Genomic DNA, 66,033 nt, shown 5'->3' on the forward strand with positions numbered 1-66,033 from the left:
GAGATGGGGGAAAATGGGAAAAAGCATGTAAAAACCAGAAAAAATTGGGAAAACCAGGGAAAAAACCCAGGATAAATGGGGAAAAAATGGGGGGGAAATGGGGTAAAAAACAGGAAAAATGGGGAAAAGGGGGGAAAACCCGGGAAAAAAACTTAAAAAAGGGGAAAAACCAGGAAAAGCAGGGAAAAGAGGGGAGAACCTGGAAAATCCGACAAAAAACTCCGGAAAATTCCGGGGGAAACCCGGCAAAAGTGGGGAGAAACCCTGGAAAAGCGGGAATAAAGCCAAGCCGCCCCTCCCCCCACTCCCCCTCCTCTTCCTCGTCCCAAGAAATAAAAAAAAAAACCCGGGAATTCTCTCCAGGAACCGCAGGGGTCGCTCGGGAGCGGCCCCCGCCCCGCAGCGCTTTCATTGCGCTTTTTTTTTTTTTTCAGCTTTTTCCAGCTTTTTTCCAGCTTTTCCTTGGAATTTCTCCCGGATTTCGGCGCTGGGAGGCAGGCATGGAGCGGTGATGAATTCCCGGTTTTCCCGAGGAGGCGTTGGAGGAGAAAATTCCAGGTTTTTTTGTTGCTGGGGTTTTTGTTTCGCTCGGGTTTGGTTTTTTTCTTTCCCCTCTCCAAGGTGCCGATTCTCGGGATGCAGCCCCGGAAAATTCCCAGGGTTTTTTGGCCTTTCCAGGCCCCAAAATTCCCGGGATTTTCCCCCCTTTCCAGCCCCCAAATCCTGGGATTCATCCCCCAAAAATTTCTGGGATTTCCCCCCTTCCCAACCCCCAAAATTCCCTGGATTTTCCCCTTCCTATCCCCCAAATTTCCAGCATTTCCCCCCCTTTTCAGACCCCAAATCCCGGGATTTTTTTCCCTCTCCAAGGTCCTGATTCCCAGGATTCCCCCCAACCCCAAAATTCCCGGGATTTCCCCCCTCCCAAGCCCCAGAATTTCCGGAATTTCCCCCCTTTTCCAGGGAGCAATTCCCGGGGTTTTCCCTTCCCGGACCCCAAATTTCCCAGGATTTCCCCCTTTTCTAGACCCCCAAATTCCCAGGATTTCCCCTCTGCCCAACCCCCAAAATTCCCAGGATTTCCCCCAAAAATTCTCGTGATTACCCCTTCCTATCCCCCCAAAATCCCTGCATTTCCCCCCTCCCAAGCCCCAAAATTCCCGGGATTTCCCCCCCTTTCCTATCCCCTAAAATTCCCAGGATTTGCCCCCTTCCCAACCCCCCAAAATCCCCGGGATTTCCCCCCCAAAATTCCCAGGGTTTTCCCCTTCCCAGACCCCCAAATTCAAAGGATTTCCCAAAAAAATTCCTGGAATTTTTCTCCTCCAGTCCCTCTCCTAAATCCCATTTCCCCCTCTTTTCCCAAGCCTCCAAATCCCGGGATTTTCCTTCCCACTTTTCCTTGGATGTTCCACGTGGGAGCTGCCAATTCCAAGCAGGAAAAATATCAGGAATTATGGATCGGATTCCCTGGATTTGGCTCCTGGTCTCATTTCCACTGGCCAATTCCCATCCCAGAATTCCCGGTAAGTTACCAATTCCCGTGGTTTGTTTTTTTTTTCTTGGAAAAAATTCCCAAAACAGTCTCAAAAAAATAAAAGAATCCCCAAGAATTCTCAAAAATTTCCCCAAGATTTCCAAAAAATTCTCCCAAAAATTCCCAATCCCACCCCCAATTTTCTCCAAAAATTCCCAAAAACTTGCCCCCCAAATCTCCCCAAAATCCCAAAAAAGTCTTTAAAAATTCCCCAAAAATACCCCCCAAATCCCAAAAATTTCCCCCAAATCCTCAAAAGTTCCTTGAAAAATTCCTCCCAAAATTAAAAAAAAATCCCCAAAAATTCCCCCCAAAATTCCCCCCAAATTCCCCAAAAACTCCCCCAAAATTCTCCCAAAACTTCCCCCTAAATTCCCAAAATATTCCTAAAAATTCCCCCCAAAATTCCACCCAAAATAAAAAAATTCTCCAAAAATTCCACAGAAGTTCCCCTCAAATTCTCAAAGAATTCCAAAAAACTGCCCCCAAAAATCCCCAAAAATTCTTCAAAAAATTACCCCAAAACTTTAAAAACCCCACCACCCTCCAAAATCTCCCAAATTGCTTAAAAATACCTAAAATTTCTAAAAACCACACCAAATGCCCCCCAAACTTCCTCAAAATTCCCCAAAAATATAAAAAAATCCCAGAAAGTTCCAAAAATTCCCTCAAAAATGCCTCAAGAAATTCCCAAAACCTCTCCAAACTGAAAAAACCCCAAAAAGAATCCCAAAAAATTCCCCCCAAATCCCTAGTTTCCAAAACATTCCTAAGAAATTCCAAAAAATTCCCCTGAAAATGCCAAAAAATCCCCTCAAAAATTCTTCAAAAATACCCCCCAAAATCCCAGAAATTCCCCAGAAATTCTCAAAAAAATCCCAAAAGTTCCCCCAAAATTCCCCAAAAAATCCCCCAGAAATTCCTCAAAAAATTCCCCTAAATTCCCCCAAGATGCCCCCAAAATTCCAAACAAATTCCCCAAAATCCCCAGAAAACTTAAAATATTTCAAAAAAATTGCAAAAGTTATAAAACTTTCTTTTAAAATTTCCAAAAAATTCCTCCAAAAATGTAAAAAATTCCTCAAAATTTACCCAAAAATTTATAAAAAACCTCAAAAATGTCCCAAAAATTCCCCCAAAATTCTGCAAAAATTCTCCAAAATTCCTCCAAAATTCCTCCAAAATTCTTAAAAATTTTCCAAAAAAATCCCCAAAATTTCAAAAAATTTCCAAAAAACCCCCCAAAAAACTTCCCCAAAATTCCCCCAAAATTTGAAAAAAGCTCCAAAATATTCCCCCAAAATTCCCAATGAAATCCCCCCAATTCTCCCAAAATTCCCAAAAACTTCCAAAAAAATTCCCCCCAAATTATCCAAAAACTCAAAAAAAAAAAAAAAAATCCCCCCAAAATCCCCCCAAAATTTAAAAAAAATCCCCAAAAAGTTCATTGAAAAAAATCCCTGAAAATTTTCCCCCAAAATAAAACTAATTTCTTCAAAAGTTCCCCCAAAATTCCTAAAATCAAAAAAAAAAATCTCCCAAAATTAAGAAAAAAATTCCCAAAGTATTGGAAGAAAATAGGGAAAAAAATTGAGAAAATTAGGGGAAAATTACTAAAAACTGGGGGAAAGTCAGGAAAAATACATAGGAAAATAGAGAATATTTGAAAAAAAAGGGAGAAAAATTTTGAAAACTGTGGAAAAAATTTGAAAAAAAACAGGGGGAAGAATTTTGAAAAAAATAGGGAAAGAATGTGGAAAATTAGGGAAGAAATTGTGAAAAAATTGGGGAAAATAGGGGGGAAATGCAGAAAATGGGGGAAAAGAGAAAAAATACAGGAAAAAATAGGTTAAAAAATGGGGAAAATTGCGGAAAAAATAGGGAGAATGTTGTAAGAAAATACGGAAAATGGGAAAGATTATGGAAAAAACGGGTACATTGGGGAAAAATAGGGAAAAGGGGGGAAAATTTGGGAAAACATGTGGGAAAAATAGAGAAAGAATTGGAAGAAAATAGAAAAAATGGAGAAAAAATGGGAAAAATGGAGAAGAATTTGGGAAACATTGGAGAAAAATTTGGGGAAAAATGGAGAAAAATTTGGGGAAAAATGGAGAAAAATTTGGGGAAAAATGGAGAAAAATTTGGGGAAAATGGAGAAAAATTTGGGAAAAAATGGAGAAAAATTTGGGGAAAAATGGAGAAAAATTTGGGAAAAAATGGAGGAAAAATGGGAAAATGGAGAAAAATTTGGGAAAAAATGGAGAAAAAAAGGGAAAATGGAGAAAAATTTGGGAAAAAATGGAGAAAAAATTTGGGGAAAAATGGAGGAAAAATTTGGGGAAAAATGGAGGAAAAATGGGAAAATGGAGAAAAAATGGGAAAAAATGGAGGAAAAATGGGAAAATGGAGAAAAATTTGGGAAAAAATGGAGAAAAAATTTGGGGAAAAATAGAGAAAAACTGGGAAAATTGAGAAAAATTTGGGGAAAAATGGAGAAAAATTTGGGAAAAAATGGAGAAAAAATTTGGGGAAAAATGGAGGAAAAATGGGAAAATGGAGAAAAATTTGGGGAAAAAAATGGAGGAAAAATGGGGAAAATGGAGAAGAAATGGAGAAAAATGGGGAAAATGGAGAAAAAAAGAGGGGAAAATAGGGAAAAAAGTACAGAAAAAAAGAGGGAAAATTAGAAAAAATAGGGGGAAATTGGAAAAAGTTGGACTGAATTCTGGAAAAATCGTGAAAAATTGTAAAAAAAAAAAAAAAAAAAAGAAAAAAAAAAGAAAAAAAAAGAAAATATTTTGATGGAGTATTAGTAATTTTGGCCGCTTTCCCTCGGGCAGGGGTCCCGGGCGCGCCCGTTCGCGGCGCTGCGGTTCGTGCGGGAGCCGGCGGACGCGGCGGTGGCCCGCGGCGGGGATGTGCTGCTGGAGTGCGCGGCCGAGGCCGAGGGCGGCACGCCGGTGATCCGCTGGAAGAAGGACGGCGAGTGGCTGGACGCGCAGGAGGATGAGCGGCGGCAGCAGCTGCCCAACGGCTCGCTGTGGATCCGCAACGTGCTGCACTCGCGGCACCACCGGCCCGACGACGGCGTGTACCAGTGCCGCGCCGCGCTGCACGGGCTGGGCGCCGCCGGCAGCCGCGCCGCCAGGCTGGCCGTGGCAGGTGCGAGGAACGGCGGGAACACCCGCCAGAGACCGGGGAAAATCGGGAAAATCGGGGAAAATTCGGGGAAAATCGGGGGGGAAATCGGGGGAAATTCGGGGGAAAATTCGGGGGAAAATCGGGGAAAATTCGGGGGAAAATCGGCGGAAAATCGGGGAAAATTCGGGGCAAAATCGGGGAAAATCGGGGAAAATCGGGGGAAAATCGGGGAAAATCGGGGAAAATTCGGGGCAAAATCGGGGAAAATCGGGGAAAATCGGGGGGAAATCGGGGGAAAATCGGGGGGAAATTCGGGGGAAAATTCGGGGAAAATCGGGGAAAATCGAGGAAAATTCGGGGAAAAACGGGAAAAATCGGGGAAAATCGAGGAAAATTCGGGGAAAATCGGGGGGAAATCGGGGGAAAATCGGGGGGAAAATCGGGGAAAATTCGGGGGAAAATCGGGGGAAAAATCGGGGGAAAATCGGGGAAAAATCGGGGGAAAATCGGGAAAAATCGGGGAAAATTCAGGGGAAAATCGGGAAAAATCGGGGAAAATCGGGGGGAAAATCGGGAAAAATCAGGGGAAAATTCGGGGGAAAATCGGGGGAAAATCCGGGGAAAATCATGGGGAAATCGGGGAAAATTCGGGGGAAAATTCAGGGAAAAGTTGAGGAGCAGTCGGGGAACAGTTGGGGGGGAAAATGGGGAAAGTAAGGGGAAAAATTTGGAAAAAATTGGGGGGGGGGGAATTGAGGGAAAATCAGAGAAAATTTGGAAAAATTTGGGGGAGAATTGGAGAAAAATTTGAGAAAAATTTGAAGGAAATATGGGGGAAATAGAGAAATAGGGAAAAATGTGCAGAAAATTGGAGGAAAATAGGGGGAAAATAGGGGAAATTGGAGGAAAAACTGAGGAAAAAATGGGGGGAAATAGGGAAGAACTTGGTAGAATATAGAGAAAACAATTCTGAAAAAATATGGAAAAATTGGGAAAAATGTTGAAGAAACACAAAAAAAAAAAAAACAAGAGAAGAAACAAGGAGAGAAATGGGGGAAATTGGAGAAAATATCAGGAAAAAACTGGAAAAAATAGGGGAAAGTAATTTAAAAAATGAGGAAAGGAGGGAAAAATGGGAAAAGTAGATGGAAAAATGGAGGAAAGTTTGGGAAAAATTTGTAAAAACAGGGCAAAATGACAGGAAAAATGGGGGTAAATTGCAAAGAATTGTGGATATTTTGGAGAAACTTGGGGAACACTTGGGGAAGAAATTGGGGGGAAAATTTGGGGTTATTTTTCTGGGCTATTCCCAGAAAATCTGGGGGAAAAAAAAAAAAAGGAATTTCTGTAAAATTCACAGATCTTTTTTTTCTCTCTCTCTCCTGGAATTGCAGGCCCCCTGCGCTTCCTTTCCCAGCCAGAATCCGTCACTGTTTTCCCGGGAGATTCCGTCCTGCTCAAGTGCCAATTCCAAGGGGATCTCCCCAAAAGTTTGGGAATGCCTCGGATCCGCTGGCAGCGGAACCAGGAGGATTTTCCGGAATCTTCCGACTCCAGGGTGGCTCTGCTGCCCTCAGGAACGCTGCAGATTTCTGGGATCCAAGCCGGGGATGCAGGGAGTTATCGCTGCCTGAGCCAAAATTCCGGGAGTTTCGGGAGCTCCCGAGGCGGGAATGAGGTGGAGCTGAGAGTGCTGCAAGGTGAGAGGGTGGGGGTTTGGAAAATTCGGAATTTTTTTTCAGGGGTTTTGGGGGATTTTCAGCCTTTTCCAGGCATAAATTTTGAAATTTTGGGGAGATTCAGAGACTGGAATTTTTTAGGATTTTTTCCCGGATTTTTCCAAGAATTTACCAGGAATTTTCTAGGTTTTTTCAGCCCATAATCCTAAAATTTACAGGAATTTTTCCAGGATTTTCCATGTTTTTTAGCTCTAAAGCCCATAATTTTCCAGAATTTGAATGTTGGTATTTTTCCAGGATTTTTCCGGGATTTTTCTGGGATTTTCCATCTTTTCCAGGCCCTGAATCCCAGAATGTTTCCGGAAAAATTTGAGAAAATTTGGGAAAAATTGGGAAAAATCTGGAAAAATTGGGATTTAATTTAATAAATCCAAGAGAAGAAAAATTCCAGGCTCGTCTTTAAGTGTGGCATTGGAGAGGTGGAAAAATATGGGGAAAATGGGAAAATATGGGGAATTTTTGGGAAAATTTTGGAAATTTTGGGAAAAATCAAGGAAATTGTGGGAAAATTTTGGGAAACAATTCAAAAAAGTAGGTTAAAACGAGGAGAAATGTGGAAAAATAATGTACATTTGGGAAATTTTGTGTAAATTTGTGACAATTAGGAAAAATATTGGGAAATTTTTGGGGAAAACTGGGGAAAATTTGGGAAAATTGGCAAAAATTTGGGATTTAATGGAGAGAAAAATTCCAGATTTTCTCACAAAAATTTGGCTTGGAAAAGCAAAAACATCAGGGAAAAAAATGGGGAAAATTGTGAAAATTTGGGGAAAATTGGGGAAAATTGGCAGAAATTCTAGAAAAATTGGGAAAAAAATTACAATTTCATGGATGGGAAAAAAATATTTTTCTTCAAAATTTGGCCTTTGAAAAATAGAAAAATCCATGAAAAATTGGGAAAAGCTGGGAAAACTTTGGGAAATTTTGGGAAAATTTTTGGAAATTTTTGAGAAAATTGGGGAAATTTGGGGGAAATTGGGGAAAATTTGGGGAAATGTTGGGAGAACTGGGGACAATTAGGGAAATTTTTGAAAATTTTAGGAAAAATTGGGGAAAATTACAGAAAAGTTTGGGAATCAGCAAAAAATTGGGAAAACTTGTGAATTTTTTTAAGTACTGGAAAAATTTTTGAAAAATTGGCGAAAAATTGCGATTTAATAGGGGAAAATCTCCAGATGTTTCTGCAAAATTTGACCTTGGAAAAGCAGAAAAACCCAGAGAAAATTGGGCAAAATGTTGGGAAAAATTGTGCAAAATTGGCCAAAAATTTGGGAAAATGTTGGAAAATTTTAGAAAAATTTGGGAACGTATGGGAAAAGTGTGGAAAATTTGTGAAAAATTGGGGAATATTGGGGAAAATTTTGTGAAAAGTTTGAAAGAAAATTGTGAAAATCGTGGAGAATCGGGATTTTTTTCCCTTAAATCCCAGTTTTTATTTTTTCCTACTGATTTTTTCCCCGTCTCAGATCCCGGAATTCCGAGGCCACCGCTTTTCCTGCGGCGCCCGGCCGACGTCACGGCCCGGGAAGGGACGGACGCGGTTCTGGAATGTTCAGCCTCGGGAGTCCCGGAGCCGACTTTCACCTGGCTCCGAGGGGACGACGTCATTCCCTTCAGGTCAGGGGGATCCTGGCAGAAATACTTGGATTTTTTTTAAATTTTCAGAGTTTTGTGGCTAATTTGGGGGGAATTTTCAGCCTTTTTTTGGAATTTTGGAGGTTTTTTTGGGGAACTTTTGGGAATTTTTAGGGGATTTTTGGGGAGTCTTCAGCCATTTTGGGGGAATATGTGGAAATTCCGGGGGGATTTTTTTGTGTTTTTTGGAAGTTTTTGGCCATTTTTTGAGGATTTGGGGGGGTATTTGGGGAATTTTGAGATTTTTTGGAATTTTTGGTAGGTTTTGAGGGATTTCTGGGGATTTTTTTTGATTGTGGGTGGTTTTTATGGGAAATTTTTGGGAAATTGCACAGGAATTTTTGGCCTTTCTTGGAAATATTGGATTGTTATTTGAGGATTTGGGGTGGATTTAAAGGAATTTTTTTTTAATTAACAGGAGGGTTTGAGGGATTTCAGGGAGTGGTTAAGGACTTTGGGTGGGTTTTTAGGAATTTTGGGGGAATTTTCAGGGGGGTTTTGGAAATTTCTTGGAAAGTTTGCCAGAATTTTTGGCCTCTTATGGGAATTTTTGATGATTTCTGGAGAATTTTGAGGGGATTTGGAGTTTTCGTTGAATTTTTGGGAGGTTTGGGGGTATTTTTTCCAGATTTGGGGCACTTTTTGGGAATTATTTTGGAACTTTTAGGGTTTTTTTGGGGATTTCAGGGATTTTGAGGAATTTTGCTGCCTTTTTTTTTAATTGTAGGATTTTTGGAAATTCTTTGCCTTTTTTTGGGATTTGGGGGAATTTTGGGAATTCTTGTCTTTTGGGGGAGTTTTCTTCCTTTTATGGGTTTTTTTGACCAATTTTTGAGGATTTTGGAGGTCACTTTGGGAATTTTGGGGCTTTTTAATTTTTAGGAATTTTTTGAATTTTCAGCCTTTTTTGATATTTGGTGAGGATTTGGGGGCATTTTCAGCCCTAATTTGGGAATTCTTGGGGGATTTGGGGAGCATTTCTGGGAATTCTTGGCTGTTTAGGAATTTTTTGCCTTTTTTTTGGGAATTCTCAGGGAGATTTGGGGGAATTTTTGGCCATTTTTGGGGATTTTCAGGGGACTTTTGGGTATTCTTGTTTCTTGGGAATACATGGGAGTTTTTGGGGAATTATTCGACCACTTCCTGAGATTCTTGGAATCTTTTTTTTTTTTTTTTTTTTTTTAATTCCTAGAGGATTTTCCAGGGTTCTTCACTATTTTTGGGCATTTTTGGGCTTTTTGGGCAGTTTCAGACATTTTTTTTGTGTGTAATTCATAGCAGATTTTTGGGAATTCTCTGGCTTTTCTTTGGATTTTTGGGTGGGATCAAAAGAGAATTTGAGGGTGGAAATTCCAGAGGGGAACACAGCCCCAAAACTCCCCTGGAATCAACCCAGAAAATTCCAAATTTTTCCTCCCAGCTCCAAGAAGTATTCCCGGCTGGCTGGCAGCAACCTGCGGATCGCCAACGTCACTTCCCGGGATTCAGGAATTTACACCTGCCTGGTCAATTTCGGGAATGGCCTTGGCAATGAGAGCGCAGCCGCCGAGCTCTCCGTGCTGGGTGAGTGAGAATTTTGGGAATTCCAGGAATTGGGTTTTTTCCTGCCTTGTTTTCTTGCCTTGATTTTCCTCCACGCAAAAGGTTTTTCCACCTTTTTTCCCCACATCTTTCCCCCTCACAAAAATTTTTCCTGTCCTTTTTTTTCCCCCACAGGAATGGTTTTTCTGCCCTTTTTTCCTGCTTTTTTTTCTCTCATGGTTTCCCCACTCTTTTTCTTCCCCTCCCTCATGATTCTCCCGCCTTTTTTCCCCGCTTCTTTCCCGCTCATGAGTGTTCCTGCCCTTTTTTCCCACCTTTTTTCTTCCCCTCACAAGAGTTTTCCCCGCCTTTTTCCCCCTCCTTTTTTCCTTCACTCTTTTTAACCCCTCATGGTTTTCCCACCCTTTTTTTCCCCCCTCTCACAGGTTTTCCTGCCTTTTTTTCCTGTTTTCCCCACCTTTTTTTTCCCTTCATGAAACCTTTCATCGCCCTTTTTCCCCCACCTTTTCTCTCTCTTCAGGAAAGGTTTTCCCTCCTTTTTTTTCCTGCTTTTTTCTCCTCACAAAAAAAATTTCCTGCCTTTTTTTCCCACCTTATTTTTCCTCACAAAAGGTTTTCCGGCTCTTTTTTCATGCCTTTTTTCCCTATCCTTTTTTTTCTCCATCATGATTTTCCCACATTTTTTCCCTGCTCTTCTTTTCCCCTCACAAAAGGTTTTCCTGCCTTTCTTTCCCACCATTTTTTTCCCCTCAGGAAAGTTTCTCCCTTCTTTTTCTCCTGCCTTTTTTTCTCCTCATGAAAGGTTTCCCCACCTTTTCTTCCTGACTTTTTTTTCCCCCTCACAAAAAGTTTTCCTGTCTTTTTTCCCTGCTTTTTTCCCAAGTTTTTTCCCCTCCTGAAACCTTTTCTCCCTTTTTTTCCCCTTTTTTTCCTCTCATGAAATTTTCCGTCTTTTTTTTCCCTGCCCTTATTTGCCCTCACCAAATGTTTTCCTGCCCTTTCTTCCCTGCTCTTTTTTCCTCCCTTACAATTTTCCCGCCCTTTTTCCGCCATGTTTTTCCCCCTCTTGAAAGATTTTCCCTCTTATTTTTTCCCACCTGGGAGCCTCCAAAATTTGGGAATTCCAAGATTTTTGGTGCTCCAAGCCCTTTCCCCCCACCCCGAATTTCTTAGAATTCCCAGGTTTTTTCCAACTTTTTGTCAACTCCAAGCCCTTGGAATTTTTTGCTGTCAAATCTTCAGGAATTCTGGGAATTTTTTGACTCCCTCAGTGAGAATTTTCCCAGAGTTTCTTCTCAGGAAATTTGTGAATTTCCAGGTTTCCATCAGATTTTTTCAGGCTAAAATGAAAGGGAATGCAGAATTGCTGAGGTTTAATTCTGGTTTTCCCAGATTTTTTGGGGGGAAGTTTGGAATCCTTTAGGGCTCAGGGAAAAAATGGTGGCGAAAAAATGGGTGGGAAATCATGAGGGGAAAAAAGAGCAGGGAACCAAAAAGGTGGGAAAACCTCTCATGAGGGGAAACAATGAGGGGGAAAAAAAAGGTGGCAAATCCTTTTGTGAGGGGAAAATAAGCAGGGAAAAAAGTCAGGAAAACTTTTTGTGAGGAAAAAAAGGCGGAAAGAAAATGGCAGGAAAATCATGAGGGGGGAAAAAAAGATGGGAATATCTTTCATGAGTGGAAGAGTGGGGAAAAAAGAGCAGGAAAACCTTGTGTGAGCGGAAAAAAGGCCTGTAAAAATGGTGGAAAAACCTCATGATGGGGAAAAACAGGCAGGAGAACCTTTTGTGAGGAGGAAAAAAAAATGGTGGGGAAAAAAAGGGCGGGAAAACTGTGTGGGGGAAAAAAGAGTAAGAGAAAAAAAGGGAAATACTTTCATGAGGAGGAAAAAAAAGTAGGAAAAAAGGTGGGAAAACCTTTTGTGATGGAAAAAAAAAGAGCTGGAAACAAATTGGGGAAAAAAACACATGGAAAAGTTTTGAGGGGGAAAAACAGTGGGGAAAAAAAGGCAGGAAAAATTGGAGGGATAACTCTATGTGAGGGGGAAAAACAGAGTAGGGAAAAGAGGGTGGGAAATCCTTTAGTGAGGGAAAAAAATGGTGGGAATAAAGTGGGGGGAAATGGCAGGAAAACCATTTATGAGAAGAAAAAAAGAGCGGGGAAAGAAAAGGTGGGAAAAATTCATGAAGAGAAAAAAGGGCGGGAAAAGAAGGCAGAACAAGCTTCTGTGAGGCAGAAAAAGAAATGAGAAAAAAGGTGGAAAAAAGGGAGGAAAAACCGTTTGTGGGGGAAAAAACAGTAAAAAGGATGGAGAAAACTTTTTGTGAAGAGAAAAAAAGAGCAAGAAAAAAAGGCGGGAAATGAAGGTGGGAAAACTGTTGAGAAAAAAAAAAGTGGGGAAAAAAAAGGTAGGAAAAACTTCCACGAGGGGGGAAAAAAGGGCAGAGAAAAAAAAAGCCGTGAATGCCAAATTCCTGAAGTTTTCAATCTCGTTTTTTGCCAATTCTTTTTTTTTTCTTTTTGAGGCAGTTCCTCCGTTTTTCTTGAGCCGTCCTTCCAACCTTTACGCCTGGGAGAGTTGGGATGTGGAGCTGGAGTGCGCCGTGGGTGGGAATCCGATGCCGACGGTGCAATGGCTGAAGAACGGGGAAGTGCTGATCCCCAGCGAGTCCTTCCAGATCGTGGTAACTCCCGAAGTTTTTTATTTGAAAAATAGGGGAAAATTTGGAAAAAATATGGGGGAAATCTGGGGGAAAATATGAGGAAAAGGTTTGGGAAAAAATGGGGAAAAATTGGGAAAAATAGGGCAGAAAATAGGGAAAAATATGGTGGAAAATAACGGAACATTTGGAAAAAATATGGGGGATATTTGTGAGGAAAAAAGGGAAAAATATAGTGGAAAATAGGGAAAGTTTCAGGAAAAAATCAGGAAAAAATAGGGAAAAGGTTTGGGAAAAATATGTGGGAAATTTGGGGAAAAAAGAGAAAATTCAGGAAGAAATGGGAAAAATATGGGGGGAAATGGGAAAAAAATGGAAAAATTTTGGCCAATTTTGGAGATTCTTAGGGGTTCTTTCAAATTTTTGGGGGATTTTTTGGGATTTCTTTTTAATTTGGTTTTTTTGGGGGCATTTTTTGGCTTTTTGTGAATCTCTGGGAAGTTTTTGGCTGTTTTTGGAGGATTTTGGGGGGGATTTTTTTGTATTCTTGGGATTTCTTTGAATTCTTGATCTTTTCTAGGAATTTTCAGCCATTTTTAGGGCTTGTTGGCCTTTTTGGGAATTTTGGGCCTTTTTGGGGATTTCTGGGAATTTTTTGACTGTTTTGGGGGCTTTTTTGGGAATTCTTCAGGGATTTCTAGAGATTTTTGGGAATTTTTAGCGTTTTTTACGATTCCTTGGAATTTTTTGCCTTTTTTTTTTGTTTGTTTTTGTTGGTTTGGTTTTTTTTTTTTTTTTTTTTTTTTTTTTTTTTTTTTTTTGGGGGGGGGGTTGTTTGTTTGTTTGTTTTTGTTTTGTTTTTGTTTTTGTTTTTGTTTTGTTTTTTGGGACATTTTTGGGAATGTGGGGTTTCTTTTTAAATTCACCCTCTCATTCCCGAATTCTTTTTTAAGGGAGGAAGCAATTTACGGATCTTGGGACTGGTGAAGTCAGACGAGGGATTTTATCAATGCATGGCTGAGAACGAAGCTGGAAATTCCCAATCCATTGCCCAACTCATCATCCTGGAGCCCGGTAAGGCAAAATTCCCAAATTTCTGGCACCACTCCCAAAAATATCTCAAAATTTTTGGCTCCATTTCGCCCAAGTTTCCAAATTTTTGGAACCGTTCCCCAAAAAATTCCCCAGATCTTCCCCCATTCCCAAAAAAGTCTCAAATTTTTGCACCACTTCCCAAAATTCCTGATTTTTTGAACTATTCCCAAAAAATTCCTAAATTTTTGGAACCGTTTCCCCCACAATTCTGAAATTAATGTTGATTGGCCTGGGAAAAATAAAAAAATAGAAAAGGCAAAAAATTCCAGGTTTTTTCCCCAAAAAATTTGGGTTAAATCAGCCCCAAAACTGAGATTTTTTAGCTTGAAATTTCAGAATTTTGAGACAGAGAAAAAGAAAGAATTGCAGTGTGGAGTTGTTGGGTTTTCCCACCAAAATTCTGGGATTTTGGAGGTTCCTGGAAGGGTTTTCCTTTGGAATTCTTGGCTTGGGAACGGTTAAATTGGGAAGAACCAAAGAATTCCCCCCCAGAATCCCCAAATTCTCTCAAACATCAATTAACTCTCCCAAATCCCCAAGAATTCCCAAGAAACGGTTGAGACTTTCCAAAAATCGGCCAAAAATTCCCCCAAATGGCTGAAAATGGAAAAAAAAAAAAAAAAGAAAAAAAAAGAAAAAAAAAGAAAAAGTCAGGAATTACCAAATATTCCCTAAATTCCCCCAAGAAGTCCCAAAATTCCCCCCAAAATGCCCCAAAAGGCCACAAAAATGTCTGAAAATGCCCTGGAAAAGGCCCCAGCAATGGCCCAAAAAGGGCGCAAAATTTCCTAAAAAGGTAAAAAAAATCCCAGAAAGAAGAAGAAAAAAAGAAAAGCAAACCAAAATTCCCCTCAAAATGCCTGAAAATTCTCTAAAATTCCCCCTAAATCCCCAAAAAGGCTGCTAATTTACAGAATTCCCAAAAATTCCCCCCAAATGGCAACAAATTTCCCAGAAATCCTAAAAAACCAAAGAATTTCCCCCACAAATTCCCAAAAAGCCAAGAAATCCCTCCCAAATCCCTAAAAAAGGCTGAGAATTCCCTAAAATTCTTAAAAAAGGCCAAAAATCCCCCAAATTGGCTGAAAACTCCTAAAAAAGTTGCGAATTCCTAAAAATACCCCCAAACTGCTGAAAAATTCCAAAAAAAAACCCCCAAATCCCCCCGCAAAAAGCTGAAAAGTCCCAAACTTCCCCTAAAATTCTTAAACACCCCCTGAAAGTTTCCCAAGTTTACAAAAAAACCCCACCCCAAGTTCCTCAATTTTCTCCAAGCGGCCACAAAATTCCCAGAAATCCCCACAACTCAAAAAATTCCCAACTCCCACAAAATCATAAAAAAGCTAAAATGTCCCGAAATTCCCCAAAATGGATGAGAAATCCCAAAACTCCCTGAAAGTTCCCAAAATTCCCCCCAAATCCCAAAAAAAGGCAGAGAATTACCAGAAAATCCCCCCAAATGGGCCAAAAATTCCCCAGAAATGGCTGAAAATTCCTAAAAAAGGTTGATAATTTGCAAAAATTGCCCAAAATTCCTCAAATGGCAAAAAAAAAAAAAAAATCCCCAACTTTCTCCCAAAGGGCCAAAAAATACAACAAACCAGGAAAACTCCCCCCAAATAGCAAAACATTCCCAGAAATCCCAGGAAACCGCCAAAATTCCCCCGAAAGTCCTACAAAAAGCTGAAAAGTCCCCAAAATTCCCAAAAACTACCTGAAGATCCCCCCAAAATACAAAAAATTCCCAGAAATTCCAAGAAAACCCCCAAAGATTCCCTTCAAATTTCCGCAAAAAGCTGAAAAGTCCCAAAAAGTTATCTGAAAATTTTCCAGACCCACAAAAAAAATCCCAAACATTTCTCCTCAATTTTCCTTCCTTTTTCCCCATCTATTTCCCAAACTTCCCCCATTTATTCCCCACTTTTCCCCATTTATTCCTCATTTTTTCCCATTTTCCTAATTTTTTCCCAATTTCCCCCTTCACCCCCATTTTTTCGATTCTCCTCCCATTTATTCCTATTTCCCCCCCTTTTTCCTCAACTTTTCTGCTCCAATTTCTCCCCATTTTCTGCAATTTTTCCCCAATGTTTTCCCACTTTTAGCCCATTTTTCCCAATTTATCCAAATTTGCTCCTTTTTTCTCAATTTTCTTCCAATTTCCCTTACTTGTTCCTCCTATTTGCTTCCCATTTCCCCCAGTTTTTCCCATTTTTTCCTTAACTTTATCCAAATTTTCCTCAATTTTCCCGATTTTTGCTCCCGTTTTTATCCCATTTTCCTCCCTTCCCCCCTGTTTTCCCTCAAATTTTCTCCCAATTTTCCTTCATTTTTCCTCCTATTTTCTTCCCATTTCCCCCCTTTTCCTCTCAATTTCCCCCTCATATATTCCCATTTTCCCCTCACAAATTCCCACTTTCCCCCATTTTTCCCTCAGTTCTCCCTCACACATTCCCATTTCTTCCCGTTTTTCCCACTTTTTCCTTATTTTCCCCTTACAAATTCCCATTTCCACCCAATTTCCCCCATTTTTTCCTCAGTTCCCCCTCACACATTTCCATTTCTCCCCGTTTTTCACACTTTTTCCTTATTTTCCCCTTACAAATTCCCATTTCCACCCAATTTCCCCCATTTTTTCCTCAGTTCTCCCTCACACATTCCCAATTTCCCCCATTTTTCCCTCAGTTCCCCCTCACACATTCCCAATTTCCCCCATTTTTTCCTCAGCTCTCCCTCACACATTCCCAATTTCCCCCATTTTTTCCTCAGTTCTCCCTCACACATTCCCATTTTTTCCCATTTTTTCCTCAGCTCTCCCTCACACATTCCCAATTTCCCCCATTTTTCCCTCAGTTCCCCCTCACACATTCCCAATTTCCCCCATTTTTCCCTCAGTTCCCCCTCACACATTCCCAATTTCCCCCATTTTTCCCTCAGCTCTCCCTCACACATTCCCATTTTTCCCCATTTTTTCCTCAGCTCTCCCTCACACATTCCCAATTTCCCCCATTTTCCCCTCATTTCCCCTCACAGCTCGCCCTTTCCCGCCTCCCCCGGCTCACGGCTTTCCGCTCTTTTCCCCGCAGAGCCGTCGGACCCCTCGGCGCTGCCCTCGGCTCCGCGGGACGTGCTGCCCGTGCTGGTCTCCAGCCGCTTCGTGCGCCTGGCGTGGCGCCCGCCCGCCGAGCCCCGCGGCAGCCCCCTGCACTACACCGTGCTCTACGCCCGCGACGGCGCCGCCAGGTCGGGAACTTCCTTACATGGAATCCTTAGGAATGAGAGGCAATTCAAAGGGATTTTTTAAAATTTTTTTATTTTTAAGGGAGTTTTTTAGGATTTTTTAAGGATTTGAAGGGGTTTTTAAAGGACGGCCGCCCGGCTGAATCCCTGAGGGAATATCCAGCGTTACTGCGGCTTCTGCTGGCGGGAAGGAGCCTCGGGTAGGGACTGATCCATGGAATTCTTGAGATTTGGGAATGAGAGGGAGTTTTAACGGATTATTTTTTTTAGGATTTTGAAGAGGTTGTTTTTTTTTGTTTGTTTGGTTTTTTTTTGTTTTTTTTTTTTTTTGGTTATTTGAGGATTTTGAAGGGACGTTTGCTGGATTTTTAAGGGAAACCTGAAGGACTGTTGAGGGATCGAAAGAATTTTAAAGAATTCAGACATTTTAAAGGGTTTTTAATAAATGTAAAGACTTTTTTAGGGTTTTAAAAGAATTTTCCCAGAATTTCTCCAAAAAGAGAATTTAAAAATTCTTTAAAAAAATCTTTAAAAAAAATCTTAAAAAAAATCCCCCAAATTCACAAAAAATTCGCAAAAAAAAAAATCACAAAAAAAATCACAATATTCTCCAGAATTTTGATTTTCCCTTTTTTTTTTTCTTTTCAGGGAAAGAGCCCTGAACACGTCCCAGGCTGGGATCTCTGTGGGGAATCTGGAGCCGGACAGTTCCTACCGCTTCCGAGTTGTGGCTTCCAACGACTTCGGACCCGGCGAATCCTCAGAACCCCTCAAGGTTTCCACGCGGCCCGAGCGTGAGTATTCCCTCAAGTCTCAGGATCCTCCAGGAAATTCTGGGGTTTTCTTCATGGAATTTTGGGAAATTTGGGGCAAAATACGGAAAGTCCCCAAAAATATCTATTTTTTGTTTTCCAGGGTTTTTTTGTGGATTTCAGGTTTTTTTTTAATGGAACTTTGTGTTTTCCCAGGGTTTTTTCTCTTTTTTTTGGGATTTTTTTTTCATGGAAATTTGGAATTTTTTGTGGCGTTTTCCATAGAATTTTGGAATTTCTGGCTCAAAATTTCCAGAAAATTCCCCTTTTTTCCATGGAATTTTGGAGGGTTTTTTTAATGGAATTTTGAGATGTTTCCATGGAATTTGGGAATTCTGGGTCAAAATGGTTGACATTCCTGAGAAATTCTGGGTTTTTTTCCTGGAGTTTTGAGGTTTCAAGTTGTTTTTTTAGTACACCTTTGGGATTTTTCCATCAAATGTTGGAGTTCTCCAGGGTGGTTTTTTTTTTGATGGAATTATCAGCTTCTCCAGGTTATTTTTCATAGCAATTTGGGGGATATTCCACAGAGTTCTGGGGTTTTGGAGAGTTTTTCCGTGGAATTTTGGTTTTTTCCCGCCGGAATTTTTGGGTTTTCCCATGGAATTTTGAGGTTTTCCAGGAATTTTCTATGGAATTTTTGGGAGTTCTGGGGCAAAATGGGCAAAATTCCTGGTTCTCTATGAAACTCTGGGTTTTCCAGAGTTTTTTTCTGTAGAATTGTTGGCTTTTTTTCCTGGAATTTTGCGGGTTTCTGTTTCTTTTTCATGGAATTTTGGGACTTTTCATTCATTTTCCCATGGAACTTTCAGGGAGTTCTTCAGGATTTTCCATGGAACTTGGGAGATTTCCAGGGATTTTTGAGAATTCTGGGGTGAAAGAGGCAAAATTCCCAAAAAAATCCAATTTTACCATGGATTATTTTTTGAATTTCTGGAGTTTTTTGGGTGAAATCTGGGATTTTGGAGTAGTTTTTTCATGAAATTCTGGGTTTTTCCATGGAATTTTGGGATTTTTCCACTGAATTTTGGTGTTTTTTAATGGAACTTTTGGGGTTTTTCCCCTGGAATTTTGGGGGAATTTTTTTTTCCACAGAATTTTGGGGGGCTTTTTTCATGGAATTTGGGGATTTTTCCATGGAATTTTGGGATGTTTTCATGGAATTGTGTGTTTTTTACAGTGGCATTTTTCAGATTTCCTTTTTTTGGAATTCTGGGGGCTTTCCATGTTTTTTCCTTGGAATTTTTGGGTAAAGGCAAAATTCCCAGAAAAAAGGGATTGGGAATGACCAGAATTCCAGGAGTTTGGGATTTTCTCACGGAATTTTTGCCTTTTCCAAGGTTTTCACTCCTTCTCCCCTTTTTTTTGCAGTCCAAATCCCTGGCCCTGTAGAAAACTTCAGAGCTCTTCCGGCTTCTCCCACTTCCATCCAGGTTTTTTGGGATCCTCCGGCTTTCTCTGATGCTCCCATCCAGGGATTCCGGCTCTTCTGGAAGGAGGCGGAGATGGGAAGGGAACAGGTGAGGATGAAAAGAAATCCCACTTGGAATTTGTTTTCCCTATTTTTATTTTTCCCTTTTTTCCCTAGTTTTTCCCCAAGTTTTTACAAATTCTTCCCATTTTAAAAATGGGAAATTTTTTTTTCCTGATTTTTTCCCCATTTTTTCCTGGTTTTCCCCCATTTTGTCAAATTTTCCCCGATTCTTTTTCCCAATTTCTCCCATATATTCTCATTCTTTCCCCATTTCTCCCCACGTTTTTTCTCATTCCCCATTCTGCCATTTTTCCTGATTTTTTCCCCTTTTTTCCCATTTTCCCCCAGTTTTTTTATTTTTACCCATTTTTTAAAATTTTTGCCCATTTTTTCACAATTTTTGCCTAATTTTTCCCCATTTTCCCCATATTCCCCTATTTTTCCCCATTTCTTCCCTTTTTTCCCCATTTCCCCACTTTTTTCAAATTTTTCCTGACTTTTTCCCAGTTTCCCATCTTTTCCCAAGCTTTTCAATTTTTCTGAGTTTTTTTGCATTTTTTCCATTTTTTCCCAGTATTCCTATTTTCTCCCGTTTCTCCCCATGTTTCCCCATTTTTTCCCATTTACTCCCATTTTTTGCAATTCTTTACAAATTTTCTAATTTTTTCCCCCTTTCTCTCATTTTTCCCCATTCTTCCCCCTTTTCCCAACTTTTACCACTTTTTCCCCCATTTTTAAATTTTTCCCATTTTTCCCCCATTTCTTCTTTTCACCCATTTTTCCCCTTTTTTCTCCTTCTCCCTTTTTCCCCTCTTTTTTCTGTTTCTTCGTTTTTTTTCCGAAACCCTTTTTTCTTTTTTTTTCCCCCCCATATTTTTCCCATTTTCCTGGTTGTTTCCCCATTTTTCCAGAGTTTTCTTCCCCCGTTGTTGTTTTCCCAGAGCGTGGACGTGGACGGGCGCTCGTACCGGCTGGAAGGGCTGAAGAAGGCCCAGGAGTACCGGCTGCGCCTCCTGGCCTACAACCGGCACGGGCCCGGCATCGCCAGCGCCGAGCTGGCCGTCACCACGCTCTCCGACGGTCAGCGGGAAAACGGGAAAAAAACGGGAAAAAAACAGGGAAAAGCAAACGGGGAGGGAGTCGGGACAGAGGAAACTACTGGGGAGAATGAGAAAAAAAATCGGGAGGAAATCTGGGGAAAAAATGGAGAGAAATGGTGAAAAATTGAGGAGAAAATGGGGGAAAAAGTGAGGGAAAATTGGGAAAAAAGGAGGGAAATCAGAAAAAATTGGGGGGAAAATAACCAAAAAAAAGTAAAATAAGAGAAAAATGAAATTTTTTAAAAATGAGGAAAATGGGGGAAAAATGAGGAAAAAAGAAAAGGAAAAATAGGAAAAAATGGGAAAAGTGAGAAAAAATATCAGAAAAAAACAAAATAAAATAGGGGAAATAACAGGAAAAAGAAAGGGAAAAAAACAGGAAAAAATGGGGAAGAGTTGGGGAAAAATTGGAAGAAAAGCAACAAAAAATTGGGAAAAACTGAAGAAAAAATGGGAAAAAATTGAGGAAAAAAATGGGGGGAAATGGGAAAATATTGGGAAAAATTCATTAAAATTGGACAAAAATGGGAGAAGAATCAGAAAAAATACGGCAACATTCAAAAAAACCCCGGGTAAATCAGGATAATAAAATCAATACATGAAAGGAAAAATCAGGGAAAAAAACAGTAAATAAATAGTGAACCAGTAACAGATGGGAAAAAATTGGCAAAATGGAAAAATTCAGAGAAATCCAGGAAATAGATCAGGGAAAAACTGGGAAAAAAAACAAAAAAAAGAGGGAGAACGCTGAAAGAAAATCCCCAATACAAAAAGTAAAAGCTAGCAAAAGATAAGGGAAAATGAGGGGAAAAAACAAGGAAAAGTGGGGTAAAATTGAGAAAAGTTGGGGAAAAGAGGGGAAAATTTGGAGAAAAATCAGGAAATAAATTGGGGGGAGAATGAGAAAAAATTGGGAGACAATCAGGAAAAAAATGGGGAGAAATGGGGGAGAATGAGGGAAAATGGGGAGAAAATCAGGGAAAAATGGGAAAAAAGTGGAAGAATTGGGAGAAAATGGGGAAAATGAGGAAAAAATTGTGAGAAAATCAGGAAAAATTTGTGAGAAAATCAGGGAAATGGTATAAAATTGGGGTAGATCAGGGTAAAAATTGTGGAAAAATCAGGTTAAAAATTGGGGGAAATGGAAAATGGAGTGAAAACCAGGAGAAAAATTGGGAAAAAATGGGGGAAAAATGGGAGAAAGGAAATAAGGGGTAAAACTGTGGGGAAAAGGGAAAATCAGAAAATCAGAGAAAACTGTGGAGAAAATCATAAAAAATTGGGCAAAAATCGATAAAATGGGGAAAAATCAGGAAAAATCAGAAAACATCAGAAAAAAAGGGAAAAAGCACTAAAATTTTGGAATTTTTTCGGATTTTTTTCAGTTTTTCCTGACTTTTTCTGGATGTCTCTGATATTTTCCCCTCATTTTTCCCCTGAGTTTTCCTATTTTTTTCCCATTTTTCTAATGTTTTCCCTGTTTTTTGCCAATTTTGTTCTGATTTCTCCTGACTTTTCCTGGCTTTATTTCCTGAGTTTTTCCTCATTCCCCTCCCCCCACTTTTTTCTGGTCTTTTGCCCAATTTGTCCTGATTTTTTTCCTGTCTTTTTTTCTGATTTTTCCCAATTTTTCCCATTTTAACTAGATTTTTAAAATTCATTTTTCCAAAAATTTCCAGATTTTTCTCTGATTTTTTTCCCTGATTTTTCCTCCATTTTTTTTTCTGATTTTCCCCCCATTTTTTTCCTACTTTTTCTCTGCTTTTTAAAATGATTTTTTCTGATGTTATTCCCATTTCCCCCTGCTTTGTCCCATTTTCTCCATTTCCCCCCATTTTCTCCTGATTGCATTTCCTGATTTTTCTGAGTTTTTCCCCATTTCCCCTGGTTTTTTCTGATCTTGTGATTTTTTGCCCAGATTTTCTGATTTTTTCCTCATTTTTCCTCTTTTTATCCTGATTTTTAAAGTAATTTTTTCTTTTTTCCCCCCCTGCTTTTTTCCCTTTTTTTCCCTGATTGTTTTTCTCCTTTTTTCTGCATTTCCCCCCTTTTTCCCTCTTTTCTTCCATCCCATTAAAATCCCAAATTCCTTTAAAAAATTCCCTTTTTTCTTTGCCTTTTCCCAGTTCCCAGCGCAGCTCCTCGGAACGTTTCCTTAGAAGTGGTGAATTCCAGGGTAAGTCAGTCCCAAATTTTCCTTTATTCCCCCTTTTCCACCCAAAATTTTATTTCTCAAAAAACTCCAGTTTTCCCCTTTTTTTTCCGCCTAAAATACTTCCTGATTTTCCTAAAATTTCCTGAATTCATCCAAAAAATCCCCTTGAAAATTCAGATTTTTTTCCCAAATTTTCCTTTTTTCCTCCCTCCAACCCCAAATTTTATTCCTGAAAAAATTGAGATTTTTCCCCTAATAGCTCATCCAGATTTTCCAAAAAATGTCCTGAATTTCTCAAAAAACCCCTTTTTAATTCAATTTTTTTCCCAGATTTTCCTTTTTTTCCTTTTCATCCCTAAATTTTATTCCTTAAAAATACAAGTTTTCCCCTATTCTTCAAAAAATATCGCAAAAAATGCCTAAAAAATCTCCCCCAAAAATACCCCCCAATCCCCTGAAAGTTGTAAAAAATTCCAAAAAAAAACCCCAAAATTTCAAAAAACTTACCAAAAATCACCCAAAAATTCTAAAAAACTCCCAAAAAGTCTCTAAAAAGTTAAAAACAAGCTGCAAAAAAATTCCAAAAAAACCTCCACACATTCCCAAAAAGCTCCCAAAAATTCCTCAAATGTCCTAAAAAATTCCCAATAATATGAAAACATTCCTGTAAAAATTCCCTTAAAAACCGCCTCAAATTTAAAAAAAAATCCAAAAAACAAAAAAACCTGAAAAATTCCCATATAAATTCTTTAAAATTTTGCCCAAAATTCCCCAAAAAAATCCTCCAAAAATTTCCAAAAAAATTCCCCCCCCATAATTCCAAAAAGACCTAAAAATTTCCCCTCAAATTCCCCCAAAATCTAAAAAAAAGGCAAAAACATTCCCCCAAAACTGCCAAGAAAATTTTCAAGAAATTCGCCTCAAATTCCCAAGTCATTATAAAGTCCCCCCAGAAATTCACAAAATTAAGAAAAAAATTCGAAGAAAAATTTTGGAGACTCTAAAAAAATTCCTAAAAAATCCAAAACACTACCTAAAAATTTTAAAAATTCCCAAAAAACCCCCCCCAAATTCCACAGAAAAAAAAAAAAATCCCCCAAAATTCCCAACAAATCCCTTAAAAATTAAAGAACCCCTCCAAAAATTAAAAAAAAAAAAAAAATTGTGAAAATATCCCAACCCCACCTCAAATCCCCCAAAAATCTAAAAAAGATTTGCAGAAAAATTTTTCAAAATTTACCCAATAAAATCCCCCCAGAAAATGCCTAAAACCCCCAAAACTGCTTCTTTTCAGAGCATCAAGGTGAGCTGGCTGCCGCCGCCGCCGGGCACGCAGAACGGGTTCCTGACCGGGTACAAGATCCGGCACCGCCGCACCTCCCGCCGGGGGAGACACCGAAACCCTGGAGCCCAACAACCTCTGGTACCTGTTCACAGGTCAGCAGCCCCGCCGGGAGGACGGGCAAAAAACACCAGAACTCGAGGGGCCGGGTCCCAAACCTCAGGCAGAAATCCCTAAAAACTGAGGTCAAAAAGTCCCAAAACCTCAGGTGAAATTTCCCAAAATTTGAGGTGAAATTTCCCAAAATTTGAGATGAGAATTCCCAAAATTTGAGATGGAATTTCCCAAAATTTGAGATGAGCATTCCCAAAATTTGAGATGGAATTTCCCAAAATTTGAGGTAAATCACAAATTTTGCAGTGAAAATTCCCAAAATTGGATGTGAAAAATCCTAAAATTTGAGGTGAAAATTCCAAAAATTTGGGGGGGAATTTCCTGGAAACCTGAGGTGAAAATTCCCAAAATTTGAGATGAAATTTCCCAAAATTTGAGATGAGCATTCCCAAAATTTGAGATGAAATTTCCCAAACTTTCAGGCAAAAGTTCCCAAAATTTGAGGTAAATCACAAATTTTGTAGTGAAAGTTTCCAAAATTTGAGGTGAAAATTCCAAAAATTTGGAGGGGAATTTCCTGGAAACCTGAGGTGAAAATTCCTAGAATTGAAGAAGAAAATCCCCCAAATTTGAGGGAGAATTCCTAGAACTTGAGATCAAATGTCCCAAAAATTGTCAGGAAATTTCCCAAAAAGGGAAAAGGAGTTTTCTGGAATTTGAGGCAGAAATTCCCAAACTTTGAGGTCAAAATTCCTAAAATATAAGGAGCAATTTCCCAATATTTGAAGTGAAAACTCTGAGCATTTGAGTTAAGAATTGCCAAAATTTGAGGTGAGAAAACCCAAAATTTCAGGTGAAATTTCCTGCAATTTGAGATAAAAATTCCCAAAACTTGAGGTAAAAGTTCCCCAAACTTGAGGGTGAATTTTCTGGAATTTGAGGTGAAAATTCCCAGAACTTGTGATGAAAATTCCCAAAATTGAGGTGGAAACTCCCAAAATTTGACGTGAAAACTCCCAGAAATGGATAGAAGAATTTTCTGGAATTCAAAGTAACACTTCCAAAAATTTGAGATGAAATATCCTGGAATTTAAAGAGTTTCTCAGAGTTTGAGGTGAAAATTCCCAGAATTTGAGGTGAATATTTTCAAGATTTGAGTGAAATTTGCAGAAATTTGAGAAGAAAATTCCCAGAATCTGAGGGGGAAATTCTCAAAATCAGAGGTGAAAATTCCCAAAAATTGTGGCAAATGTTCCCAGAATTTGAGGTGAACACTCCCACAGTTTGAGATGAAAACTCCCAAAATGTGAGGTGAAATTTCCTGGATGTTGAGGGAGAAATCCTCAAAATTTGAGGTGAAAGTTCCCAGAATTGGAGGTGAAAATTCCCAAAATTTATGGTGAAATTTCTGGAATTTGAGGTTAAAATTCCCAGAATTTTGCAGGAAAATGCCTTCAAATCCCATGTGGAATTCCCAACCCCCGCATTCCCAAGTTCTCACTATTTCTGTTACAAAAAACGCCTTAAAAATCCCCGAAATAGCTGTTGTAAGCTTTCCAGCTGCCATTTTTTCCCTCTTTTTTCCCGGAATTCCCGTTTTTTCCGGGGCAGGTCTGGAGAAGGGCAGCCATTACAGTTTCCAGGTGGCGGCCATGACGGTGAACGGGACGGGGCCGCCCTCGGAGTGGGTGGGCGCCGAGACCCCCGAGAACGACTTGGACGGTAAAAGAAACAGAAATCATCGCAAAACAGCTCACAAAGGGAAAAAATGTTCTAAAAATATCAGCAGGAAATGGGGAAATGTGGGAGGAAATCAGGAAAAAAAGAGGAAAAAATAGGGGAAAATAAGGCGGGGGGAAAGGGAAAAATTTGGGAGAAAATCAGGCGGAAATTGGGAAAAATATGGAAAATTTAGGAGAAATTAGGAAAAAATGGGGAAAAGGGAAAAAAAATGGGTGAAAATCAGGGGAAAATAGGGGGGGAAAATTGGGGAAAATTTGGGAGACATTGGGGAAAAATCAGATAAAATTGAGGAAAAATGGGGAAAAACTCAGGAAAATTGGGAAAAAATTGGACAAAAATGGGAAAACATTGGATTTTCACCAGGTTTTTTTTCCCGTTTCTTGCTTTTTCTCTGGATTTTCAGAATCCCAAGTGCCTGAGCAGCCCAGCTTGCTGCATGTGCTCCCAGTATCCGTGGGGAGAAATTGGGAAGGATAGGAAAAAATGGAGAGGAAATCAAGGAAAAATGGGGAAGAATGTGGGGCAATTGGGAAAAATGTGGAAAAATTGGAAAAAATAGAAAACATTTGATGAAAGTCAGGCATAAATGGGGAAAAATGGGGAGAGAATAACAAAGAATGGGGGAAATGCTTAAAAATTGGGAGAAATGGTTATAAATTGCAGGAGAAACAAGGACAAAATGGAAAACAATTGAGAGAAAATGGGGAAAATTGTGAAAAAACATGGGAAAAAAGAAAATGGGAAAAAGTTGGTTTAAAAAATGTTAAAAAATAGGAAAAATTGGAAAAATTGAAAAATCTGGAAACATGGGAAGAAATTGGACAAAATGGGGAAAAATCAGGAAAACAGGTGAAAAATTCAATTTTAGGCAAATTTTCAGCAGATTTATAAAATTTTCCCGCTTTCCCATGAAATTCTAGAATCCCAAGTCTCTGAGCAGCCCAGCTTCCTGCACGGGCACCCTTTGTCTATGGGGAAAAGTGGAGAACAATGGGCAAAAACCAGAGAAAATCAGGAAAAATGGGGAAAAAAATGGTGAAGAATTTGGGGGAGAAAAGGGAAAAAATCAGGGAAAAATCAGGGATAAATTGAGAATAAAATCGGCAAAAATTTGGAAAAACAAGGCAAAAATGGGGAAAAAACTGGGGGAAATGGGGAAGAATTGGGAAAAATGGGAAAATATGGTTAAAAGGTTTGGAAAATGGGAAAAAATTGGAAAAAATCAGGAAAAATTCCTAAACAAGTTGGAGAAATTGGGGCAAACTAGGATAAAAAGGGGGAAAATGGGGGAAAAAGGGGAAAATTTGGATTTTGGGCGTATTTTCACTGGAATTTTTTTTGCCATTCCCTGTTTTTCCTGCAATGGCAGAATCGCAGGTGCCCGAGCAGCCCAGCTCGCTGCACGTGCGCCCGCTGTCCACGGGCATCGTGATGAGCTGGACGCCCCCTCTGAACCCGCACGTGCTCATCCGGGGCTTCCTCATCGGCTACGGCGTGGGCAGCCCCTACGCCGACACCGTCAGGGTGGACAGCAGGCAGCGCTTCTACAACATCCAGAATCTGGGTGAGCGGGGGTTTGAATCACTGGGCAAGATCCTCGGAGGTTTCCACATGGGTTTTTTGGGTTTTTTTGATTTTTAAAAATTTTTCTCTCTCTTTTTTTTTTTTTTATTTATTTTTATTTTTATTTTTATTTTTTTATTTTTTTTTTTTATTTTTTATTATTTTTATTATTTTTATTTTTTATTTTTTTATTTTTATTTTTTATTGTTTTTAATTTTTAATTTTTATTTTTTATTTTTTACTTTTTATTTTTTATTTTTTATTTTTATTTTTTTTTTAATTTTTTTATTTTTTTTATTTTATTGGGTTTTTTCTGGGGTTTTTTTTTCCAGTTTTTTTTTTTTTAATTTGATTTTTTTACCTCGTATTTAAGATCGCCCCCGTTTTTTATGATTTTGTTTTTTAGATTTTTCCAGATCTTTTTCTGATTTTATCAGATTTTACCCTGATTTTAAAAAGTAGATTTTTTTTTTCCTACTTTTTTTTTCTGATTTTTTTCCCTGATTTTTACTTGACTTTTTTTCCTGATTTTTTCCCCCAATATTTTTAGATTTTTTTCCCTAGATTTTCCCCTAGATTTTTCATGATTTTTCCCTGGTTGTATTGTTGTATTTGATTATTTCCTGTTTTTTTTTTTTTTTCCGCTTCTTTCTTTCTTTTTTCTTTTTTGGACAACTTTAGTATTTTTTCCATTTTTTCTTCTATTTTTTCCATTTTTTTTCATTTTCCTACTCTTTTTTCCTCCCATATTTCTCAGGTTCTTTTGCCCTTTTTTTTCTGATTTTAGATTTCTTTCTTTTTCCTGATTTTTTCCCCAATTTTTGCCTGATTGGTTTTCCACTTTCCCCCCATTTTCCCCCCATATTTTTCCCATTTCCCCCCCTGATTTCCCCCCAATTTTCTCCCTATTTTCCCCAACGGTTTCCCCAGTTTTTCTCCATTTTCTCTCAATTTTTTACCCTATTTTTCCCATTTTTTCTTCATTTTCTCTAATTTTTACCAAATTTTTTCTCAATTTTTCCCCAATTTTTCCCAATTTCCCCATTTCCTAATTCTGTTTTTCCATAAGTTTCTCTCATTCCAGAACCCAATTCCCAGTATTTTCCTGATTTTGTTCTGTTTATTTCCCCTTTCTATTTTCCTTTTCTCCTGTTTCTCCCCAAATTTTCCCATTTTTCACCAATTTTCCTCCAAATTTTCCCAATTTTCTCCACAGTTTTCCACAATTTTTCCCAATTTTTCCTCAGTTCTCCCCCCATTTTTCTCAATTTTTCCCCAAATCTTTCCCCAATTATTCCCCCATTTTTGCCTGATTTTTTCCCTTATTTCCCCCTAATCTTCCCCCAAGTTTTTCCCAAATTTCTCTCCATTTTCCTCATTTTTCTCTCATTTTCTCCCATTTTTTCCCCATTTCCCCCCAAATTTTCCCAATTTTCCCTATTTTTCCCCTATTTCCCCCCATTTTCCCCCATATTTTCCCTTTTTGTAATCCTGTTTTTTGGGGGAATTTTCTCTCCTTACAAAGCCAGTATTCCTCCATTTCTTCCCCAATTTTTTCCCCATTTTTCCCCATATTTTCAGCTCTTCTAATCCCATTATTCAGGAATTTTCTCTCCTTGCAGAGCCCAATTCCCACTATTTTCCCGATGTTTGTTCTGGGTTTTTCCCAGTTTTTTCCTTAATTGTTTTTCTTTTTTCCCCCCAGTTTTTCCCCAAAATTTTCTCCAACTTTTCGCCTATTTTTTCTCCTCTGCTAATTCCATTTTTTCTGAATTTTCTGTCTTTGCAGAGGCCAGTTGTCCTCCATTTTCCCCAAATTTTTCACCCAATGTTTCCCCAAATTTTCCCCATTTTTTCCTCCCAATTTTTCCAATTCTTTCCAAGTTAGTCCCCCAATTTTCCCCCCAATATTTTCCCAATTTTTCCCCATTTCCCCCCGTTCTTTCCTATTTTTTCCCTCATTTCCCCCCAGTTTCTCCCGAATTTTTTCACCAAATTTTCCCTGTTTTTTTCCCCTTTTCCCCCCAGTTTTCCCGCAGTTTTTCCCTTTCCTAACGGCAGTTTTTGGGAATTTTCTGTCGTTCCAGAGCCCAACTCCCACTACGTGATCTCGCTGAAGGCGTTCAACAACGCGGGCGAGGGGATCCCGCTGTACGAGAGCGCCACCACGCGGTCCGCAGGTGAACCGGGAAATCGGGAAAAACGGGAAAACCGTGAGGAAAAAACGGGGGGAGGAACTGGGGGGAATATTGGAGAAAGGGGAAAAATTACATGTAAAGTAAGTAAAGTCGAGTAAATGTAATGTAAGTAAAAAATGGGGGAAAATTGCAGAAAGAATGGGGAAAGCTTGGGAGAAAGTGGGAAAAAATTAGGAAAATGGGAGAAAAATTGGGGGAAAATGGGGAAGACTTGGGAGAAAAGGAAAAAATGGGGGGAAAATTGGGAAAATTGGGAGAAGATTGGGAAAGAATTGGGGAAAAAATAGGGAAAAATTGGGAGAAAATGGGGGGAAACTTGGGGGAAAGTGAGGGAAAATTGCAGGAAGAATGGGAGAAAATGGGGAAAAATTGGGAAAATTGGGGAAAAATGGAAGAGAAAATGAGGGGAAAATTGGGGAAAAAACGAAGGAAAAATGGAAAAATTGGGAGAATATGGAGGAAAAATTGGAGAAAAAATGGAAGGAATTGGGGAAGAATTGGGAAAAAATGAGGAAAAGAGGAAAAAATGAGGGAAAATTGGGAAGAAATAGGGGGAAATGGAGGAAAATATGAGGAAAAATTGGAGAAAAAATGGTGGAAATGGGAAAAATGGGAGAAAATAGGGGGAAAATTGGAGAAATTGGGGAAAAATCGGGAAAATTTGGGGGCAAAATGGGGAAATTGGGGAAGAATTGCACGAGAATGGGAGAAAAATGGAGAAAAATTAGTGGAAAAGTGGGGAAAATTTGTGGAAAAATTGCGGAGAAATTGGGGGACAAGTAGAAAAATTTGGGGGAAAAATGGGGAAAAAAGAAAATGGAGAAGATGGGAAAAAAAGGGGAAAATGGGGGGAAATTGGGGGAAAACTGAGAAAAAAAGTAGAGGAAAATTGGAAAAATTGGGGACAAATGGGAGAGAAATTGGGAAAGAATTGGGACAAAAAGTGGGGGGAAATTGGGGGAAAACTAAGGAAAAATTGTGAATAAACTAGGAGAAAATGGGGGGGAAGTTGGGAAAAAATCAGAGAAAAAATGGGAAAATTGGGGGAAAATTGAGGAAAAAAATTGGGAAAATGGGAGAAAAATAGAAAAATTGAAGGCAAAAAAGGGGGAAAATGTGGAAAAAGTGGGGGAAGGTTGAGGGAAATCAAGAGAAATTAAGAGAAAAATTAGGGAAAAATGGGGAGGCAGAGTGTGAGAAAACTGGGGAAAATGGGGGGACATTGGGAGTTTGAGGAAAAATTGAGAAAAAATGGGGAAAAAGTTGGGGGAAAATGAGGAAAAAGGGGGAAAAATTGGGGAAAATTGTGGAAAAAGCAAGGAAAAAAAAGGACATATACTGGGGGAAAACCCAGAAAAAGTTGGGAAAAGTGGGGGGAAAACAAATAAAATAGGAGAAAATCAGGAAAAAGAATGAAGGAAAAAGGAGGAAAATTGGGGAAAAATTTGGGAAAAATTGGAAAAAAATCAGGAAACCAGGACTTCTCTGGGAAAATTAACTTCCAAACTCTCCAAGAGTCCAATGTTCCCAAAAGTTTTCTCAGTTTTTCCCCAAATTTGAGGAAGGAACAGACTAGAGAGAGAGGGTGAAAAAAAGGGACATCCCCCAAAAATTTTTGGGATAATCTGAGTTTTTTGGGGGATGTTGGGTTAAAAAACAACATTCCGGAAGAAGTTTAAGAAAAAAAAATGGACTTTTCTGCAAAATACCCAGATTTTAATTAATTCCTCTTTTTTTATTCCCTTTCGCCCCCTTTTCATCCTCATTCTCTTTTTTTTTTTTTCTGGTGTTTCTTCTTTTTTTTTTTCCTTTTAATTTTCCCATTTTTACTACATTTTTCCTGTTTTTCCCATTTTCCCACTTTTTTTCTGGTTTTTTTCATATTTTTTCCCATTATTCCCATTGTTTTTCCCATTTATTCACATTATTTCCCATTATTTTCTCCCTTCAACCCAATTATTTCCCCATTAATTCCCACAATTTATTGCCAATTTTCCCCTTTTCCTCCCCATTATTTTCTCCCTTGCCCCAGACCCATCTGACCCATCTGAGCTGGAATTTTTCCCTTCCCTTTTTCCCACCTCATTCCCGGATTTTCTTCCTCCCTCCTGTGGGAATCCAAGCCCTTCCCCTCACCCACGACTCTGTCCGCGTCTCCTGGGCCGACAATTCCAACCCCAAAATTCCCAAATTCACGGAAAATTCCCAAATCCGCTTCTACACCGTCCGCTGGAGGAGCAGCTACCCCGGAAATTCCAAGTATAAGGTAAAAATTTTCTCATTTTTTGGGGCTTTTCCTAGGATTTTCCCTCCAATTCCAGAAAAAAAATTTCCTGATTTTTCCTGGTTTTCCCCATTTTTTCCCATTCTTTTCTCCATTTTTTCCTGCTTTTCATGGTTTTTTTTCTATTTCTTTCTACCATTTCCCCTCATTTTTTTCTCCTTTTTTTTCATTTTTTCCCACTTTTTCTGGTTTTCCCCGGATTTTTTTTCTATTTTCCCAAATTTTCCCCATTTTTTGGTGGTTTTCCTGGATTTTTTCATATTTTTCCCATTTTCCATGTTTCTTTTGAAACCTTTTGGAATTTTGGGTGCTTTTCCAGTGGAATTTTTAGGGGTTATTTGGGATTTTTTGGTTTTTCTACGAATCTTTTTCTGTTCTATTCAAATTTTTTTGGGTTTGGTTCCAAATGTCTTTATAATACAGGAAAAAAATCCAGAAGTTTTGTAATTTTTCCCCCCAAATAAATCAAATTTTAACCTTTTTTCAGTCTGCTGACACTACTGCCCTCAGATTCCTCTGGGATATGGAGAAAAAATCTGGTGTTTTCAGGAGAGAGGTTAAATGGAATTTTTGGTCAATTTTAGGGATTTCAAAGGGGGTTTTTTGGGATTTTTGGGGTTTTTTTTCTTAAATACTTCCATAATTGTGAATGGATTTTGCTGACTTTTTTAAACAGAATTTTTGGAGGCTATTTGGGATTTTTTTGAGATTTTTAAATGAAATTTTTTGGCTTTTTAATGGAAATATTTTGGGACCTTGAGGGTTTTTTAGGAGTGGTGAGTTTGTAGTGTTTTTGTTGTTGTTGTTGTTGTTTTTAAGGAACCTTTTTGTTGTATTTTTGGAATTTCTTTTGGCTTTTAAATCGATTTTTTGGGCGCTATTTGGGTTTTTGGGGTGGAGTCTTATGGAATATTTTAGAATTTTGCGGGGAAATTCTTCGGGGTTTTCCTCAGATTCCTCTGCCAATTGGGTAAACCATCCATGAACTCCCCAATTTCCCCAGAAATGAAATAAAATTGTTTAAATGTGTTTGCAGTTGGCCGACACGACGGCCCTGAGCCACACGGTGACGGGGCTGAGGGCCAGCACCCGCTACGAGTTCTCGGTCATGGCCACCAAGGGCCGGCGCTCCAGCACCTGGAGCATGACGGCGCACGCCACCACCCACGAGGCAGGTGAGGCTGCATTCCACAGCATTCCTTGGAGTTACGGTCGGTGTTATAAACGCCAGGACAAATTTATTGCCAAATTCAATAGTTTGGTTTATTAAAATTCAAATCACAAAATTTGGAATCAAATTATAACAATTTTAAACAATAAAAACAAAACAATACGAACCCCACAAACAGCGACACTTACTTGACAGAATTTCTCCTGGGAAAAATGAGCCAAGGGTGACCCAGAGACACAGGACCTGGCAGCCGGTGTCTCTAGCTGGGTTCACAAATTTGCCATGTTCGAGGCTTGGTTTTTATACTCTTTATTCTGCCTCTGGCAATATTTCCCCATATTTCCCTTTGTTTCTTGGTTGCTATTCAAACCCAAATCCATCTCCGGTTGGATTGAAAAGAGCTCCCCTCCCAAGTCCATGTGTTAATGTTCAGTTTTTATGGATCCTTATAGTTGATGAATGTTCGAGATATGGGTGATACTGCTTGATGGTCTGTGAAGGTGCTCCCGAGGTGTGAGGTGCTGATACCGCTCATCTCAACAGGTCCCCTCCCAATACTTGAGAAGGCTGCAAAGTCTTTTGTTCCCTTCTAAATGGAGAAAACCTCCTAAAACATAGACTTTTACCTGATATAAATTTATACAGCTTTATAATTTTCCAATTTACCATAAGAACATGAATTAATCATCTCACATTTTTCACAATTGGGAATGCCGGGTAAAGGTCAAAAATGGGGAAAAACGGAGCAGGGGTTGGTGTGTGAGGGGAATGGCAGCCGGGCGTGAGCGGCTGCGGTTCCTGGGAGTTGTGTGTGAGGGGAAATCCGGCTCCAACCATCGCCAAATGTTGGGATTCCAACAAAATCCAGGCTGGATTTATTCTTCATCCATACCCAGGTAAAATTTGAGGTGGATTTTCTCCGGTTTTGGAATTCCAGAGGAATCCGATCCAGTTTTAGTGCAGATTTGGTTGTGGGGGGAAATTCCAGGCCTGGAATTTTTCCTGAGAGGAAAATCAGCTTCAAGAATTCCCAGTTTTTCAGAAATCCAACAGAAGTCCAGCCTGGATTCTTCAGTGAAAAATTCCTTGAAAACTTTGGAGTATTGGGGTGAAATTAGAAAAAAAAACCCGGGAAAAGCAGAAAGAACTGGGGGAAATCGAGAAAAATGGAAAAAAATGGATTAAAGAATGAGGAAAAAAATGAGGAAAATGGGTAAAACAAGAAATTAATAATTGAATTAAGTAATTAATTAATTAATGGGAATTAGTATTGGAAACTTGAGAATATTGGGATTTAATGGGAAAGAAAGCGGGAAAAATGGGAAAATAATAGAACAAAAACTCAGAAAAATTGAAAACAATGGGAAAACCAGAAAAAATGGGGAAAAAAATAGAGAAGAAAGGAGAAAATGGGAAGATTGAGGGAAACTCCCAATGGAAAACTGGGAGAAATACTGGGAATTCCCATGGAAAAATGGGGAAAATCCTGGTAATTCCCGTGAAAAATGAAGAAAAACTGGGAATTTCTATGGAAAATGGAGAATATTTAGGGAATACTCATGGACAAGTGAGAAAAGTGGGAAAATTATTGGGAATTCCAATGGAAAGTGGGAAAAATCCTGGAAATTTTCATGGAAGAAGGGGAAAAAAATGGGACTTTCCATGGAAAAATGGGAATAATTTAAGGAATTCCAATGGTAAAGTGGGAAAAGCAGAAAATCTTGGAAATTTTAATGGAAAAAATGGGAGAAAAAAGGAAAAAAAACCTGGAAATTCCCTTTTTTCCCCCCGAAATTCCCAGTTTTTCCCAGAATTCCCAGTTTTTTCCATAGGAATTCCCAGCTCCTTCCTGAATTCCCGATTTTGCAGCTCCCAGCTCGGCTCCGAAGGATCTGACGGCGATCTCCCGGGAAGGGAAACCCCGGAACGTGGTGCTGAGCTGGCAGCCACCGCTGGAGGCCAACGGCAAAATCACGGGTAAAAATGCCATTAAAAACAAACCAAAAAAAATCCCTAAAAAAGCCCTAAAATAGTCAATCAAAATTAAAAAAAAAACACCCTAAAAAATCCTGTAAAAATATCGTTAAAAGCCAAAGAAGTTTCTCAAAAAAATTCGATTGAAATTCAAATGAATTACGTAGAAATTCAATTTAAAAAATTCCTCCAAAATTCCTTTTGAAAATTCCATTAAAAGCCTTGTAGGAATACGCAAAAAATATCCCATTAAAACCTTCCTAAAAATTCCATTAAGAAACCCCAAAAGATGCCATCAAAATCCTCCCAAAATCCCTAAAATTCCATGTAAAACCCCCAAAGAATTCCATGAAAAGCCCCAAAAATTCCATTAAAAAAATCTGTGAAAATTCCATTTTAAATCTCAAAAAAATCCATTAAAAATCTCTCAAAAATATCATTGAAATGCCAAAAAAATCCATAAAAATCCCAAAATTCTCCCAAAATTCCATAAAAATTCCATAAAAATTCCATAAAAATTCCATAAAAATCCCCCAAAAATCAATGACAATGCCCCCAAAATTCCATTAAGATGCAAAAAAACCCTCTTCAAAATTCCATTGAAGTCCCCCAATATTCCATTTAAAAATTCCTCCCTGAAATTCCATAAAAATCCCCCCAAAAATCCATTAAAAAGCAAAAAAAACCCCAACCCATAAAAAATCAGTGAAAAATCCATTTGAAATACCCCCCAATTCCATAAAAACACACTAAAAGTCCCTAAAAAGTCTCAAAAAATTCCATTAACATTGCACTTAAAACCTCTAAGAATCCCTCCAAAATTTGAGAAAAAATACCAAAAAAATTGTGTGAAAATCCTGAAAAACTGCATTAACCCCCCACCAAAATCCATAAAAATTCCTAAAAAATTCCATATACCCCTCCCAAATTCCATACAAATTCCAAAATTACCCATAAAAATTGAAATTAAGTCCATAAAGTTCTTCAAAATAATCTCATTTACAATCCAAAAAATTCTGTTTTAAATTCCACCAAAAACCCTTAAGAAATTCCATGAAAAAATCATCCCCCCAAAAAAAAAAAAAAAAACCCCATAAAAATTCCAAAGAATCGCCAGAAAATCCCCCAAATCCCCTAAGACTCCTGAGGGTTTTTTCCTTTCTCAGCCTACACTTTATTCTACTCGCTGGACAAGAGCGCCCCGATGTCGGAGTGGGTGCTGGAGTCGGTCGGGGCCGAGCGCCTTTCCCACCAAATCCCGGACCTGCTCCCGGATTCCGGGTACTTCTTCCGCATCCAAGCTCGGAATGCCAAAGGCTTCGGGCCCCTCTCAGAGCCCGTCTTCTTCAGGACGTCCAAAGGTTTGTGGGGAATTTATTATTTCAATTTAAAAGAGTTGTTTCGGGGATTTTTGTTCTGTTTTGTTTTGCTTTTTGGAATTCTTCTGGATTTCTGTGGGAATTTTAGGGGGATTTTTTTGGAATTGTGGAGGTCGTTTGGGGATTTTAAAGGGATAATTTATTGTGGCGTTTGTTTGTTTGTTTGTTTCAATTTTTAAGGGACTTTAGGGAGGTCTTTTGGGATGTGTCTGGGATTTTGGGAATTTTCCAGAGTTTCCAGGATTTTGGGGGGGATTTTTTCAGAGAATTTTAAGGGATTTTTTTGAGATTTTTATTGGAATTTTTTTGGAATTTTTCAGGAATTTATTGGGATTTCTGGATGATTTTTGGAGATTTTTTTTGTGGATTTTTAGAGGTTTTTTTGAGATGTTTGGGAATTTTTGGGAAGTTTTTTGGGAATCTCTTAGGAATTCTTTTTAATTTCTGTGGGTTATTTTCTTTTCCTTGGGAATATTTTCTGTTTTTGGGAAAGTTTTAATATATTTCTTAGATTTATGAAATTATTTGGGAACTTTATGGAATTAGTTAGGATTTCTTAATGATTGTATTGAAATTTTAGGGGAATTTCCTGAAAATTTATGGATTTTTTTTTTAAACGTCAGGGATTTTTATAAAACTTTGTTTATTTTTATGGCATTTTCAATTTTTCCCATGAAAATCCTTGCAACAAACCCCAAAATTCCTGAGAAAATTCCCAAATATTTGCCTCTAATCCTTTTTTTTTCCTCTTTCCCAGCAGAAATGCCGGATAAAATGCCCAACGACCAAGGTAAGAAATTGCCAAAAATACCAAAATATTCGGGATTGCCAAGAAATCTCAACTTTTTTTCCATGAATTTTGAGAAAATTACCTAAAGTTCCCAAATTCTGGAGTCCAATTCCTAAATATCCCAAAAAACCACAAAAGTTTGGGAAAAAAATTGAAATTCAAAAAATAATTTCTCCATTTTTGGGGGATTTTATCTCTAGAAAAAGTCTAAAAAAAATCAGGTAAAAAATAGCTTTGGAATAAAAACATTCCTGTTAAAATTTTTGCATTTTTATGGAAAACCCAGAAATTTTGATGGGAAAGTCCTTAAAAATTTTTGAATTTCATGAAATTTTTGGAGGGAATTTTGGAGTTTTAATGAGGGTTTTTTGTGGTTTAAGGGGAGTGTTGGGGGATTTTAAAGATATTTTTATGGCATTTTGATTGTTTTTTAAATGAAGAATTTATGGGGTTCCAATGATTTATTTTTTGTTTAATAATGGATTTTTGGGGGGCAGTTAGGCAATTTTGGGAGATTTTAATAGAATTTTTGTGAGGAATTTTAAGGGATTTATGAAATAAAGGTTTTGGAATTTTTTTGGTTGTGGATTTTGTTTTTATTTTTGTGGGAATTTAATGGAATTTTGGGGGTTTTTTAATAGTTTTTGTTGGGGGTTATGAAATTTTTAAAAATTTTGTGGGTTTTTTTCATGGATTTTTTGGGATTCAAGGATTTCTTTGGGGGGATTTTTTTTGGGATTTCTTTTTGTTTGTTTTGAATTGAATTTGAGGGGTTTAAATGGAATTTGATTTTTAAATTTTTTTTTTTTTCATTTTTAATGGTTTTTTTTGGATTTAAGTAAAATTTTTTGGGCAATTCTAGAGTTTTGTAGAAAATCTTGCTATTTTATGGATTTTTTTGGAATTTTTGTTTTTATGAAATTTTCTGGATCTTTTTTTATTCAAAAACGAACTTTTGGGGGTCTTATTGTAAACTTTTTGATTTTTATGGATTTTTTGGGAATTTTGGGGGGTTTTAATGGTTTGGAGGAGCATTTTTTATTTTAATGGGATTTTTAGGGAATTTTGGGGAGGTTTCTTTTGCTTTTTGGGGAATTTTAATGAAATTTTTTTGAAATAGATTGGGAATTTTTGGGAATTGTTTTGGGATTTTTGGGGGGAATATTTTTGGGATTTGGGGCATTTTAATGGAAATTTTTAGACTTTATTGTGAATTTATTCAGGATTTTTGTAGGATTTTTGAATGACTTAAAAAAAAAAGTTGGAAATTTTTTTGGTGTTTTTTGCCATACTCTTGAGTTCTTTTCAGGGTTTCTCTTATTTTTGGGAGCTTTTTGGGACTTTTTTTGGAAATGTTGGGATTTTGGGGAGGGATTTTTTTATTTTTATGGGAGTTTTGGGGGAATTTTAGGGTTTTTTTGGGGAATTATTTTAGGCTTTATTTTTAAGGAATTTCTGGGATTTTAAATGGGATTTTTGGGGGATTTTGATGGAATTTTGAGAGGATTTTCAATTGATTTTTTTAAAGTTTTAATTTGTATAGATTTTGGGGGGAATTTTTTGTGGAATTTGGGATGACTTTTATGGACTTTTTTTTGGCTTTTATGGCAGTTTTTTGGGAAATTTTAGAGAATTTCTACATGGAATTTTATGGAATTTTGGGGACATTTAGAGAATCCTCGGAGATCCATGAAATTTCATGGCATTTTTTCCTTTCTTGATGAAATTTTGGGCAATTTGGAGGATTTTTTGCTTTTTTTTATGGTTTTTTATTTTATTTTATTTTATTTGGAGGAATCTTCATTGAATTTTCTAAATTTTTTGGGGGATTTCTTGGAATTTTCATGGAATTCTACCGAAGTTTTTGGGAATTTTTTTCCACAGGTCGCCACGGAGACGGAGCCTATTGGCCCTTGGACATCGACCGGAGCAGTCTCAACGGTAAATCCCAAAAAAATTCTGGGAATTTTTGGAAAAAATAAAACAAAATCCTGAAAATAATCCCTCCAAAAATGTGCCCCCCCCAATCCTCCAAATTAAAAAAAAAAATCCCCAGAATTCTTGTAAACTGCCCTCAAAATCCCCCCAAAATTGCAAAAAATTCCATTAAACTCCACCAGAATTCCATTAAACATCCCCCCAAATCCCAAAGAAATTCCATAACAATCCCCCCTAATAATCCATTTAATATTCCCCATAAAATTACATAAAAATCAAAAAGAATCCCCTAAGAACGCAAAGAAATTCCATTTAAACCCCCCCCCAAAATCCATTAAAAATACGTCAAATCCTGAAGAATTTCAAAAAAAGTCCCCCAAAAATACCATTAAAAATACCCATAAAATTCCATTAAAATTGCCCAAAATTTCATTAAAAATTGCAAAGAAAATCCAACCCCCTCCCCAAAAATTCCATAAAAATCCCCAAATAATTCCATGAAAAAATCCCCCCAAAATTCCGTAGCAATTATCTGAAAAGTTCCATTATAAACACAAAAAAAATCATTATAAAATCCCCCCAAATGCCAAAGAAGATTTAAAAAAATCCCCCCAAACTTCTGTTAAAAATCCCCTAAATCCTCCTGAAATTCAAGAAAAATGCACCCAAAAATTCCATGAGAAATTGGAATTTTTCAAGGATTGTTTTGAATTTCTTGAGCATGTTGATGGAGTTATGGGGTGTATTTTAAATGGAAATTTTAGTGGATTTTTAAAAATTTATTATGGAGGTTTTCTTGGATTTAATGGGAATCTTGGGAAGATTTTTTTTTTTTGGAATTTCTAGGGAATTTCATAGGAGATTTTTGATGATTATTTGGGGATCTGTTTTGATTTTGTAGGGATATTTTCAGGATTTTTATGGACTTTGTTTTGGTTTTTAAAATGCAATTTCTCTATAATTTTGGGGGATTTCTTTGGGATTTTTTGCGGGTTGGTGTTTTTTTTCATTGTAATGGAGTTTTACATTTTTAATGGCTTTTTTTGTTATTTCTAATGGAAATTTTGGGGGATTTTAATGGAATTCCTTGGGAATTTGGGAGAATTTATTTAATGCAACTTCTTGGAGATTTTTTTTTGGTTTTTTATAGATTTTAAAGAAATCATTTTTAAAAGGAATATTGTTGGGATATTTATGGAATTTTTTAGGGTGTTGAGTGGAATTTTGGGGGAGGGTTAATGGATTTTATGGGGATTTCTTTTTTTAATTATTATTTTTAATGGAATTGGGGGGTGGATTTTAATGCAATTTTTTTCTGCCATTTTGGGAATTTTTATGGAAATGTTCTGGAATATTCCAAATGCTGCCATTCACCGAAGAAATCCTTTCCCAGGGATTTTAATTGAATTTTGGGAGGTTTTTGGGTTTTTTTTAATTTTGGGAATTTTTATGGGAATATAGGGGGGATTTTAGGGAATTGGTTTTTGATTTTTTTTTTTAATGGAGTTTGTAATGGAGTTTTGGGAGGATTTTTAATGGAATTTGTTTGGATTTTTGTGGAAATTTTTAGGACCTGTAATGGAATATTTTTGGATTTTTAAATGTAATTTTTTGTGTTCTCTTGGGAATTTTTTAGGATTTTTAATGGATTTTAGTGGGACTTTTTTATTTTTAATGGAATTTGGAGGGGATTTTTAATCAAATTCTTGGGTGATTTGGGAGTTTTGATAGAATTTTTGGGACAGTTTAACAGACTTGCTTGGGGAATTTTTTTTGATATTTTGGGATTTTAATGGAATTCTTTTTGAATTTGTAATAGAGTTGTGGGGGTTTTTTTAATGACTGCGGAATTGTTATGCAAAGTGTTTGAGAATTTTTGGGAGTTTTAGGGGGATTTTAAATGGATTTTATTTCATTTTTGGGTGGAATGTTGGGGGGATTTCTACATAATTTCTTTGGGGTTTTTGAGAGGGATTTAAAAATTTCCTTTGGGAATTTTATTTTTATTGGAGCTTTTTGTTATCTGTAATGGAATTTTGGTGGGATTTTTACAGAATTCCTTCGGGGTTTGGGGGCAGATTGAAAAGAAATTTCTTTGTGTTTTTGTTTATTTTTTTAATTGGAATTTTGGGGTATTTTTAATTGGAATTTTGGGGTATTTTTAATTGGAATTTTGGGGTATTTTTAATGGAATTTTGGGGTATTTTTAATGGAATTTTGGTGGGATTTTTACAGAATTCCTTCGGGGTTTGGGGGCAGATTGAAAAGAAATTTCTTTGTTTGTTTTTTTTTTTTATTATTGGAATTTTGGGGTATTTTTAATTGGAATTTTGGGGTATTTTTAATGGAATTTTGGGGTATTTTTAATGGAATTTTGGTGGGATTTTTACAGAATTCCTTCAGGGTTTGGGGGCAGATTGAAAAGAAATTTCTTTGTTTGTTTTTTTTTTTTTTAATTGGAATTTTGGGGTATTTTTAATGGAATTTTGGGGTATTTTTAATGGAATGTTGGGGTATTTTTAATTGGAATTTTGGGGTATTTTTAATGGAATTTTGGGGTATTTTTAATGGAATTTTGGGGGAATGTTGGCGGGCTCTTGACGGTATTTTTGGGGTGAACTGGACGGACATTTTGTTAATTTGGGGTGTTTTTCTGCTGCAGAGCCGCCCGTGGGGCAGCGCGGGCCCGCGGCGGGCACGGGCGCGCTGCTGCTGCTGGTCCTGGGCGTGAGCGGGGCCGTGTCCGTGGTGGCCGCGGCCGTGGGCGCCTGGATCTGCGCCCGCCGCAGCGAGGAGAGGAGCAGGAGGTACCGGGAAAACGGGGGGAAACTGGGAGAAAATCCGAGAAAAAATTGTAAAAATCTGGGGGAAAATTGGACAAATTCTTCTGGGAGTTTTTGCAAAATTCTGATGACATTTTGGAGAGAAATTTGGGAGAAAAAACTGGAATTCTGTTGAAAAAAATTGGGATACATATTGGAAAACCGGGTGAAATTTTAGGGGAAAAATAGGAAAAAAATTCAGGAGGTTTTGGAAAAAATGTCACAGGTTCGTTTTTTTGTAAATCGAAAAAATTCAGGAATTTTTTGGGAAACTTTCAGGCAATTTTGGAAAAATGGGGAAATGTTTGGGAAAAGCGAGAGAAAATCTGGGAAATTTTGAGAAAAAATAAAAACTTCGGAAATTTCGAGGGGCTTTTTCTGAGAAATTTTGGGAAACATGTAGGGAAAATGGGAGAGAGTTTGGGGAAAATTGGGAAAAAATGAAAAAATTCAGAGGAAAAAATGGAAGATTTCCTGGAATTTCAGAAAAAATGTCACAATTGTGTGGGAAATATGGGGAAAACTTTGGGAACGTTTTGAGGGCATTTTTGGGATAAAATGGGCCATTTAAAAAAAAAAAAAAGTGGGAAAATTGTGGAAGATTTTTTGGGAAATTTGAGAGGATATTAGGAAATTTGGATATGCTCTTGCAGGAAGGAGGAGAGGAAGAGGAAGTATGGAATTCCTGGAATTCCCAAAAATTCCCCTAAACTTGGGGAATTTTGGGAAAAAAACCCAGAAATTTTGAGGGGAAAATGGACGACTTTGAGGAAAAACTAGGGAAAAAAATAAAAGAAGAACAGGAAATAAATTGGGGGAAATTGGGGGAAATATAAGGAAGTGTTTTTGGGAATTCTAAGAAAAAAAATGGAATTTTAAGGAAAGTGGGGAGAATTTTTGGGGAAAAATGAGGGGAAATTTGGGGGAAGTTCTGGGAAAATGGACCAGAAATTCAGGGAGTTTTGAGTTACATGGGGGAAAATACTTGGCAAGTTTGAGGTAAAATTTTGGGGAATTTTTCGGAGAAAATGGGAAAACACTTGGAAAAAAATTATGAAAAATTTGGGAGTTTTGGGGAAAATTTTTTAGAAATTTAAGGGAAAGTAAGGAGACATTTGGAGAGAAATGGGGAAAACCTGAGGAATTGGACAGAAAATTTCAGGGGGTTTTGGGATAAAACTGGAAAATTTTGGTTAAAAATGGGAAGTTTCAGTGGAGATCTTTAGGCAATTTGGGAAAATTGGGGGAAATTGAGAAAAATGGAGGAAAGTTTTGGGGAATTCAGGGAAAAATGGGGAAAATCTGGGAAATTTGAGGAAAAATGGGAAAAAATTGGAGGAATTTGGGGAAAAAGTGGAAATTTCAGGAAAATTTAGGAAAATGTAAGGAAACGAGGGGGGAATTTAGGGGAAATTTCAGGAAATAATCGGGAGAAATCTTGGGAAAATTAGAAATTCTGGGGGAAAAAATGAGAAAATCTTTGGAAGGAAATGAAAACTTTGGGAAGTTTCAGGAAATTTTGGGGAGAATTTGGTAAAAATTAGTGAAAGAAATAGGAAAAAATTGAGGAAACTCAAAAAAAACCTTGGAAAAGTCAGGGGAAATTCCTGGAAAATTAGAATCTGTCAAAATCCTCATAATCCCTAAAAATCCTATAAAAATTTCCAATTTTTTTCTGACAGAAAACATGGAAAGAGAAAAGGAAGCCAGAAAGAGCCGAGACCTCCGGACTTATGGATCCACCATGAGGAAATGGAGCTGAAAAACATGGAAAAAGCTCCAGAATCAGAGCCGCCCCCTCAGAATTCCCAAGAAATCCCAAAGGAGCCCAAAACTTCGGAGTCGCAGCCGGGAAATAAAAATATTCCACAGCCAGGTGAGAAATTCAAAAAACTTTGGGAATTTTGGAAAATTTTCCCAAAATTGTGTACAATTTTTTTTGAAAGTCCAAAAAAATAGATTGTTCCCATTTTTACCCAAAACCCCAAAGAAATTTTCCCCAAATTCTGATCTTTTCTTCCCCAAAATTCCCAAAACATTTCCCAAAAAACCCCAAAAAACTCCCCCCCCCAAACTCCCCAAATTCTACCAAGTTTTTCCTCATTTTGCCCCAAAATTTCCCCAAATTTTTCTGTTTTTCTCCCATTTTTTCATCATTTTTCCTAACACTGATCACCTTTCCCCAGAGTTCCCCAAAAACTTGCCACATTTTTCCTAAATATTTCATTTTTCTCTAAATTTCCCAGAAATACTCCCCAAAATGTTCCAAATTTTTTGGTAATATTCCCCAAATGTATAATTTTTCTCAGAAATTGTCCATTTTATCCCATGATCCTGGGAATTTCTCAAAAATTCTCCAAAATTTTCACCTGTTTTCCAAAGCTTTTTTCATTTTCCCCCCAGAAATTCACAGATTTTTTTCTAAAAAGTCTCCAAAATTTCTCTCAAAATTGAAAACAGCTTCTGTTTTTCCCAAAAAATCCTTCGTTTTTCTAAAAAGTGAGAAAACATTTCCCTAGAATTCCCAGAATTTTTCCCCAGAATTCCCAAAAATTCTCCCCCAAAATTCCCCAGATTTTTCCATGTTTTTTCTTGAAATTCCTTGAAATTTTCTTGGAATTCCTGGAAATTTTATTGAAATATTTGTGTTTTCCATCTTCCCGTGATTTCTTTACTCATTTTCCCCCAAAGTTGCCAAGATTTTCCCCATTTTTTCCTGAAATTTTTGAAGACATTTTACCAAATTTCCCTGATTTCTTCATTTTTCTAAAATTTTGTGTTAAGTTTTCCTCAAAATTTCCCCGTTTTCCTGCAGTGTCTTGGTTTGAAAGACAGGTATCTGCTAGGAAGGGGCAGGACCTCCCTAGAGATGGAGAATTCAAATCCCCCAAAATTTTCCTCAAAATTCCCCCAAATTTCTCAAATTTCTCTCTCTTAATTTTCTTTTAAATTCTGGAAAAACCTTCTCCATTTTCCCCTAATTTTCCTTACTTTCCCATCTTTTTCCCCAGAAGTCCCCCAAAAATTCCAAGGAAATTTTCCCAAACTACCCAAAACTTTCGTCAATTTTTTTTCCAGCTTTTTTCCCGTGTAAAAAATTCCCCAAATTTTGTCAAAATTTCCTGACAACATCTCAATTTTTATTGAACAAATGGAAAATTTGTGGGATTTTGTTTCCAATGGGAATTCCAGGTTTTCTGTTAGGATCTTGAGTTTCTCCATGAAAATTCCAGGGGTGTTTTGGAAATTCACAGTTTTTTTCTGCACAAATTCCAAGATTTTCTTGAGAATTCCGATTATTTTTGGGAGGGAATTCTCTTTTTTTCTCTGTAAAAATCGTGAATTTTTTATTGGAAATTCCAGGATTTCTTGACGGCGAATTCTGGATTTGTCATGAAAATTGCAGGATTTTATTTGGAAATCCCCAATTTTTCCACGAGATTTTTTCCTCTAAAATCCCACATTTTGATGGGAATTTCCCCAGATTTTTGGGATTTTTTCCCTTTCCCATCAACATTGTGGATTTTTGGGGGGGGAATTACAAATTTTCCATGAAATTCTGGGATTTTTATGGGGAATTCTCATTTTTTCATGAGAATTCCAGGGGGTTGTTTTGGCATTTCCAGGGATTTTTTTTGTCAGTTCCCAATTTTCCCATGAAAATCCCAGGATTTCGTTTGGGAGTTCCCAATTCCTAGATGGAAATTCCCCTCCAAGTCCCAGATTTTCACCAGAATTTTGGGATTTTTTTCCAATTCTCATAAGCATAAAAAATTTTTTTGGAAATTCCGTAAAAATTTTTGGCATTTCATCAAAATTCCTGGATTTTCCCCACAGCTCCAGAGCCGGAAGAAGTCGGCAGCGGCGGCTCCACCTTGGAACGTTCTGGAATTTCCAGGAGAGCCAAACTCCTGATCCCGATGAATTCCCAAAATTCCAACGCCGGTAATTCCCCCCAAAAAAAGAGCTAAAATGGGGAAAATGCTGGGAATTCGGGGTTCAAAATGGAAAATACATTGGGATTTCTGAGGAATTTTGAGGGGGAAAAAGGGAAAATTCTGAAATTTTGGGGTTAAAAATAGGGAAAGTAGGGATCTTGTAGGCTGGGAAAGGGGAAAATTCCAAGAATTTGTGGAATTTTGGGAAGGAAAAGGAAAAAGTTTTGGGATTTTTTTGGGTTTTGCAAAGGAAAATGGAAAAGTTCTAGAATTGTAGACTTGAAAAAGGAGAAGATTCCTGGGGCTTAGGGTTAAAAGATGGGAAAAGCTTGGGATTTGGGGTTAAAAATGGGAAAAAAATTGGGATTTTTGCAAATTTGAGCTCTGGAATTTTGAGTCTGAAAATGGGGGAAATTCCTGTGTTTTCAGGCTAAAAAACAGGGAAACTCTGGGGATTTTGGGTTTAAAAACTCAAAAAATTTGGGATTTTTTTTCACTTTCTGGTCTGGAAATGAGAAAAATTGTAGGTTTTTGGGATGGAAAAAAGAAAATTCTCAATTTCTATGGAATTTTGAGATGAAAAAGGAGAAAACTCCAGAATGTGGAAGGACTTGAGAATGGGAAAGGGAAAAATTCTGGGCTAAAAAGGGGAAAATTGGGAATTTTGGGGGGATTTTCAGCTGGAAAATGGGAAAACTCTGGGAATTTCGGGGTTGAAAATTGAAAAAAGATTGGGATTTTTCTGGAACTTTCTTTTGCAGCCGTGGTCAGTGCCATTCCCGTGCCCACCTTGGAAAGCTCCCAATATCCTGGGATTTTGCCTTCTCCCACCGGATTCCCGAATTTCCCGCTCCGGCCGCTGCCCTTCCCCAACCTCGTCGGAAGAAGTCAGTGAAATTCCCAAATGTTCCACGGAATTCCGAATTCCGGGGGGATTTTGGGGTGGCTTATTGGATTCTGAAGGAATTTTTTTGAATTTTTAAGAAAAACGTTAAGGCAAAAACTTGAGAGTTTTCTCCAAAACTTGGCAAAATTTGAGCTTGAAATGGGACTTTTCTTGAAACTTGGGGATTTGCCCCAGATTTGGGGGATTTCACAAGAAATCTCAGAAAATTTTGGCAGGATTTAGGAATTTTTCTCAAAATTTGGGTTTTCTTCCTTAAACTTAGAAATTTTACCCACAATTTCGGAATGTTTTCCAAAAATGTGGGCAATTCTTGGCAAAATTCAGGAATTTTTCTGAAATATTTAAAGATTTTTATAAACTATTGCAGAAATATTGGTAAAAATCTAGGAATTTCTCCTAAATTTTGGGAAAAACATGGAATTATTTTTGAAATTTGAGAAAATTGGTCTAAAAATAAGGATTTTGCCCAAAATTTGAAAACTGGCCAAAAATTTTGGTTGTTTTTTTTTTTTCATAAAATTTGGGGAAGTAGATAAAAAAAGGGAATTTCACCCAAAATTTGGGAAAAAAAAATGAGTCTGAAACCTGGAAATTTCCCCCAGCTTTGAGAACTTTCCTGAAATTTTGGGAAATAAGGCTTAAAATCAGAATTTCTGCCAAAATTTGGAAATATTAGGTAAAAAATATGTTGGTTTTTTTTTTCTCAAATCTTGGAAATCTGGTCTAAAATTTTCAGGATTTCCCCTTAAATTTGGAAAAAAATGTGTTAAAATGGGAATTCTGCCAAAAATTTCACAAGTCTCTAAAAACTGGGAGTTTTGGAAAAAAATTAGGAATAAAGGCTCTAATAATTGATTTTTTTTCCAAATTGGGGAAAATGTGTAAAAAAATCGGAATTTTTGCCAGAAAATCGGGGAAAATTCCTTAAAACTCATTTTCCCCCATGAAACTTGGGATTTTCCTTCTTTTCCTGCATTTGTTTCCGATGGATCATCCCAACCCTATGGAAATTTCCAGCAGGGGAATTAAAATGGGAATTTTTCCTAAAACCTAGGGGTTTTCCCCAAAATTTTGGAGTAATGTGGCTAAAAATGGACAATTCATGTAAAATTTGTGGATTTTCCCCCCCAAATTTGGAAAAAATTAGTTTAAAAACTGGGGGTTTGGTTCAAAAATTAGGGAATTCTTCACAAAATTTTGGAAAATACGTCCAAAAATGGGAATTTCCCCCTAAAACTTGGGGATTTCCTAAAAATTTGTGAAAAAAATGTGACTAAAAATGTGATTTTTCCAAGACAATTTGGGAATTTTTCACAAAATCTGGGAAAGTAGGTCAAAAAATGGGATGTTCAGAAATTCAGGAGAAATGAGTCTAGAAACTGGAATTTGCAGCAAAACTCCGGAAACTTGGCCAAAATTTGGAATACTTTCACCAAAATTTTATGGATTTCGGTTTTAGAGATGTTCCTCCTCAATATTTAGTACAATTCCAATTTAAAACATATTTTTCCAGTATTTCAGGAAAAATCCTCGAATATTTGACTAATTTTTGAAACTTTGGTAAAAATATTCCCAAAGTGTCCTAAGTTTTGATGACAGTTCCCATTTTTAGCCCCATTTTTCTCCAATTTTGAGGAATTCCCAGATTTTTTTTAAGTTTTCCAATAACATTTCATTTTTTTTGCCAAAACAATTGGGAAGAACATGGTAAAAATCAGAATTTTGCGACAAAAAAATGGGGAAAATTCTCTCAGATCTCTATTTAATTTCTGAGCTTTGGGATTGTCCCTCTTCTTTTCCCGCAGCTGTTCCTGAGTCTCCGGCCCCGGATCACCCCAACCCCGAGGAGATTCCCAGCAGGACGATCCCCACGGCCTGCGTGCGCCCCACGCACCCTCTGCGGAGCTTCGCCAACCCCATGGACCCCAAGATCCCCTACGCGCCCCTCATGGCCCAGGGTACATCCCCACAATGCAGTCACACCTCTTCTCATCTTTTCCCTTTTTTTTTCTGGTGTTTTTCCCTTTTTTTCTCCATTTTTTCCCTTTTTTTTGCCAATTTTCCCTGCAATTTTATTCCCATTTTTTCCTTATTTTTCCCATTTTTTTCCAAAATTCCCCTTAATTTTTCCCGTATTTTCCCCCGTTTTCCTCAGTTTATTCCTCTCTTTTCCCATTTTCCCCACTCCCTGTGTCCGAGCCTGCTCTGGAGCTGCACCAGTCCCATGGATCCCAAAATTACCTTCAACTCCATCATGGTCCAAAGCAAGTTCCCAAGATTCCCAAAATTCCCAAAATTTTCCCCATCTTTGAATGATTTTTTTCAATTTTTCCCGAATTTTGTCTGATTTTCCCCCCATTTTTCCTGTTTTCCCTGCAATATTAGTGCCACTTCCCCCCCCTTTTTCTTTCATTTTTTCTCATTTATTCTGAAATTTCCCTGGTTTTTTTCTTTTTACCCATTTTTCCCCATTTTCCCCTGTTTCTCCTTCATTTTCCCCCAATTATTCGCCATTTTTCCACAATTTTTCCCAGTTGTTCAATTTGCTCTCAATTTTCTCTCAATTCTCCCCCAAATATTCTCAGGCTTTTTCCCAATTTTCCCCAAAATGATCAATTTCCCCCCCTAATTTTTCCACTCATTTCCCTTAATTTTTTCTCCATATTTTCCCTCACTTTTCCTCCAATTGTTCCCATTTCCGATTTTTCCATGATTTTGCCTCAAATTTCCCCTCATTTTCCCCCAGTTTTCTTCCAATTTTCCCTCCCATTTTCCCCCTTATTAGTTTGTCAATTTTCCTTAATTTTTTTTCATTTTCCCCAATTTTTCTCCAATTTGCCTTCCATTTTTTCCCTATTTTGCTCTATATTTTCTTCAATTTCCCCCCCCCATTTCTCCCCAATTTCCCCTCAATTTCTCCTCAGCTTTCCCCCAATTTTCACATTTTTTACCCAGTTCTCCCTCAATCTTTCCCAGTTTTCCCCCACATTCCCATTTACCCAATTTCCCCCATTTTTTCCCCTCAATTTTCCCCATTTCCCCCCGCGTTGTCCCCCTCATTTTCTCTTGATTTTCTCTCGATTTTTCCTGTTTTTCCATTCCTTTTCCCAGTTTTCCCGGTTCCCCTCACTCTCCCGTGTCTCCGCAGGGGCGCTGCCCAAGGCGCCGCTCAAGACGGCCTCGCTGGGCTTCCCGGGCAAGGCGCGCTCCCCCCTGCTGCCCGTGTCGGTGCCCACGGCCCCGGAGAGCGCCGAGGAGCCGCAGGACTGCACCAACGTGAGTACGGGGGGGCACCGCACCCACGCGCGGACACGCCAGTTCCGTCCCGCGCTTACCCCGCCTTCCCTTTTCTTTCTGATTGTTTCCCAATTTATTTCCTTTTTTGTGTGTGTTTGTTTGTTTGTTTGTTTGTGTTTGGTGCTTTCGTTTGGTTTTGTTATTTTGTATTTCTTCCCAGTTTTGGGGTTTTTTCCATTCTTTTTGTCATTTCTATCCCATTTTATCCCATTGTCTTCTCTTTTTTCCCATTTCTCCTCCTTTTTATCATTTTTTGCCAGTTTTCCCGTTTTTTCCTGTATATTTCCCATTTTTTCCTGTATTTTCCCAATTTTTTCCCGATTTTTTCTCATTTTTCCTCATTCTTATTTCTTTTGCAATTTTTACTTTTTTCCCCATTTGTTTCTCATTTTTGTCTCTTGTTTTAATCTCATTTTTCCTGACTTTTCCCCCAATTTTGTCCATTTTTGTTATATTTCTCCCCCACTTTTCCCCCACTGTAATCCTATTTTTCCTCCTTTTTCTTCAGTTTCTCCCTATTTTTTCTCTTCCCCCAATTTTATCCCACTTTTCCCTATTTTTATCCCATTTTTAACCCTTTTCCCCCCCAGGTTTACCAGCAGGATGAGCTGAGCAAGTAGATGGGATCAAAATGGAGAAAAAATGGGAAAAAATTGAGGGAAAAAGTGGGACAAGAATGGGAAAAAAACCTTGCGAAAATCAGGAGAAAACAAGAATAAAATGGAAAAATTTGGCTAAAAATTGAGGAAAAATGGGGAAAAATTGGGGGAAAATTGGATAAAAACAGGAATAAAATCAGGGAAAAACTGATGCAGAATTAAGAAAAATTGGAGCAAAAAGTGAGAAAATTGAGAGAAAATTGGGGAAAATTTGGAGAAAAATGGGATACAAATGGGAAAAGTTAAGAATAAATTTAAGAAAAATGTTTTCCTTAAGTAAAAGTAAGGGAAAAGTAAAAAACTTTTACTTAAGGGAAAAGTAAACTTTAAGAAAAAATCTAAGAAAATTTTTTAAAAATTGAATGAAAAAGGGGAAAATGAGGAAAAATTGCATACAACCAGAGAAAAACTGGGTGAGAAAAGGGAGAAGATGGGAGTAAAAATGGGAAAAAGAGAAAAATTTGTGGAGAAAATGGGAAAAATGTAGTGGAAAAGTAGGGGGAAAAAAGGGAAAAATTGGGGGAAATTGAGGGAAAAATGGAATAGAAATAGAGAAAAATGGGAAAAAACTGGGAAAAAATTAGGAGAAAGGCAGAAAATTGGGGAAAAAGAGGCAAAAATGGGAAAAACTTGGGGGGAAACGGGATAAAAATGGGGGAAGCTTGGTGGGAAAATGGGAAGAAGAAGGGGGAATTGTAGAAACAAGGGAAAGCAGCGGGCTGGGACACGACCCCGACGCCGATTGTCGCGGTGTGTGCAGGTGTACGAGCAGGACGAGCTGAGCGAGCAGATGGCCAGCCTGGAGGGGCTGATGAAGCAGCTCAACGCCATCACCGGCGCCGCCTTCTGAGCCCGCGGAGCCCCCGCGGAGCCCCGACCCGCGGAAACGCCGCGCCCGGAGCGCCCCACGCGCCCTCCGCCTCCGCCCTGCTCGTACCAAAAAGTGTGGAAACATCGCGATTGACCCGGGTGTGGAGGCCTCTTCCCAAGAACCCCGGTGTTCCGCTGGTGGGGAGTTGTGGTGATTTTTGGGAATTTTTTGGGGGGGAAAAATAAGTGGAATTTTGGACCTGTTTTTGGTGGGAGTTGGAGGGGAAGTGTTTGGGAGGAGAAACAAATCTAGGGGATAAAGCGGGAGTACCTGGAAAAACGGAGAATTGGGGGAGAAGAGGGAAATTCTGGGGAAAACCAAAAAATTTGGGGAAAAGAAAAGGGAAATTCCTGGATGGAAAGACGAATTTCCTGGAAAAAGCAGAAAAATTTGGGAATAAAGAAGGAATTCATGGAAAAACCAAAAATATCCTGGAGGAGCCCCAAAAATCTAGAAAAAAGGGAGAAAATTCCAGGAACAAATAAAAATTTGGGGAAAAAAGGAAAAAGTCTGGGGGAAAAAAAATATTGCGAAAAAAGAAGAAAATCCTGGGAAAAAGGAGAAAAAATGGGGGGAAAAGGACAAAATTCCAGAAAAAAAAAGAAGAAATTTTCCAAAAAAAAAAAAAACCCTAGGAAAAAAGGAGAAGTTCCTGAAAAAATGAAAAGTTCTGGGCAAAAAAGAACAAAAATTCAGGAAAAAAATTAAAGTTTAATGAAACAAACAAACAAAATCTGGAAAAAAGAGAAATATTCCAGGAAGAAATTAAAAGTTTAGAAAAAAAAAGTAAACTTCCTCTGTAAAAACAAAAAGTTCCAGGGAAAAAAATGAAAATTCCTGGAAAAAATTATAAATTGGGAAAAAAGAGAAAAAATTCCAGAAACACAGTAGAAAAATCCAGGGAAGAAATAAAATTATTGGAAGAAAAGGCAAAAATTCCAAGGAAAAATAGGGAAAACATTGTGGAAGAAAACCTAAAATTTTAGAAAAACAAAAAAAAAAAAGGTCCTGTAAAAAAAGGCAAAAATTCCATGAAAAAATGACAACATTCCTAAAAAAATTAAAATTTTAGGACCAAACGAAGAAAATAAAACCAAAAAAGGTAAAAATTCTGGAAAAGAAATTTAAAATTTGGGGGGAAAACTAAGAAAAAAAACATGGAAAAAAGGAAAAAAATCCAGAAAAAAAAATCAGAAAAGAAGAAATATTCCAGGAAAAAAAGAGGAAAAATTCCCAAAAGAATTCCTCAATTTTTGAGCAATTCCAAGAATTTCCCCTAAAAATCCCATTTTGCCACCGTTTTCCATGGAATTCCTGAAAAAATCCTCCCAAACAATCCCAAATTTCGGGAATTTCTGGATGGGGGGGAGGGGGTGGGGATTAATTAATGTTAATTAATAATAATCTTAATTTATTCCTTAGAATTGAATTTTTAATTATTTTTCAGCTTTTCTTAGAGTTGCATTTTGGGAATTTCGGTCCAAAAATTCCCATTTCTTTCCGGGATTTTTCCTGGTTTTAGAGTAGCGGGAAAAAAATTCCCGGAATTTCCCAAAAATTCCGGGAAATTTCCCAAAAAAAGGGGATTCGTAGCTTGTAGGAAAAGGTTTTTTTAGGAATTGTAAGTTTTCTGGTCGGAATGGAAGAAATAAAACCGGTTTTTGATAGAAAATTCTGGGTCATTTCTTGGCTATTAATTAGTTTTTAGGTAATTATTCGGGTGTTTTAGGGAATTGTTGATTTCTGTGGATTTTTGGGTTTTGTTTTGGGGTTATTGGTTTTTTTGGAGGGCATTTATTAGTCCTTTATTATTATTAGCTCATTATTGTGTTATTTCAGGTAATTATTAATTTATTTGCTAATTATTTGGGATTTGGGGATCACTAATAGTACTTTGCCAATGATTATTGGCAAATTAGTGTGTTATTTCAGGTATTTCTTAATTTATTGATTTATTAATCACTGTATTTGGGATTATTTTGAGATTATTTTGGGATTATTTGGGGTTTATAAGTAAATTATTAGTAATTTGTTATTATTACCTCATTATTTCATTATTTCAGAAATTTAATAACAATTCATATTTTATCAATAATGCAGTAATTATTATTTTGGGATTATTGGGGGGTTATTGACCCATTATTAGTTACTAATTATTAGCTAATTCTGGCATTATTTCATGTGTTTATTAATTTATTAATAACTTAATGGCAACTATTTTGAGATTTTTGCGGGTTTATTGCCCATTTCTTAGTTGTTTATTAACTAATTATTAGAATAACAAGTTAATTGGAATTATTCTAGCATTACATTTTTATTATTATTTGGGCTTTTTGGGGGGCTTGGGGGAGTTTTTTGCCCCTTAATAGTACTTTATTAATTATTAGCTGATTATGGCATTAACTCAGGTATTTATTAATTTATAATTAATTTATTATCAATTACTTCAGGGGTTTTGGGGGGTTTATTTTGGAATTTTTTGGATTTATTTAGGACTTTTGTGTTGTTGTTCATTTCACTTTTGTTGGGCTATTTTGGGGGTTTGGTATTTATTTCGGATTTTTGGGGTTTATTTTGAAGTTTTGGGGGTTCATTTCGGGTTTGTTTTGGGGGTTTATTTGGGGATTTTTGGGTTTATTTCAGGTTTAAGGATTATTTTGGGGTTTGGGGATTATTTGTGGAGGGGTTGGATTATTTCAGATTTTGGGGGGATTATTTGGTGTGTTCTGGGGAGTTTTTGGAGGGTTGGGGGTTTCTTGGAGCCCACAGCATTTCCCAATCCAGAAAATTGGGAACGTCATCCTTGGAAAGAATTCCAAGAAGTTTCTGGGAATGAAGAGTCAAAGAGCTGCCAACTCCAACCTGCCATTAATGTTTTATTTTAATTAATAAACAGCACGAATTCAATTAATTAAGACCACACAGCTCAGGGTTTATTGCTCTTCTTCGGCTTGCACGGAAATATTTGGGGATAGAAAGCACCAAATCCCAAATTTCCAGCCCTAAATCCCAGATTTCCAGTCCAAATCCCACTTCTCCCCCACAGAACCTTCCCAAGGGAATTCTCTCTACAGGCAACTCCCCCCACAATCCATAAAAAATATGGGAAAAGGCCACGGTAACTGGAAAACGTCTCAAAAATTCAGCATTAAAGTTAAATCAGGAAAAGCAAAAACCGGAACAAAAAATGCGAACTGGGAAAACCTCCGGATTTCCCAGAGAAATCCTGCGGGGTCCTCTGGGGCTACCCCGCAGCTCCTCCCCAGCCTGAACGCGGCTGCGATTTTAATATCAAAATAAAATCAAAACTTCAAATTCAACCCCGCCTTTACCTCACACAACCCCTCGGCAGCTCCCGCGCCGCTCCCGCCGCTCCGGCCGAATGAGCCGTCTCCACCAGCACCCGCCCCTTTCAAAGCCTCGGCTGGCGCGCCATTGGCTGAGGCGCCGCGTGCTGGGCGCTGATTGGACAAGGCGCCCCTTGGCGGGAAGGGCGGGAAACCGCGGGGCCCCGCCCGTCCCTCATCCCAAACGGCGCCGGGAATTCCGGACCAGGCAAGCAACAATCAATAAACAACCAATAATTAATGAATCGTGAGAATACCCGCGATATTCCCACTTCTTTTTCTCCAGCTTTCTGCTGCTTCCCATTCCAACATTTCCCCTGGAATTCCCGGGTATTTTTCCCCCAATTCACACCAAAAATTCCAAAGGCTTTGGAATAAAATCATTTATTTCTCTTTACAGAATTTTCCAGGCTTTTTATTATTATTATTATTTCCAGGTATAAAAAAAAAAAATCTCCTATTTTATTTTTTATAATTTATTTACAGAACCCTGGGGATTTTTTTCCCCTTGGGAACGCTCCTGATCCAGCTTTTCCTTAAAAACTACAAAATCTTCAGAATTCCAAAAAATTTGGAATTCCAACCCCAAAGCTTTTTAAATTTTTTTTTTCTCCGCGGAGACGTAAAAAAAAGGTGGGAAAACCAAAATAAAGTACTTATATTTTCTGTTTTCTCTGGGAATTTTTAGGTTTTTTTCCCTGTAGGATTATTTACATCCAAAAAAAAATAAGGTTTTTTTTTCTTTAAAAAAAGGCATTTTTGGAATTCCCAAACCTTTGGATAAAAATGTGCTCGGCTCCGTGGGTTTTCTTTCTTAATTATATTTTAATTCCTCGGAAACCGCTAATCCGAAGGAAAAAAAAGTGCCTCAAGAGTTTGGAATTTTTCAGGATTTTCCTCCTTGGGATCCAAGTACCTGGAAAATGAAAAAAGATTTTTTTAGGGATTTTAAAATAGATTTTGAGGGGAAAACCCTAGAAAAAATCCCATTTCCCCCCGTTTTTTTCTGATTTCCCCGAGTTTTTCCCTGTTTTTCCAATTTCTTCAAATTTCCTCATTCTTTCTGTTCCTCTTGGGTTTTTTCCCCATTTTTTCCAATTCTTTGCCATTTTCCCAATTTTCTCCATTTCCCCCCAATTCTTTTCTGCTTCTCCTGCTTTTTTGCCCCATTTTTCCTCCTTTTTCCTATTAAATCCCAACATTCCCATTTTTCTCTGGAAATTCCAGCTCTAATATCCATTAATTCCCTATTTTTCCCTTTCTTCCTGGGGTCTTTTATGCGATTTTCCCATTTTCCCCAAATTATTCCTCCTTTCCTATTTTTTTCAAATTTTTCCAAATTTGGTTTCCTTTTTTTCTAACTTCTTCTCCATTTTCTCCCTATTTTTCCTATTTTTCTCCATTTTTATCCTATTTTCCTCCATTTTTCTTACTAAATCCCAATACTCCAATTTTTTTTGTGAATTCCCGCCCTAAATCCCATTAATTCCATTTTTTTTCCAAAAAGAGAAAACCCATATTTTTCCCCATTTTTCCCACTTCTCTCCAATTTTTCCCATTTCTCCCAAATTTTTCTCCATTTTTTCCCAATATTTTCCCATTTTCCCCTTTTTATCCATCAAATCCCATCATTCCTAAATTTTCTGGGAATTACAGCCCTAATTCCCATTAATTCCTTATTTTTCTCAATTTTCCCCATTTCTCCCAGTTTTTCCCATTTCTTCTCCATTTTCCCAATTTCCCCCCATTTTTCCCTCTTTTCCCCATTTTGTCCATTTTTCAAAGTTTTCCCCATTTCTTCCAACTTCATCCATTTACCCCCAGTTTTTTTCTGCTTGTTCTGGGGTTTTGCCCCATTTTTGCACATTTTTCCTCAATTTTTCTCTTTTCAATCTCCATATGCACAGTTTTCCTGGGAATTCCAGCCTTCATTTCCATTAAATCCTTGTTTTTTTCCCACTTCTTTCCCATTATCCTCACTCTTCCCCCAATTTGTTTCTGCTTTTCTCATTTTTTCCTCAATTTTTCCCGAATAAATCCCAGCATTCCCAATTTCCCTGGAAATTGCCCCCCAAATTCCCAAGAATTTCCATTTTTGCAACATTTTTGGGGAGGAAAGGTAGGCATTTTTCAGGGGAAAAATGGGAATTTTGAGAGTGAAAAGTGGAATTACTTTGGGGGGGAAACCAGAATTTTGGGGAGAAAAAGTGGGAATTTAGGGGAGTAAAAAATCAGAATTTTCAAGTGGAAATGGGAATTTTGAGGGGGAAAATGTGTATTTTCAGGCAGACGAAATGCAAGTATTTTGGTGGGGAAAATGGGAGTTTCGGGGAAAAAGAAATGGGAATTTTTGGAGAAAAATGGAAATTCTGGGAAAAAATTATAATTTTTAGAAAGAAATGGGAATTTTTGGAATATAAACCGAATTACTTTTAGAGAAAAAATGGTCATTTTGGAGAAAATACAGGATATTTGAGCGAAAAAAGTGTGGGTATTTTAGTGGGGGAATAAAGGGAATTTTGGTGGAGAAAGAATGGGAAAGTGAGGGTAAACAAAAAGAGAATTTTTGGGGGAAAATGAAGGAGGAGGAGAGTATTTTGAAGGAGAAATTTACAAGTTTTTGGAGAAAAACTCAGAAATACTGAACAAAAAAAGAGATTTTTTGTAGAGAAGAGAAAAGGCACGTTTGGAAGAAAGAGTGTAATTTTTTTGGGGAAAGCGATGTATTTTGGTGAGGAAAGGAAAGGATTTTTATTTGGGAAGGCCGGGGTGTTTCCGTGGCGGAGAGGGGCGGTGGTGTTGGCGGTGGGGTGGGTACCTGGCGGTGCCGGGTCAGGGCTCGTGGCCGTTGTCCAGCTGGCGCTCGGTGCCGCGGGCGGCCGGGCCGGCGCGGGCCAGGCCGTCGTGGCCGGTCCGGGACAGGCTGTCGGCCGTCAGCGCCTCCTCCAGCCGCTTGCGCACCTGCTGCACGCGCTCCTCCTGCTTCCTGCGCCACGCCGCCTTCGTCACCCCAAAGCCACCGCGCCGCCCCCGCGCCTGCCCGCCCCGGCACGCCAAACCTCCCCCAGAACCCCGGCTCATTCCCAAAACCCGCACTTTTATTCTCCCAAACAAATTGCAATTTTTCCCCAGAAAAGTTCTCATTTTTCCTGAAAAAACCCAGATTTTTTCTGAAAAAAAATCAGATTTTTTCTGAGAAATATCCCATTTTCCCTGGCAAAAATTCCCTTTTTCCCCTCCCAAAAATTAATTTTTTCCCCCCAAAATTCCCATGGTTTTCTCAGAAATTTCCCGTTTTTTCCTCTCAAAATTCCCAGCTATTTTGTCACCTGCTGCAACCATTCCCTTCTGTTTTCTCTGGGGAAATTCCCAGTTTTGTCTCAAAAAAAATTTCACATTTTTGTCCCCAAAATTCCCATTTTCCCCCCTTTTTGGGTAGGAATTCTTTGGAATTTTCTTAGTTTTACTTTGGAATTCAGGCTTGGAGCCCAGAGAAAAATGGCAATTTTGGGGGAGAAAGATAGGATTTTTTGGGAAAAAAAGAATAGGAATTTAGGAGAAAAATGGCCATTTTTGAGAGAAAAAAAAAAATACGAATTTTGGGAGAAAAAACAGGAATTTTGAGTGAAAACAGGGAACTTTTGAGGGGAAAAATGTGAATTTTGAAAGGCAAAAATGGGAATTCTAGGTGGGAAAACAGAAAATCTTGGGAGAAAAAGATGGAAATTTGTTTTGTGAGAAAAAAAGAATTTCAGAAGAAAATATTGTAATTTCTGGGAGGACAAATGGGCATCTTTGGGAAGCAAAAAAGGTAATTTTTTGTGGGAGAAAATGGAAATATTTTGGAAGAAAAAAGGATTTTTTTGTGATTGAAGAAAAGGGAATTTGGAGGAGGAAAAAATGGGGGTTTCAGGAAGAAAATGTGAATTTTGAGGAACAAATGGGAGTTTTGGGGGAAAAGACGATTTTTGAAGGAAAATTGGAATTTCAGGAAAAAATTGGAATTTTTTGGGAGAAAAATGAGAATTCTGAAGGTAAAAACCCACAAACTTTCACACAAAAATAATTAAAATTTTGGAGATGGAAAAAAAGGGGTTTGTGGCAAAAAGGGATTTTGATGGGAAAAAATGCATTTATTTTGAGGAAATAATGCAATTTTGGGGGGGAAATGGGGCTTTTTTTGAGAAAGAAGGGAATTTTTTGGGGGGGAAAGAAAAAAGAATTCTGGCAGGAAAAATATCTGAATTTTGAGGAAAAAAGTGGGGATTTTTTTGAGAAAAAAGGGAACTTTGGGCAGGGGAAAAAAAAGCGGTTTTTTTTGGGAAAAAAGGGGGAATTTCAGGCAAAAAAACCCCAGGAATTATTGGGGAGAAAAATAAGAATTTTGAACACAAAAAAAAAGGGGAACTTGGGAATTTCTTGGGTAGAAAACAGAAATTCAGGAGAAAAATGGGAAATTTTGAGGGGGAAAAAACCAGGAATTGTGAGAGAAAACAAAGGCAATTTTTTGTGGGGAAAATGTAAATTTCTGTGCCTTCCCGACTCACCGAATGTCGTCGTCGGTGACCACGAAGGCTCTGCAGAGGGGCTGGGAGGTGTTGAGCCAAATGCCCGGGTTCTTCTCCACGGCCGCCGAGTTCTGCCCCGTGATGGGGGCCGAGCTGGTGTGCAGCGCGCTGGCCACGGCCGACAGCAGCGACTCCGTGCTGGCCCCCGGGCCCACCCCTGCCACCAAATACCAGGGCGGTTTGTTCCCCAAAAAAACTGATTTCTTTTGGCCAAAAACCCCGTTTTCCTGGTTAAAATCCGGGGTTTTTTGGCTCAAAATCCCAGTTTTTGTGGCCCAAATTCCCGGAATTTGCAGCCAAAATTCAAGACTTTCTGGCTCAATTTTCGGGATTTTTTTCCCCCGCCAAATTCAAAGATTTTTTAGGGCCAAAATCCAAGACTTTTCTTGCAAAATTCCAGGTTTTTTGCCTGCTGAACTCCAGGCTTTTCTGCCTCAAATCAGGGTTCTATTCCTGCAAAGGTTTTTCCAACGAAACAGCGCAAAAACCTTTTACAAAGGAAGACAAAAAATACTCTGAAAATTACAGGATTTCTTGGGAAATTCCAAGATGTTCTTCCCACCGAATTCCAAAAAATCTTTTTTTCTCAAATTCCAGGATTTTTTGTGTCAAATTCTGGGAAATTTTGGCCAAAATCCTGGAAATTTTTGAACCGAATTCCAGTTTTTCTGGTCAAAATCCCAGATTTTTTAGGTCAACTGTATGACTTTTTCTGATCAAATTCCAAGCTTTATTTTCATAAATTCCCAGGACTTATCCTGCAAAATTCCCAGGATTTTTGGCCAAATTTCCAGATTTTCTGGCTCCAATCCAAGATCTTACTCGCGAAATTCCAGCATATTTTGACCAAAACACCACAATTACTTTGCTCAAATTCCAAGCATTTTTGTGTTTTTGAAAAATTCTTTTGCCAAATTCCAAGATGTTTTCTGGCGCAATTTTCATTTTTTCCCAGCCAAATTCCCAGACTGTTTTGGCTCAAGCTCCAGAATTTCTGGCTAAGTTTCAATATTTTCTAGCCCAATTTCAGGATTTTTCTGGTCATATTTCAGGAATTCATCCAGCCAAATTTCAAGATTTCTTGGCTCAATTTTCATGATTTTTTTTCATGGCCAAGTTCCAGCCTTTTTTGGCCCACACTCCAACAATTTTTGGGCAAATTTCAAGATCTTTTTCCCACTTAATTCGATTACTTTTTTGCCCACCAAATTCCAAATTTTTCCTGCTAAATTCCAGGTTTTACTAACTCTCAGATTTTTTTTTTAGCTAAAATCCTGCAATTTTTTTGGCCAATTCTAGGAGTTTTTTCCTACAGGAATTTCCTTCAACAAAAGTGGGACAAGCTTTCATAAGAAGAAGGGAAAAACACAGGAAAAAAATGGAAAAACCTTTCCTGGGGAGACACAAAAAGAGCTCCGAATATTGCAGGATTTCTTGGGCAAATGCCAGGGGTTTTTTTCCCCACAAAATTCCAATTTTTTTCTCAAATTCCAAGGATTTTCCTGCCAAATTCTGGCAAATATGGCCATAATCCCAGATTTTTTGAGACAAAGCCCCCTTTTTTTCCAAAATTCCAGGTTTTCAGGCGAAATCTCAGGATTTCTTTTATTTTAGTAGATTTCAGGAATTTTCTGGCCAAATTCTGGGGATTTTTTTCTCAACTTCCCAGATTTTCTGGCTCAATTTCAGGATTCTCTCAGGTCAAAAATCCTGCATTTTTTGGGCCAAATATAAGGATTTTTTTCCCACCAAATTGCACGATTTTCTGTCTCAAGCCTAAAATTTTTCCCTCAAAATTCCATCATTTTTTCCTCCCAAATTGCAAGACTTTCCATCTCAATTGGCAGGATTTTTTCTGGCCAAATTTCAAGATTTTTTTGGCCAAATTCCAGGATTTTTCTGGCCCAAATCCAAGATTTTCTGGCAAAATTCCTGGAATTTTTTTGCTAAAATTCCAGGATTTCCTGGCTAAATTTCAAGATTTTTCTAGGCAAATACCAGTTTTGGTTTTCTAAATATCAGAATTTTTTTGGCAACATTCTGGGAATTTTTTGCCAAATGTCTAAATGGCCAAATTCCAGATTTTTTTACCAAAGTTCCATGATTTTTCTAGCAGAATCCCACATTTTTTCTTTTCGGACACACTCAGGATTTTTTCCTAGCCCAATTCTGCATTTTGGCCAAATTCCAGGAAATTTTTTTGCCAAAATCTAAAATTTTTCTGGCTCAATTCCAGGATTTTTTTGGCCCAATTCCAAAATTTTTTTTGGCCAAAATCCAGGATTTTCTTTGGCTAAATGCCAAGATTTTTTTTTCCAAATTCCAGTAAAAACAGAAAAACTCCCTGAAATCTGGCCAAGAAATCAAAGAATTCTTGTAGCAAATTTCTCTGCCAAAATTTGAAGGAAAATCCAGAATGTCCTCTCCATTAAATCTTATTTTCTCCCCAATATTTCTCCAGTATTTTCCCATTTTCCCCCAAAATTCTTACCAGTTTTTCCTGGACTTTTTGGCTTGGCCAATCTCAAATTTAAAAGAAAACTTGGAATCTTCTTCTCCAACAAATCCCCTTTTTTCCCCAAATTTTTCTGGATATTTTTGGTTTTCCAACCCCAAATTTAAAGAAAAGCTTGGAATTTTCTCCGCCATTAAATCCAAATTTTTTCCCATTTTCCCCAAAATTTTCCCAATTTCTTTCCAATTCTTCCCTGATTTCTCAAATCCCAAATTTAGAGGAAAACTTGGAATTTTCTCCTCCATTAAATCCCAACTTTTTCTCATTTTTCCTATTTTTTCTCAAATTTTCCCCCTTTTCCTCCCAATTTTCCCCATTTTTTCACAATTTTTTCCCAAATTTTCCTAGATTATTTTGCTTTTCCAACCCCAAATGTAGTGAAAAACTTAGAATTTTCTTCTCCGTTGAAACCAAAATTTTCCTTTTTTTCCCAATTTTTTTCCTTTTTTCCCCACTTTTTTCCTGTTTTTTCCCACCTTGGAGGCCTTTGGGAAGCTCCATGCATTTGATGATTTGCTCGCTGACGTCAGATGCGCTCAGCCCTTGGAGCCTTTTCTCCCAAAAAAGCTGGAAAAAAATTGGGAATTTTCTTCAGGAAAGAGGAAAAAATCCAAGTTCTCAATTTTTCCTGAAATTTTCTGTATTTTTCCCTTTTCCAAATTTTTCTCTACTTTCCCCACTTCTTCCTCATATTTTTCCCAATCTTTCACTTTTTACCACGTTTTCCATTTCTTACCAAAATTATTCTCGTTTTCCTGAATTTTCTCTATTTTTCCCAAACTTTCCCCTTTTCCCCAGATTTTCCCTATTTTTTGAAAAATTTTTAAATTTTTTCCACATTTTTCCCAGTTTTTTCCAAATTTTTCTATATTTTCCCCCATTCCCCCGATTTTCCATATTTTGCCTTTTTCCTAATTATCCCCCATATTTTCTTTTCCCAAATTTTCGTTCTCCTTTTTTCCCTAAATTTTGCCCAAACTTCCTCCACTTTCCCTATTTTTTCTCACAATTTTCCCTGTTTTTTCCTATTTTCTTCTCAGTCTTTTTATAATTTTCCCACAATTCTCTCTTTTTCCTATTTTTCCCCAAATTTTTCTCTTTTCCCAAATTTTTCTTATTCTTTTCTATAATTTTCCTTATTCTTTCTCTTTTCCCCACAATTTTCTGTATTTCCCCGCCTTTTCCCAAATTTTCCCTCTTTTCCCACATTTTCCCTATTCTCTAATTTTTTCCTACTTCTCCCATTTTTTCTCTAAATTTTCTATATTTCTTCCTTTTTTCTGAAATTTTTCTCTATTTTTCCCAAAATTTTCCTTTTTTCATTTTTTCTACTTTTACTCCAAATTTTCTCTACTTTTCCCATATTTTTTCATCTTTTCACCGAATTTTTCCTGTTTTGGTCCGTTTTTCCCCAATTATTCATTTTTTCACAGATTTCCCCCGAATTTTTCCTAAGTTTTCTCATAATTTTCCCTATTCCTTCCCCTTTCTCCCAATGTTTTCCTCATTTTCCCCCCAACTCTCTGAAAAAAAGCTGGAAAAAAATGGGAATTTTCATTAGGAACAGGAAAAAAATCCAGGAAATTCCCAAATTTCTCCCTCGCTCCCTCAAAACCCTGGAATTTTGGGGGGATTAGAAAGTATTTTTCCCAATTTTCTCCCTCAATTTTCTGTATTTTTCCCTTTTCCCCCAAAATTTTCCCAATTGATTTTCCCTATTGTTGTTCCCAGTTTTTTCTCATAATTTTTCCCAAAATTTTTCCCAGAATTTTTTCCCTCATTTTCCCCATAATTTTCCCTATTTTCCCTCAAATTATTCTCAATTTCCCCCCAATTTTTCCATATTTTTTCCCTAATTTTCTCTTACCTTCCCCCCCCCCAATTTTCCCTCAAATTTCTGGGTTTATCCGCCTAAATTTTCCCAATATTTCCACAATTGTTTCCCAAATTTCCCCCCTATTTTCCCAAAACGTTCCCCATTTTTCCCCTTATTTTTGCCTCGATGTTTTTCCAGATTTTCCCCCCTATTTTCCCAGCCGTTCCCTCATTTTTTTCCCTTTTGTGTTCCACGTTTCCCCCCAGGTTCTCCTGGATTTTCCCCATTTTTCTCTCCTTTCCCCTCCCCGTTTCCCCAGACTCGCGGGGATCCCCGGGGCGCCCACCTGCCGGGGCTGCTCGCTCAGTCTCTGCGGGTCGCTGCGCACTTTGTTCCCGGGGTGGTTCGTCACCTTCGTCACCGGCTGCTTGAAGATCGACGCCGTCTGCCGGATCGGCAGCGTCGTGTTCAGGTCGGGCTTGCCCTGCAAAACATCCCGTGGAATTACACGGGGAAAATCATCCGGAATTCAAGGAGATCTCTTTTAAAAAAATCAAAAAAAAAAAATCTGAAAATAAACCCCCAAATAAACCCAAAATATCCTCCCAAAATCTGTAAAAAATTTAAAAAAAAAATCCAGAACAACACCGACAGAATTTAAAAAAAAAATAATCCAGAAAAATTCTGACAAAATCATGGAAGAAAACCAAAAAAATCCTAAAAAATTCCAAAAAAATCCTAAAAAAATTCCTCAAAAATCGTCCCAAATTCAAAAACCAAAACCTGGAAAATCCCAAAGACAGAGCCCCGTAACTCCCAACAGACTCCTGGAGAAGCACCGACAGTTAGGCATTCTCGTCCGTACCTTGTTGGGGTTGAGGGCGTCGTTGCGCAGGCGCTGCTTGTTCTTCTGCAGCTTGCTGGGCATCATCTTGCCCGTGCGGAAGTCGAAGGAGCTCAGGTCCACCGAGTTGCCCAGGTACCGCGCCAGCTGCGGCTTGCTCCGGAACTTCTTCCCGCTGGGGCTGCCAAAACAGGGAAAACGGGAAAAAAATGGCATTCGGGAAACACAGCGGGAGACTGGTTAAATTTAGGGGGTTTCTTAGTGGAGCATTTCGAATTATTTTTTATTTGTAGGGATTTTTTTTTTTTTTTCTTTTTTTTTCTTAATTTTTCAGGGAATTTTTGAAGGGTATTTTGGATTTTAGGGAAATTCTGGGGGTTTTTTGAACTTTTGGGAATTTTGGTGTGTCACAGGCATTTTTTGGTAGTTTTCATGGATTTTTTGGGGAATTTTGGGGGGATTTTTCGGTTTTTTGAATTTTTTTTGATTTTTCATGGTATTTTTGAGGGAGTTTTTGGGAGTGTTGGCGGTTTTCAGAATTTCTGGAGGATTTCACGAAATTTTTCACAGTTTTTTTTGAATGAATGACAGTTTAAATGGAATTATGGGGGCATTTTGAGGGGTTTGGGAGGAATTTTTGATGAATGTTCAAGAGTTTTCATGGAATTTTGTGGGAATTTTGGGTTTTGGGTTTTTTTACATTTTAGGGGGGTTTATGGGATTTTTACAGGAATATTTTTGTGTTTCAGGAAAATTTTGAGGGGATTTCGGAGGTTTGTAAGGAATTTTTCAGTTTTTTGCAGGATCTTTGAGTTTTTTTGGGAATTGTTTTGATTTTCCAAGGCATTTTTCAGGGTTTTAACAGAATTTTGGGATGTTTTATAGAATTTTTTGGAATTTTTGGATGCTTTTTGGGAATTTTTTTTTGGCTTCTTTAGGGAATTTCTCTGGAGTTTTCATGGAATTTTGGGGAATATTTAGGGAATTTGCGGGATATTTCATGGAATTTTGGGGGGTTTTAGGGAATTTTGAAGAGGACGATTGGGATTGGAATTGCCCAGGTACCAGGTCAGCTGCGGCTTACTCTGGAATTTCTTCCTACTGGGGCTGGAAAAAAGAAGAAAAAATGGGATTTTTTCTGGAATTTTTGGGATTTTAGGGAATTCTTGGGAGATTTTTAGGGGTATTTTAGGGAATTTGGGGGGGGGGAGGATTTCTTTTTGATTTTTTAGGGAATTTAGAGGATTTTTTTGATTTTGGGGGGGAATTTTTGTGAGATTTTAGGGGTTTTCAAGGAATTTTTTGTGGTTTTTTAAATTTTGGGGGTTTTTTAGGGATTTTTAAATGATTCTTAGGGAATTTATGGGACTTGGGGGAATTTTTGGGTTTGGGGGGATTTTTCTGGGGATTTTGGGGTTTTGGGGGCAGTCTTTGGAGGTTTCCTTGGAATTTTTTTCAGGAACTTTTGAAGGCTTTAATGGAATTTTTGGGGGATTTGGGGGGTTTTTAGGAAAGTTTGGGGAGTTTCCATGAAATTTTAAAGGAAGTTTTGGGGTTTTAATGGACTTTTCAAGGGGAAAATTAGGATTGGAGGGAAAAAAAGGGGATTTGGGGTTTTTTGGGGGGGGGAATTTTGGGAGTTTTGGGGACTTTTGGGGGGGTTTTAAGGAATTTTGCGATTTTAATGAAATTTTGGGGGGTTTTCATGTAATTTTTTTTGTTGTTGCTGTTATTTGAGGTTTTTAGGGAATTTTGGGGGTTTTAGGGAATTCGGGGGGTTGGGGAGGATTTTGGAGGGGAAAAATTGGGATTGGAGGGGAAAACTTGGGAACTTTCAGGGAGGTCCATGGATCAGACTCTGGCATATTCCAGAATCAAGGATTTTC

At 37.9% G+C, this 66,033-nt stretch overlaps 1 protein-coding gene across 1 annotated transcript; it reads left to right on the forward strand.

Annotated features, from left to right (window-relative positions):
- Nucleotides 1-4,356: 4,356 nt before the first annotated feature.
- DCC (DCC netrin 1 receptor) lies at nt 4,357-52,401 on the forward strand (the record flags this gene model as incomplete). Its single annotated transcript, XM_063389262.1, is given in 30 exon segments — nt 4,357-4,699; nt 6,073-6,378; nt 7,884-8,034; nt 9,473-9,615; nt 12,124-12,278; nt 13,208-13,328; nt 16,433-16,589; nt 17,235-17,380; nt 18,770-18,918; nt 19,814-19,952; nt 22,099-22,148; nt 23,422-23,514; nt 23,516-23,564; nt 25,135-25,245; nt 26,636-26,830; nt 28,917-29,009; nt 31,060-31,123; nt 31,125-31,293; nt 32,348-32,486; nt 34,352-34,459; nt 35,623-35,817; nt 36,593-36,625; nt 38,510-38,566; nt 41,226-41,370; nt 43,068-43,261; nt 45,223-45,330; nt 46,085-46,210; nt 48,036-48,188; nt 49,379-49,506; nt 50,947-52,401. Coding segments are annotated over 30 exon segments (4,110 nt in total), but the record flags the coding sequence as incomplete, so codon positions are not given.
- Between the last annotated feature and the right edge of the window lie 13,632 nt (nt 52,402-66,033).

Source organism: Prinia subflava, unplaced genomic scaffold (assembly GCF_021018805.1).
Source record: "Prinia subflava isolate CZ2003 ecotype Zambia unplaced genomic scaffold, Cam_Psub_1.2 scaffold_87_NEW, whole genome shotgun sequence".
In the NCBI taxonomy this organism is placed as follows: Eukaryota; Metazoa; Chordata; class Aves; order Passeriformes; family Cisticolidae; genus Prinia; species Prinia subflava.